At 42.0% G+C, this 71,399-nt stretch overlaps 3 protein-coding genes across 3 annotated transcripts in view; 2 read left to right on the forward strand and 1 right to left on the reverse strand.

Annotated features, from left to right (window-relative positions):
* Window positions 1-9,552: 9,552 nt before the first annotated feature.
* Window positions 9,553-10,371, reverse strand: CLDN25 (claudin 25; the record flags this gene model as incomplete). Its single annotated transcript, XM_081153655.1, is given in 4 exon segments — window positions 9,553-9,767; window positions 9,770-9,999; window positions 10,001-10,209; window positions 10,213-10,371. Coding segments are annotated over 4 exon segments (813 nt in total).
* Window positions 10,372-14,202: 3,831 nt separating this feature from the next.
* Window positions 14,203-46,980, forward strand: ZW10 (zw10 kinetochore protein). Its single transcript, XM_081153809.1, has 16 exons — window positions 14,203-14,439; window positions 16,170-16,304; window positions 21,156-21,257; window positions 21,690-21,767; window positions 21,920-22,079; window positions 23,444-23,596; window positions 24,010-24,201; window positions 29,146-29,309; window positions 29,882-30,064; window positions 34,648-34,886; window positions 37,679-37,750; window positions 39,802-39,971; window positions 40,815-40,945; window positions 41,485-41,616; window positions 42,424-42,626; window positions 45,296-46,980. The coding sequence occupies exons 1-16, from the start codon at window positions 14,335-14,337 to the stop codon at window positions 45,414-45,416; spliced, it is 2,340 nt and encodes a 779-aa protein (XP_081009935.1). The 5' UTR covers window positions 14,203-14,334; the 3' UTR covers window positions 45,417-46,980.
* A 16,489-nt stretch (window positions 46,981-63,469) lies between these two features.
* The window catches only part of TMPRSS5 (transmembrane serine protease 5), a 12,564-nt gene continuing 4,634 nt past the window's right edge, over window positions 63,470-71,399 (forward strand). The window contains exons 1-8 of the mRNA XM_081154452.1: window positions 63,470-63,586; window positions 65,890-66,013; window positions 66,364-66,462; window positions 66,908-67,030; window positions 68,092-68,227; window positions 68,525-68,638; window positions 69,919-69,962; window positions 70,664-70,826. Coding sequence (XP_081010578.1) covers window positions 63,512-63,586; window positions 65,890-66,013; window positions 66,364-66,462; window positions 66,908-67,030; window positions 68,092-68,227; window positions 68,525-68,638; window positions 69,919-69,962; window positions 70,664-70,826 — 878 coding nt within the window. The 5' untranslated portion in view covers window positions 63,470-63,511. The remainder of the gene's footprint in view (window positions 63,587-65,889; window positions 66,014-66,363; window positions 66,463-66,907; window positions 67,031-68,091; window positions 68,228-68,524; window positions 68,639-69,918; window positions 69,963-70,663; window positions 70,827-71,399) is intronic.

Below are 71,399 nucleotides of genomic sequence, written 5' to 3' on the forward strand. Positions count from 1 at the left end.
ACTCCTTTTTCATGTTATCACTTAATAAAATAATAGAATACTCTGAAATGTAATAATAATAATGAAAATTAAACCTATGGTTAGCACTACTCAGAGGGAGACTGACTGCAGGATCCCAGGAAGCTGACTCACATTTCCCCCAGGCCCGGTGCTCTGAGGATGGACTTTGGGTTGTGCTGGTCCGTGACGTTCAGCCTCATCCTCAAGCTGTCGTCAGGGGCCTCTGCTGCAGGTGACTTGGAGACCAAAATGAGACCAACATTCCCAGAAGATGTGGTTATTTCTGTGGGTTCAGGGTTTTGATGAGCTGTCACCGGTGCTGATGTGTCCAAGTTACACCATCCTCTCCAGGGCTGCTGCTTCTGCTCGGGCAGCAGGTCTCAGCCTTCTGCCCTGGGGCCCCAGTCCCTGAAGGAGGCTGGATGAGCAGGGAGAGTGTGTGCCCAGGGCAGGGCCCACCCTGCAGGGAGGGGGGCAGAGCAGGGGCGGGATGAGCATGAGCCTCAGGGAGCCTTTGGCTGTGTCGTGTGTAATGTCTGGACGAGGGGAGGCCAGGACGTGGTGGAGACAACCTGAAGCCCTGCTCCTTAGGCCCCGGAGCTAAGGCACAGCAGCCGGGCACCCATCCTACCCCACAGCCAGAGGAACGGGCGGGCCTGCGGTGGGTAATGTTCTGCAGCTTAGGTAGGCCATGGTCTCAGATTTGGTCAAACTTTATTCTAGTAGTTTCTGTGGATTTTAAGTGTGTTAATATTTAGATCATTAGACAGATGAAAGCAGATTATCATCCCTAATGTTGGAAGGCCTCAGTGAGTCAGCAGAAGGGCTTGAAAGAGCAAAGGCTGACCTTCCCCAGGAAAAAGGAATTCTGCCAGCACACTGCCTTCAGCATCAAACTACATCATCTAACTGCCTTCCCTGGGTCTCCTACCTGCCGGCCCACACTGTGGACTTTGGATTTGCCAGCGTCTCCAATCATGTCAAACAATTTCTTAAAAACACTCCCTTGACAGATAGAGAGGGAGATAGAGAAAGATACAGTCAGGAACCCTGAAATCACATGTACCCCGTTCTGTTTAGAGCCTTTGGGTCATAATTCTCACTCAGCAGGTGGCAGGTCACATATTCCTTTTTGGGGTAAAGTGAGGGTCACAAGCATGTCACCCCAAGTGCACATTGTAGGTGACAGCACAGCTCAGCACCCAGTGGCACGCAGTCCAGGCGTCCTGCATGCACACTCTGTCCTTCTGTCTCTGCCTCACCTTGATGTGGTGCCTGTAAATTCACATGTACTCTCTTCAGCTCCCCTTTCCCAGGTGCAGCAGCTCTCAGGGAACTAGAGAAGAATTATTCCAGAGTATTGTTGCATTTATTTTTTCCTTTTTTTAGTTTCCACTTTTTTGCTAAAATTTTCTGCCTCATCCTTCACTGAAAGTATATTTTACCAGAAGACCTTGCAGTTAATATTTCATTCATTTTGGGAAAAACTGATATCTTAACCACATTGGGTATTTTGAACCACAAACTAGGATATCTATTTCAGTTCAATGTTCTTGCAATGTTTTGTACTTTTTACTGCACCAGACTTTAATTTTTTCTCAGATTTATCCCTAAGTATTTAATTTTGATGTTGTTACAAATGCTGTTTGTTTGTTTTTTTTATTTATTTTGCAGTTCACTGCTACTATATAAAATAAAATTTATTTCTGCGTGTGATTTATATCATAAAATTCAGATTGGAGAGCTCAGACCAGAAGCATATCTCAGTTACTCTTCAACTCTGATAAAATAAGAGTTTAAAAAACAAAACAAAAGAGCAATGATAAGAACAGATAAACAAGACTGATAAACCTTTAACCAGACTCATCAAAAAAATAAAAGAGAGAACCCAAATGAATAAAGTCAGAAGTGGAAGAGGAGAAGTGACAACTGGCACCACAGAAACACAAAGGATCTTAAGAAAATAGTGTAAACAACTAGATGCCAACAAACTGACAATCTGGAAGAAACGGATGAATTTCTAGAAACATACAATCTTCCAAAACTGAATCAAGAAGAAATAGAAAACCTGAACAACCATATTACTACTAATGAAATCAGTGTTTAAGAAAAACCCCAATGAACAAAAGTCCTGGATCCTGGACTGGATGGCTTCACAGGTGAATTTTGGTAAAAATTTGAAGAATTAACACTGATCTTTCTCAAAGTATTTCAAAAAAATTAAGAAGAGGGAAGGCTCCTAAGCTCATTTTATGAGGCCAGCATTATCCTGATTTCAAAACCAGGTAAAGACATTACAAAAAAAAATTACAGGCTGCTATTGCTAATGACCATAGATGCAAAAATTCTCAACAAAGTATTAGCAAACCGACTTCAGCAGTACATTAAAAAGATCACACACTGTGATCAAGTGGGATTTATTCCTGGGATGCAAGTTTGGTTCAATATCCACAAATCAATTAACATGATACACCACATAAACAAAATGAAGAATAAAAATCGTATGATCATATCAATAGATGCAGAAAAGCATTTTACAAAATCCAGCACCCATTTTTTATCAAAATTCTCAACAAAATGGAAATAGAGGGAACATACCTCAACATAATAAAGGCCATATATGACAAACTCATAGCCAACATCATACTCAATGGGGAGAAGCTAAAAGCCTTTTCCTTAAGATCAAGACAAGACAAGGATGTCTACTTTTAGCACTTTTATTCAACATAGTATTGTAAGTCCTGGCCACAGCAATCAGACATTAAAGAGAAAGAAAGGTATCCAAATTGGAAAGGAAAAAGTAAATCTGTCAATATTTTCAGATGACATGATAGTATATAGAGAGAACTGTAGAGACTCCATCAAGAAATTATTAGAACTGATAAACAAATTCAGTAAAGTATCAAGGTACAAAATTAATATTCAGAAATTGACTGCATTTTTACACCAGTAATGAACTGTCAGAAAGAGAAATTAAGAAAACAATTCCATTTACAATTGCATCAAAAAATAAGATACCTAGGAATAAATGTAACCAAGGAGGTAAAAGACTTGTACTTAGAAAATTATAAGACATTGAAGAAAGAAATGGAAGAATATACAATAAATGAAATCATGTACCATGTTCATAAATAAGAAGAATTAATATCATGAAAATGTCCATACTATTCAAAGCAATTTGTAGATTTAATGCAATCCCTATTAAAATACCAATGGCATTTTTCAAAGAACTAGGACAAATAATTCTAAAATTTGTATGGAACCATGAAAGGCCCTGAGTAGCCATAGCAATTTCAAGGCAGAACAAAGTTGGAGCTTTCATGCTACTTGATGTTAAACTATACTACAAGTCTATTGTAATCAAAACGACATGGTACTGGCATAAAAACAGACACAAAAATCAATGGAAAAGAATAAAGGGCCCAGAAATAAACCCACCCCTATATGGTCAATTAATCTATGACAAAGAGGCAAGAACATATAATGATGCTATATGGTGTCTTCAATTAATGGTGCTGGGAAAACTGGGCAGATACATGCAAAAAATGAAAGTAGACCACCTTCTTATATCATATGCAAGAATAAATTTAAAATGGATCAAAGACCTAAATGTTAGATTTGAAACGATAAAACTTCCAAAAGAGGCAGTAAACTCTCTGACATTTCCCTTAATAATATTCTTTTATATTGACTCAGACAAGGGAAATAAAAAGAAAGAATAAACAAATAGGACTACATCAAACTGAAAAGTTTTGCAAAGCAAAGAAACACATCAATAAAATGAAAAGACAATGTATCAGTTAAGAGAAGATATTCACTAATAATACATCTGATAAGGCATTAATATCCAAAATCTATAAAGAACTCAGACAACTCAACACCAAAAAAAAAAAAAATTTTAAAATCCACTTAAAAATGGGCAGAGGAACTGAATAGACAGTTCTCCAAAGAGCATGTACAGATGGTCAATAGACATATGAAAAGAGGCTCAAGGTCACTAATTATCAGAGAAATGCAAATAAAACCACAATGAGATATCACCTCACACCTATCACAATGGCTATCATCCATAAATCAACAAACAAGAGTTTGCAGTGATGTGCAGAAAAGGGAACCTTGTGTATGGTTGGTGGGACTGCTAATTGGTGCAGCCAATATGGAAAACAGTATGGAGATTCCTCAAAAAATTAAAAATGAAACTGCCTTATGACCCAGAAATTCTACTTCTGGGTATTTATCTGAAGAAATTCAAAACACTAATTTGAAAAGACTTAGGCACCCCTATGTTGATTGCAAGGTTATTTACAACAGTCAAGATATGCAAGCAACCAAAGTCCCCATCAATAGACAAATGGATAAAGAAGAAGTGGGACATATATACAATGGAATATATTACTCAGCCATAAAAAAAAAAATGACATCTTACCATTGTGACAGCATGGATGGACCTAGAGGGTATTATGCTAAGTGAAAAAAGCCAGACAGAGAAAGACAAAGACCATATTATTTCTTATATGTGGAATCTAAAGAACAAAATAACTGAACAAATAAAACAGAAAGAGACACAAAGATTCAGAGACCAGGCCGATGGTTGTCAGATGGGTGGGGGGTGGAGGTTGGCTGAAAAAGGTGAAAGGATGAAGTAGAATAAATTGGTGGTTCCAAAATTGTCACGGGGCTGTGAGTACAGCATAAGGAATGCAATCAAGAGTACTGTAATATTTATGTATGGTGCCAGGTGGGCACTAGGCTTATCGAGGGGATCACTTTGTAAATTATATAAATGTCTAACCACTATGCTGTGCACCTGAAACTGAAATAATATTGAATGCCAACTGTAATAAAAATAAATAAATAAGCTAAAAAAAGTTCATTCTCAGGGACCAGCAGTGAAGAAGGAGCCATTAGAGGTTCTTACACTCTTCCTGCTCCACTCTCTCGATTACCTCCACCTTCTGGTTGCCCTAGAGCCTGGGGGAGGAGGGTTTACAGAAGAAGAAGGCAAATGACCTCCTCTACTTTTTAAAAAAAATGTTTTTATTGATTTTAGAGAGAGAGGAAAGGAGAGGGAGAGAGAGAAAAACATCAAGGTGAGAGAGAAATATTGGTCAGCCCCCTCCTGCAAGGGGGATCAAGCCTGCAACCTAGACATGTGCCCTGATCAGGAATTGAACTGGTGACCTGTTGGTGATGACACCGAATCTGCTGAGCCACACCAGCCAGGGCGTTCATTTATCTTTTTTTTTTTTTTAGATCCACTTAATGGCTTTTATTTTTGATACCCTACAGGTAGTATGCACTTTAATCCTGCACTCAAAGCTAGTCTCATGGGCTTGAGATTTGTTTGTTTATCTTTTTATTTTAAAAAATTTTAAGGTATGGTAAACTTGGTCAATGGGGTAGAAAATGTTCTGCATTACAATAAATTTAAAAGGATTAAAGAAAAAGTATAATTCTATTACAAAGAAAAAATTTGAAGGAACAGTTCTGTTTGTATACAGTAGGTCCTTGAATAAAATAATTCTGTTATAATGTTGATGAGCTGCTGTAGGAGCTCAAGTCTTGTTTATATGAATTTACCTGTTGTAGAATCCGTTTCATTGTACACTGTTTCCCCAAAGTTCCAAGGACCTATTGATGCCTTAAGTGAGGACTTACTGTATACTGTTTTTGTTCTCAAATGTCCTTTTTATGGCAAGAATTCTACTGCTGGCTCTTGTGTGGGGCATTTTATGGGTTTTTCAGAGAATCCTGTAGAAAATCTCTACACTGTCCTTGATGTGGCTCTTGGACTTTCTGGCTGAACTCTCAGAGTCCTTCTCAGCCCCTGCCCTCGTCATTCACATCGTCCAGCAGTGTCCTGGGACAGCGTCACCCAGGCTGCCTTCCTCAGCACCCGTCTGGGCAATGGAAAGCTCACCACCCTTGCCCCAGCAGAAGGCAGACACGCAGGTGTGGCTGCCATGCCCTACGCCAGCCATCCCCGGTTCCGACGGCTCCGGCGGCGCTCAGGCCGCCGTGCCTGTGCCTCCACAACACATGTCAGGTTGTTTCAAGAACTTCCTTGGGTACCGTCCTGGTGGCAGCAGGGCAGGGCCGGGAGTTTCTGCAGTTCAGCAGGGGTGGGATGGGTGTGTTTCAGTGGTTCTCTCGAGGTCCGTCTCCATCCCACTCCTCACAGGGAAAAGTAGGGAACATCATAATGCTCTCATCTGTTGTGAATGCCCTTTTAGGGATCCTCTGTAATGAATCTCTGCGCTTCTCTCAAGAATGCTCGTGGGTGGGAAGGCTGACCAATTTGGCTATTTCTTAGCAACAGTGTGTTGTTGAGCCTCTCTCTTTAGACTATGGGGCGTAATCACGCCATAGTTTTGAGGCTTTACTCAAAACTCTGGGCAAATAGTCCATTCCTCACCCTACAAATGTGGTTGAGGTAGTAAAAAGAACGACTAGCTTAAAAAATAACCCACCAGTTAGAGTGGAAAGTGAACTCCGCTTCTTTCAGTTCCATATTAGAGGCCAGTGCTGCTGAGACACAGCTTCTGCCCAGAAGCCCATTAATCCCTTACTGGCTTCCCTTTCATTCCAAAATATGTTTAGCCCACAATGGGGTCCCCTAGGACTCTTTCCCTAGAGCTAGTGTCAGAGGCTCAGCAGGGTAACAGATCACTATTTAAGTAAGAACCTTCTGGAATGCCTTATCTGCCAGTGGTGAAATTTTCAGACCCAAAGGCTGTTGGAGAAGACGGCACTGAGCATTCCAAATTCTAACTGCATCAGATGTGATGAGTCCCAGGTTATTTTCTCACAATGCCTTGCACACAAGAAAAGCTTTGACTTGAAATGCCGATTGATGTTCCTTTCTGTTTCTAATACATAGGACAACACACCTCTCCATGTGTAACCACGATAAAGAAACGTTTTTAATGTTAGAGTAGTTTGCCACAAATATGTGAGCAAAGGCTGAGCTGAAGCTAAGATTTAATTATTTCTATTTTTATTTATCATTATTTCCCCTACAAAACTGGTAGCTAAAAACAGTGGCCATTTTAGATGAGAAGCATCTTCTCCCTCAGACTCTCTCTAAAAGTGGACCTCCCTAACTCATCAGCTTCGCAGTATCCATTTTTTTCCTCTATCTAAAACTGCTATCCATCCCTTAGCTTTTAGCCAAGTATCACTTCCTTAGGGTACCCAGTTATGACACCTTGATGAGGTTAATTTTCTCCTATTGCATGATCTTATAGGACTATGTACCATTTCATATTTGGGAAGTTTGTCACAGCTACAATTTCCATTTATTTAAGTGATTTCACATTAATATCTCTCTCCCCTATTTGCTTGTCAGAGGGGCAAGGATAAATTTGTCCTACCATTTATTCCTGGTTTCTAGCACAATGCCTGGCACCTATTAGGTGCTCTCTCTCTCTCTCTCTCTCTCCATCCCCTCCCCCCCTGCACTCTCTCTGAAAATCAATGGAAAAAATATCCTCGGGTGAGAATTAACAACAACAACAATATATATGTTGAGAGAGAGAGAGAGAACTATCGATATGAGAGAGACACATCGACACATCGATTGGTTGCCTCCCGCACGCACCTGGACCAGGGCCAGGGATTGAGTCAGCAACCCAGGTAAGTGCCTTCCACCAGGAATCAAACCCAAGACTCTTTGTCACATGGGCCGACACTCTAACAACTGCACATACCGGCCAGGGCTCAATAAATATTGGTTAAATGTGTGACTAAATGATCGGATGGATGAATAATGAACTGGTCCTTCTTGTAGATCCTGTGATGTCCAAGGAGAACTTGAGCATTTGAGCCTCACCCTTGATTGAAACTTGGCCCAGGGAGTGTTGACACTTCATTGAGAAGGAGTAGATGATAAAATGAGCATTGGAACCAGAGAAGGCCGGAAGAGAACTCTGCTACAAATTGCTCTGTTATACTAAGAATTCATTTACCTCAGAGTCATTTGGATTTGTGTATGGCATTGGACACACACAAAAGGACATACTTGAAAGGGAAAGGAGCTTTCGGGAGAAACTGACTCCTCGAGGACCCTACGCTGGGCAAGAAGATGAAGTGCGTCTAGGCAGACTTGTTTTCTCAGGGGAAAAAAAGTTAATTTTTAAGGAGAGAATTGACCTGGGCTACCCCAGCAAAGTTGTGCATTCGTGTGTGTGTGTGTGTGTGTTCTTGCTTGAGCAGCAGCTGTCTCAAGATGCCAGGGCTATGTCAGAGCTATTTTATGGAGAAGCCAGAGCCGTCTGAGCACAAGCAGTGGAGGACTCAGAGCTGAGCAGGCAAGGGGCAGCACCCAAGGAAGGGAGGAATCTCAGTTCTTTTTTTCTTTTTTTAATCCTCACTGAGGACATTTTTTTCTATTGATTTTTTTAGAGAGAGTGAAAGGGAGGGAGGAGATGGGGACGCAGAGAGAGAAACGTGGACCTGAGAGAGACACATCGATTGGTTGCCTCTTTCACCTGCCCCGACCAGGGGTGGGGATTGAACCTGCAGCCGAGGTATGTGCCTTTGACCAGGCAAGGTTGCAACCTTTCGGTCTGCAGGCTGATACTCTAACCAGAGGCAAACGGGCCAGGGCAGAGTCTCAGTTCTGCAAGCAATCCAGCAGGAGTCCAAACTGGGAGAAGTCACTTATTTGGGGACATTGGGAGCCATCACCCTTATTTTTCCCCCTCTTTAGTTGTGGGATTGTTGACAGGGTCGATGGTGGCTCTTCTTCATGAATAAGGAGTGGGGGCAGACAGCAATGAGAGGAACAGGGTGTACAGTGCCAGGTGGTCTGCTGGCAGGTTTAGGAGCAAGCATGATGCTCCTCCTTGAGAAAAACCTGGGGCTGACGGTGCGGGTGGGACGAGCAAAGGGAGTTGGGTCATTGTTGTGAAAGGAACTTAATTTGTAGCCACAGCCTGGTTAGGTCTGCTCACATTGGGTTAAAAGTTAAGGGATTCATAACATGATTTCGATACGGTAAAAAGACATTTCTCAGGGCAGTTCTTGGGCACAGCTATTCTGGGGTAACCAGTTGGTCCCAGTTTGCCGGGACTTTCCCAGTTTTCACACTAAATGTGACCAGTTCTGGGCAAACCAGGATGGCTGATCGCCCTACCACACTCACTCGCTCTTTCTCTTACCTTCATGCCAGGGAGACAAGAGCAGACCACTCATAGTCTCATAACAAAGAAGAAACAGGAGTACGTCTTTGGGCTACTAAGAATCTGCACAACAACAAAGATACAGTGTGACAGTCCCTAGTAAACTTCAGCTCGTGCTGAAAGTGGGCACCAGGAGAGTTCCTGACCTAGGCGCTGGTCTCCGCCCTCAATTCATTTTCATTGGCCACGGCATAGTCTTCAGCTTTCCTAGCTGTGGGGACAGTGATTATTCGCACTAGATTTTTCTATGAGGGATGCAATTTTAGAATAGGTTTTTCTTAGTAATAAAGAGTCACACATGTTTTTTAGAAACTGTGCCTCGGTTTTTCATTCTGAAATTCGGATCACCATACTACGAAGAGTCAAACCCTTAATAATTAGGGCAGTGACAACTCCCTCCCCCATCCCCAAATGGGGCAAACAAATACAGAGGGATGAAGGGTAAGGAAGAGAAAGGAATCGACTGATATTCCTTTATTCCAGAGATTCCTTGGCAGAAGCTGGTCCTAATGAACAGGTTCCTAGATCTTGGGATTAGAAGGAAGGAGCCGTCAAACTCTTCTGCTGGGCTGAGGTATAGTGGGCTGTAGGACCAGCCACCTGGGAGGAGGGCACATCTTTTCCCAGGCAGGCTGAGCAGATGAGGAGAAACCCACCAAGGGCCAAGAAAATACCAGCAGCACAGCCCAAGTAGAGGGCATCTCCAAACTCCCACCGAGGCACAAGCCCGGGGATGCGGTCATCCCAGAAGTCTTGGATTGTGGCATAGGCCACCCAGGAGACTGGAAAAATGGTCGTGGCTGAAGCTGATACTTCGAGTCCCTCCTAGAATGCAAAGCAACCTCTGAAATACCCTTTGGATCCTGTGAAACTGGCAGCATTCGGACTCAAAGCCAGAGAGCAGAAGCCCCAATAATCCCAGCCCATGGGAGGCCACCATGAGGACGTGGGATACCTGGAGCTCCTGGGACAGAGATAAGAAGGACTCCAAGGGCTGGAACACAGTGGCAACTTCCTCCTGGTTCACTCAGACCTCCCATAGTCCTAGGATCCAGGTCTCCATTTCTTTCAGATCCAGATTGATGGTCTTCCACTGGGGCAGGGCGGTGGTCACACATGAACAGACCCAGCCAAGGAGAGAGAGGAGCAGTCCTCCAAGCTGGGCTTTCCCACAGAAACTCCAGGCCATGGCTGCCCCACCATGGACGAGAAAGTAAAGGCGCCAGGTGTCTCAGTGACTGGCTAGGGCGGAGTGCTCTGGGGAGGGCTGAGTGGAAGGTCTCTCATATTTGGAGAGGGCTCCTGTTTCAGTTTTCTGGGCAGCAGCCGAGGCAGGTGCCAGGAGCTCGGCAATATTTGCGTTTAGGGGGAGTGCCCAAATCCGATGTAGGTGTGGATTCTTGGGGAAGATCCCATGCGAGGCAAAAAATGCCAGACAGTGGGCCATCAACACATATTTGATGAGAAGATTCATGAACTTAAGCTTAGAATTACTCCCCAGTTCTGAGGTGACAGGAATGGAGGTCTGGGAATGTACATTGATGTAATCTCTAGGCAGGGCAACGTAACTTCATGGTTCATACTTTTAAATACATGTGTACTTTCACCCAGCACCCTACCTCCAAGAACTTACCCCCATTTACTGTAAATATATACAGATATTTATGAAAATGTTCATTGAAATATTGTTAATAACTGTACATTTTCTTTAATCCTAGGCAGCAAGTTTAAAGTGATATAGAAGAAATTTGAATGACATGAAAAATGTTTTTGATATGTTGTTAACTGAGAAAAGCAGGTGACCAAACAGTACATAGAATACAATTTCACTTTCATAAAAAGTATATCTATATACATATGTGTATATCTGTATTAATATTTCTATATATCATATACCACAAAATGTTAACCATGATTATTTTACTCAAGATTTATGGATAGTTTTTATTTCCTTATTTGTGCTTGTCTATGTATTTTATAAATTTATTATTTAATATTTTTATAAGCAAAAAAAAGAAAAGAAAAGAAAAGAAAAATTCCCAGTCCAAGGAACCCATCCAGACCCAGAATGTACCAGAAGGGAGTGCTCACTGCCCAGTCTCCTGCTGCTGCTAGGACGGCACCTATAAATGATGATGGTCATACAGGTTTCCATCCCTACTTGCTGCTGCCAGGAGGCAGGTTCTGACAGCAAAAGGAATAATTTGCACTTGCTGAGTGTGGCTAGATGCCAGACTTTCAATAGATATTTTAACCTTATTTAATTTTCACACCACATGGTAAGATGTTAGATAACTTGCCTAGGTTCCCCAGCAGGTAAGCAACAGGCCTCACTCCTGAGCCGGGTGGCTGGGGCTGTGACATTTCATACTTTTGTCTCCAGGCTGCAACAGGATTCCTCCTGCACTGCACTGCATGCTGGTGACATGGCAAAACACAGAAGAATATTTGGATTAATTTTATTAAGGACATAAATGTTGACCGATGTCTTCCCTATTCATATTGAACCTGCTGATTACCCTGGGGCATATGAGGACATGAAAGCAGAGACGTGGGAAAGCCAGCCAGGAGGAAGCAGTATTCAGATTTATTTGCCTCATGTCTCAACACCTAAGCACTCTGATAAGATTATCAGTGGCGTGGGGGTGGAGGGAGGCAAACAAAATCATCTGGAATGCTTTTTTCTTTTATGTTTCATTTTTATTATAGGAAAATTTCAAACATATACAAAAGTAGAGCAAATGGAATGAAGAAATCTCATGTCCTATCACCTACTTCAAAAATTATCCAATCGTATCGATCTTGCTTCATCCATACCTGCACCCCCTCCCCCTCCCTTCATACTATTTTGAAGTAAATGGGACGTTCTTTCAAATTGTAGACTCCTGCTGCTGCTCTTATAACAGCCACATGTTCTAATCAACAGGATGGCAAAATATAGATCCCTGGAAATGCTGTCTGCTTGTCCTATACATCCATACAGATTTGTGTTTGATACTTTCTTTTTGAAAACGGGCATGCCACATGTGTGTGAGCCATGATAAGTCAGGAGGAATGCTCTCAGATGTTGCTCCTTATTTCCTTGCCTATTCTTCAGAGCCCTTTCTTAATTTGTGAAAATCTGTGAGTTGGGCGACATATAAACCATGATAAATAGGAACTATGAAGGAGATCCAGTTAGTGAGGGAAAATGGAACCTATTCATTTATAATTATTTATTTATTCATGTATTCATTCATACCTGCATGCACTGACTGCCTACGTGTAGCAATCCTACTCCATTCCAACCCTTCTCCTTTCTTAGTCGAACTCTAGGTCTTCTCTGCCTTTTCCTGGAACCCTGAGGAACAGTCCTTAGTTTATCCAGTGGTCCCTCTGCCCAGGGAGAGGAGGAGTTTCTGTAGTTGTGATTGTGGGTACCCATGGATCTGTTTCCTAGAGGAAGATCCCAGAACCTCCACCTCAAAGTGACACCTCCTTCCAGTCTCGGGTCAGATTCCTTCCTCCTGTGAAACCTCCCTGATTGAATCAGAGACTGGGTGCTCCTCCTCCTCTGTCCTTTGTACCTTTCTCAGAGGTGGATTAAGCTTCAGGACCTGTTCGTTGCACAGGCCCTTTCCAAGGCCTGCACCTAATTTTGTATTTATTTTATATTCTTTTCCATAAAGAGTACTTCCCCTCCCACCAACTATATAAGATTTAGGCCTCACAAAATATGGATCCATCTCTCATCTACCTCCAAAATAGTAATGATATTTTCCCTGGATTATTTATTTACATTTTTTATTCCCAATCTAGCACAGTGTCTGCCGTATAGTAGTTGCTCAATCAATATATAATACACGTTTTCAGCAACTTTGTCTTTCTCACTGGGCATTTATTATTAACAGTATTTAGAATTCAGAGTGAGACCGACATGTCTACCAAACAGAATTTGATTTGGTTTTCTGGAGAGGAACTTCCTAGGATGCTATGGCTGCCCTTTGTGCTTCCCATCTCATCACTAGTTTCATTCCCTTTACTCTTGTCACAGGAAGCCACCCTTGCTCACTAGGTTAAGCAGATCCTCCCACAGACACTTAAAATTGACAAGGACCCTAGGGTCAGCATCTGCTCGGGGTCAACCCTCAAAGTCAACTTTTAAAAAAATTAAAGGTAACATTTTAATTAAAGCACTACTTTTTTTTTTTTTTGCAGAAAAATAGAAAAACAGGGGAAAAGAATAAATATCATAAGTCCACCACTCAGACAGAATAATTTGGTACACATCCTTTACCTTATTATGTATCTATATCTATTTATTTTTGTAAAAAGGAATAATACCTTACATATATTGTGGGACATTTTTCAGTTCGTAACATATTTAAATAATGAAACAATTTTTTAAAGCTTTTTATAAAATTGATTTGCATTCTCTGATAAAAAGTGCTGAGTAGCTTGTTCTAGTCCACACAGTGCTAATGTTATTTATCCACTGATAATGTAAATACTATAAACCGGTAATGTGTTACGTAGATGTAATATACGCATGTGTACACAGATGTAGTATACATGTATATGTGTACGTAGATGTAATATCAACTATGCAATATAAAACTATGCAATTATAGGCAGACTTTTATTTATAACGAGGTGAAGCCGCTTCTTTGTACAACTCTAGAGGGCGCCATTCATTCAGACTGATGGTCAATGCGGCCCCTGACAGTGACTATTTAACAAAAAAAACTCAAGATGGGCCCGTCGGGTCTTCTGGCTAGCTAAATTTCATAGGTAAGCGTTTCGAAATTGAGAAAGGTTGAGTTAGGACTGGTTAGTAAGTAAAAACGTTTCATTTCTTCGTGAAAGACGGTCGGGAGGAGGAAAGCTTTGAAACAACTACTGTACTAAAGAAAACGCGTCTACCAAGTTTGCCAACTACGAGACGCCGTCGAAATTCCATGCCAGGTGAGTCGCGGTGCTTTCTGGGAGTTGTAGTGCAGCTGACGCCTTCCGAGGGGCGGTCCGGGCCCTGCAAGACTTCGTTTCCCGGCAGGCCGCGCACCAAGGCTGCTGGCGGGACTGGAACAGCCGCGCACCCGGGCGCTGGCGGGACTGGAACTGCCGCGCTGGCTCCGGGAGAGTGACTTTGTGAGTGTTGGTTCGTGTAGCGGCGATGGCTTCCTTCGTGACGGAAGTTCTGGCCCACTCGGGGAGTCTGGAGAAGGAAGATCTGGGCACTCGGATCAGCCACCTCACCCGGCGGGTGGAGGAGATCAAGGTGCAGGCGCACAGCCGTTGGCGGGCTGAAACGGGACGCGGGATCCTTGTGGACGGGACGGAGAGGAGAGGGGCTGAGGGCTGACGGCGGGGGTGTGAGCGGTCGGCTGTGGGTCCGGGTGGGAAGAGTGAGGGGCGGGAAGGCTGGGAGGCTGTGGGCTGGGGAGGAGCGTGAGGGGAGCCGACGGGCGGGGGCTGCGGAGGCCTGGACGGTGGAGGGAAGCGGCGGGGCCGGGCGTGCGTGGGGGGTTAGGCTGCGGAGCGGGGCGGTCGGGCACCGGGGAGCGACGCGCACCCGCCGCAGGGGCTGGAAGGGCGAGGTGTCCGGGGACGGAGCCTGTGAGGGTTGGAAATGAGGCCGGGATCCTCCCCACCCGTGGGCGCTCCTTTCCTCCACCCGCCCTTTGCACGGTGTGTCGATGAAGGTAACAGCTTTGGGAGGACTGTACCATTCTCTTCCCCCACGCTTTTCATGTTAAAACCTATCCATATGTTTATTAAACTTCTCCGTCCCCGGGCCCTTGAGACTGTGCTGAGTGTTAAAAACACGCGAATGGCACTTCAGCGGACCCTGCTGTCTTGAGATGTTTGCACACAGCCACCCCCAGCTTCGCTTCGTGCTGCTGCGGTTACCTCGCCGGCGCAGGGTTTGCCACACCTTTGTTGCTCTCATTTACGAGCACGGCGTACTTCTGGATTTAAGGGAGCGAGTTTAGCATTGTCCCATGAAGGCCCACACATGGCTTTATTTTAAAAAATGGTTCCCTAAATTTGAAGTATTCATGCCACCGGCATCTCTTCTTTAATATGGCTTTAGGCTTTTTCACCACTTTCATACGATGGAAGGAGGACAGATGCACCGCGCCTTTCTTTGTGTTCTGGACCTGACTTGCCCTTCCTTTCACAGGTTTCTTTTCCCAGCTGAATCTTCAGCCAGTTGAGAATTCCTTCCTATACTCCAAGCACGCCCACTGCCGCCCCCGGCCCTTCTTAGGCTTCGTTTATGTTGCCATTTCTCCATCGCTTTTTACCCGTATTATTTTCACCCATTTTTTTTTCAAGTTCCATGAAAAGCATCAGGCGTGAGGTGATCACTTTCTCAGTTGTGCTCCTGGAGGCGGTGAACTCTTTTGCTGTATTTCAGTTCAGTATTCCGGTTACTTAAGTGTGTACTATCTTTCCTACCTAAAAGGAACTTATTTATGGGCAGGCATAATTCTTGTATCTTCCAAAGCATTGACTAATTCGGTGTAAAGTATTCAATAACTTGTTTATTAAATTACTTTGAATGAAAAGAGATGATGAAACTTATCAACTTAGGATGATCAAATTAGGCCTTAAATTTTATAAGCAAGAAGCTAGAAATTCATAAATTGATTGAGGTATACAGATTATGTATTTAATTTGTCCATTTGCTTTCTTTATTAGATATGTGCTTAAAACTGGTGGCTATTGTCTGAGCTAATAATAGTTCAACATGAGATCTTCCAGATCTGTCTTAATCTTTTCCCTCGTTTGTATAACTCTTGGCCTCTGTTGGGATTTGGTGATCATTCGTCTTTTTGCACCCTGATAATGTTATGGGACCTTTAACAATGGGAGATATGTGTTTTTCAAAGAAACCCATTGGCTTGGAGGGAAAGTTAATGGGTGTGGTAACTGGCAAGAAGGCCTCCGACATGGAAGACATTTTTAACAGTGTTCCCTACTCATCTTATCTCTGCCTTCTAGGGTGAAGTGTGCAGTATGATCAGCAAGAAGTACAGTGAATTCCTGCCTAGCATGCAAAGTGCACAGGACCTGGTTACCCAAGTGGAGAAGCTGTCTGATGATATTGACCTGCTGAAATCCAGGATAGAGAGTGAGGTAAGAATAGTTTGTTATACTGAGTAGTTTTGTAGGGAGGCAGTTCAGCTTCCTGATTCCTGAGACAGTTCAGTTCTGTACAATTTTTTAAGGCCTCATTTTCCTTATTGGTAAATAGAAGTTGAATTAAATGATTTTAGGGTGACTTTCAACTTTAAAATAGGAATCTTTTCCAAAAATATAATTTAAAAAAAATTCTTTTTATGGTAAAAATATTTTTAGCTTGAATAATAATGTCTTGCATTTGAATAGGACTTTATAATTAAAAAAATAATCCCAGGATTTTATTGTCTCCATAATAAAATAAAAACATATGAACTGGATTATTTGGCCTTTTATCTTGTCATCTCTTAAATTAAAACACTTGAATCTCTTAATGGCCAACATTCTCTTATATATGCAGCTGGCCTTAACACATTCAGGCTCTGGCACAATAATTGTCTTTTGGCCTTCTAGAAAATTGGCTTGGTTTGCCAATCATAGCCACTCTACTTCCTGTATCAGGGCACTTTCCCTGGACACACAGATAATCCTTGCCCATCTTGTACTATGTCACTTTGGGACTAGTGCTTTCTAAAGTTCTTATTGAAAGTCTGGTAGGTTTTAAGAATGTTTACTGTGTTAGTTGAAGTGCTGTCATCACAATTAGAAGCAAGCTGGTCTGGAAACAGAAATATCTGCTTTATAATTTTAAAAACATTTTTCACTTATATTATCTCACCAAGATTTTTCCCTTTCAGTTGCCTTTTAGGAAAAACAGGCAATTGAAAGAAATCAAACTGGTATGAGAGGTTTAAACAAAGTCTAGTCTTAGGTGTCTTCTACATCTATTTCTAAATGATCACTCAGGGCTCATCGATATGCAAAATCAGGGTATTCTAAAGGTCCTTGAGAAAAGATACCAAATCTCTTCTCTTTGTGATAGTCGCTAAAGAAGGAAAGTGAACTGATGTGTTTTCAAAAGTTCTCTATAAAACTTGAATCACAGGTGGGGAAACCACTAGTTTACCTGGACAAATCTATTTAATAGCTAGTTTACCACTCATCCTGATTAGAGGTTTTAATAAAATATATCTGTTACTCTACAACTTTGGCACAGTTCAACTAATATTTTCAATGTGTATTTGTCTATCAGTATGTCAACAGTGCAATCTTAGGACTGTACTTTTAGAAATGAAGTGTTTGGAACAAGAGATCAATGTGCTCTGTACCTTTTGCTGACCAGATTATGGCCTGTGAAATTTATTCAGTTCTGGTTGTTTTATTTGGAAAGACTGCTGGTCTAAATGAGAAGATCCAGGCATGAACGCCATACCATCTGAAGAACAGTGAATGAAGCTGACTTGTTTAGCCTTAGAAACACTTTTAAGATTTGAAGCCCTATGACATAGGAGAAAGATTAAAACTTAGGGCTAGAGAAGAGGAATTAGATTCAATAGATGGATATTCTAAAGGGATTTATTCAGTCATTTGGCATATTTATTGAACATCTACAAGGTGCCAGGACAGTGAGATAGTTGCAGGACTAGACAGTTTTTTATTTTAAAATGTGAATCTCATGCCTGTTTTAGATCAGTAAAATAGTGTGATACATACTAAATAGGAATAATCCAGTTAGAGAGAAGAGATGTAGCTAAGGATGGCTTTCTCTAGGAAATAGTGTCCAAACCAAAACCTGAAGTCATAGGTAATTAGGCAAAAGAGGAAGGAAGAACATTTTAGTTAGAGGGGACAGCATTGCAGAGGCATGGAAGTAATAGATGTCACTTTGGAGAGCTGCAAGTATTCCATATGATATGTTTGGAAGGTTTGGTGGGGAGGGACTTGAAATTAAGCAAGGACTTTGTATATCAGCATAGGTAATATGGATGTTGTCTTGATGGTACTGTGGAAGCAATGGAGGATTTTAAGCAAAAGAGTGACATCAGATTTGAATTTTAGGAATCCCATTTTGCTTGTAGTTTGAAGAAAGGACATGAGGGAAATGAGAGTAGGAAATGGAAAAGCAGTAAAGCATTAGGAGATTAGGAGTCAGTTAAAGTAATCAGGCAAGGCAGGATGGTGAACTGCTCTAAAGTCAGTGGCAGTGGGGATGAAGAAAAGTGGATAAATCCTAGTGACATTTAAGAGATAGGATCTTTGGAACTTGTTGATGTGAGGAGTGAAAGATTGAGGAATCAGGGATAACTGGGAAACTTGGTCATTGATGTACTACTATTCATGAAATAGAGAATCTGCACGCTGCCTTTTAGGAACTGGATCTCAGGACACTGCAAACAGAGAAGGAGTAAGTTTTTGTAGGGGAAATGAGTTTAAATATGGGGTTCCTAAGGGATATCCAAATGGAGCTGCACAGTTGAGCTGTATTAAGATGAAGGGTAGCCCGACTGGTGTGGCTCCGTGGTTGAGTGTCAATCAGGAGCCAGGAGATCACCATTCAATTCCCTGTCAGGGCACATGCCTGGGTTTCAGGCTCGATCCCCAGGGGGGAAATACAGGACCCAGCCAATCAGTGATTCTCTCTCATCATTGATGTTTGTATCTCTCCCTCTCTCTTCCTCTCTTTGAAATAAATTAAAAAAAAAAAAGAAAAGTGTAGACTATTATAAAGAGAGGGAGAGAGAGAGCGTGTGAGAGAGCTGGAGTGAGCGAACTTGAAATGCAATGGCTCAAACAAGATACATATTTTTTAATCATAGTAGTCTAGGTTAGCAGGCTGATTCTATAACCTAGGGCCTAGCTGCTCTAGTAGTCTGTGTCAAGAACTGTGGAGGGGATCTGAGGTTTTAACCTGTTTGCAAGTCAGCAAGTTAGTCTACTACCTTTTCATGGATGCTGTTAGAAGCCTTGAGTCTCCTTGGGTGTGAGATGAAGGACAGTTTATTATTCTCAGCAGTAGCCAGAGTATGAGCATGTTTGCAGTGTCCTGAGCCCCAGTTCCTAAAGGACAGTGTGCAGTGGATTGCATTATAGAAGAGAACTGAGTTTAGGGAACCTGGGTAGTGAGTAGGCCTGCTTTTGCTTTGGAGTGAAACATCATTTCTATTTTCCAGGTTGTTTACTACACGAACATCCTTGAAAAGATAGATTGGAACTAAAGACAGTTATTGCTTCACTTGCAAGATACTGTAGAAATGTGAGAGACCTCTAAAGAATTGTCTTTGAACAGCAGAATTGGCCCCTTCTAGTGGCTTTTTCAAACAGAGGTGCTCAGGCCCATCCCAGACCTACCAAATTAGAATCTGCACTTTAAATACAATTCACCAAGTGTTATGTATGTACTCTGCAGTTTGAGAAGCACGACTCTAGGATTTTTTTTGTTGTTTGCATGGTTGAAGATGGCCTTTTCCCAATGGGCAGATTATAGTTGGAGGTTAAGGGCAAAGAGAATGCACAGACGGCACACCTATTTTCTTAAGATCCAGACTTGGAAATGGTGCGCATCGCTTCTGCTCATATTCCATTGGTAAGCTCTTAGACACACGGTCACAGTCAGTTGTGAGGATGGTAGAACACTCAGTCTAGTTGGGTAGCCGTGCGTCACTGGGAGAGTGGGAGAATGGATTTTTCTGAACAGCTTGCATATCAGCCCATCCATGTACATGTTTGGAGGTTTGGAAAATGATGTGGACTTGAGGTAACAGCACTTAGAAATTCAAGCCATGGAATTGATGAATTTGCCCAGAGAGAGTGTGTAGAGTAGTGTTTCTCAGTCTAGGCACTTGATATTTGGGGCTGGATAATTCTTTGCTGTGGGAGCTATCCTGTACATTGTAGGATGTTTAGTAGTGTCCCTGATGTCTGCTCACTAGATGCCAGAACTCCTTCAGTTGTGACAAGCCAAAATGTCTCCAGACATTGCTAAATGTCTCTGAATGGAGATGGGGCAAAAAAGTTTATTTTTTGAGAACCATCGAGTTGGAGTAAGAGGGCCAGGGAAAAGGAATATCAATATGTATGAAGTGGCCAGAGGTGAACTGAAGCTCTCAAAAGAAAATGAGAAGGAATGGCTAAAGAAGGGGAGGAAATTCAGTAGAGAATGGTGTCATAGAACTAAAGAGAGTACTGATAAATGTGTATTTAAAAGTCATGGTACATGCTTTGGATTTAGCAATAAGGAGTTGATTGGCACCAACTGTTTTGGAATAGCTTTGGTGGAATGGTGGGGGTAGAAACTAGAACAGCGTGAGTTATAGAGTGAACGAGAGGTGAGAAAGTAAGGACAGTGAGTATGGATCACTTTTCCAAGAATCTTGTTTGTGATAGGATGGAAAGAAATAAGGTAGCTACTAAGCAATAGGGTGGTAGAGGAAATTTTTTCTTAAAGATGGGGGATATTTTAACATATATAAATCTGGTGGGAAGAACCATGCTTTAGTAGGTATTTCATGAATGAAGGATGGAATAAGGAGAGGTAAAGATATAGAGAGGGAAGGAAATAATTGATATTTCAAAATTCCTGAAAAGATGGGACAGAATGGGAGGTGGATTCTGACTCAACATAGGAAAGCCTTTCTAATAGAGCTATCCTACTGTAGACTGCGTTGGCAATAGGGATACCTTTCTAGTAATCTAGGTGAATGGGCTCTGATGATAGGTAAGGGCTTAAACTAAGACTAGATGGTGACAGGAGGGTATTAGGTTGATGGGGATGGGCATTCCTGAAAAGGATAAGGGTTTGGACTAAGCGGACCAGTTAAAGTCTCTTCCTGCTACATCCCAGTCTTAATCAGCATTTAACTTTCAACATGAGTTATATTCACCTAGTAAAGCTTATTGATTAGCTATGAATGTTTTACTTCTTCAACATAGTATAACTTAAAATATACTTGTCTTTGATGTGTGAACTAGGTCCGCCGGGATCTTAATGTATCAACTGCTGAATTTACAGACTTGAAGCAACAGTTGGAAAGAGACTCAGTAGTCCTAAGTTTGCTTAAGCAGCTGCAAGAGGTCAGTAACTTCAGATCAAACTTTAGTGTTTTGATGGGGAGAAAGTTATTTTGTTATCATTGGTCTCATTATGAAATGTATATCCCCTGACTACATAGTATTTTTCATAATTTAAAAACAAGCAGACAGCCCAGCCGGGTATGGCTCAGCGATTGAGTGTCGGCCTAGGATCCAGGAGATGGCTGTTCGATTCCCGGTCAGGGCACATGCCCGGATTGCGGACTGGATCCCCAGTCGGGGGTGTGCAGGAGGCAGCCAGTCAATGACTCATCATTGATGTTTCTATCTCTCTCTCTCCCTCTCCCTTCCTCTCTCTTAAATCAATAAAGATATATTCAAAACAAAACAAAACAAAAAAACAACAACAAGCAGACAGATTTGAAATAATGGATGTATAAAATAAAATACCTAATAACTATACTATCTTTTCAGTTTTCTATGGCTATTGAAGAGTATAATTGTGCGTTAGCAGAGAAGAAGTATGTCACTGCTGCCCAGCGTCTAGAAGAGGTATTACATCTTTCTCCAAAGCATGAACAATTAATACTACTCTTGTTTTTAGTAAATTTTGTGTTCCATATATTCCTTGTCATTATATAAATATACTCAGATTGCCCTGAGTCCAGATGGAATGTTTAACAACGATTCCATTTCATTACCAGGCACAGAAATGCTTGAAGTTATTAAAATCCAGAAAATGCTTTGATTTAAAAATGTTGAAATCTCTCAGCATGGAGCTCACCATACAGAAACAGAACATACTCTATCACCTTGGGGAAGAGTGGCAGGAGCTGATCGTATGGAAGTTCCCACCATCAAAAGGTGCTGCTGAACTCAGGTGGACTGCTTTGCTTAATCTGCCTGAACCACTATGGCCTCTGAATATATTCTAAATATTTTGAATTGGTAGATAAGGTTTCACCTGTTAATGTTGCAAGTCTATATTGAGTTCTCATATTAGGCAAAATACTTGTTAGATAGGATCAACTCATCTGGGTCTCTAAAGTATCCTCACTTTACTTCCCTTACATCTCTCTTTCTGTCCCTTTCAGTAGGAAGCAGTAGAGAAGAGGGAAGGTTATTGGTGGGTGGGGTCCATGTGGTGAACATATGTCTGGTAGAGGAAGTGGTAGCAACTTAAGACCACACAGAGTGTCCACTGCGTAGTAGTATGATCCTGTTCCCAACACCCCTAACCTGAGCAATGCATCTTCGCTAGAAAGCTTGAAGAAGCTGTTTAGCCATTCTCTCTCTTGCTGAGGAAAGAAGACCGGAGATCAATGAGACAAGGGTTTGGCTCAGTTTTTCTCAGTCCTTGAGGGAAAATGGTGACAAAATAATGAGATGGGGGTGCTTTGCAAGATGAAGAAATAGGATAACTCTGACATTTATTTATATAACTACTTGGCCCTGGTATCTATTTATATAACTATTTGGCTCTCAGTCCCTCTGCTCACCTCTGGGTGTGAGCCCCCTTCAATGTCTTGTTTACACAAAGTGAAATCTCTGAGTCTGTATATAAAGGACATGCCATTAAACCTGGTGTATTTTCCAACACTGAATCTTTTTTTTTTTTTTTAATATCAGAGAGAGGAAGGGAGAGGGAGAGATAGAAACATTAATGAGGGGAGAGAATCATTGATCGGCTGCCTCCTGCACACCCCCTGCTGGGGGATCGAGCCCACAACCAGGGCATGTCCCCTGACCGGGAATCGAGCCTTGATCTCCTGGATCTTGGGTCGATGTTCAACCGCTGAACCACGCTAGCTGGGCTCCAACACTGAATCTTGAAATTTAGTCATTTCAGGGGAAACCTCACAGTCTCTCCTTGTTCCCTTTCCCATATCCACTTGGCCTCCAAATACAATATATGTATATGTGTGCACACACATACACATGTATGTATTTTAGGTATGTATTTTAAAGGAAATAATCCGGAAAATTTTAGATTCTATTTCCAAGCAGACAGTAAAATTTGAGTCTCTGAGACTCAAATCTCTGAGAAGATGTGTTCTTTGTTATAACTCATCCTTCCTGTTAAACTTGTTTGGCAGGCTATTCTCTTTTTTTGGTAAGAAAGAACAAAAAAGAGGTCTTAGGGTCTCACTTTCATTCCTTGCCTTCAATGAGTATTAATAAGCATTTATTAATACTGAGACAGCTGATATTTTTCCCCTTTTTCTTAGACACCAGCAACTTGGAATCTTGCCTACAAACAGAACTTCATTTATGCACTGAACAATCTCAAAATGAAGAGAAGCCCCCTGTGCCAACAATCAGTTCTGTCCTCTTGGCATTTTCTATTCTTGGGGAGCTACATACCAAGCTTAAATCATTTGGTAAGGCACACTACTTTATTTCATTTACATGAAATCTCAGAAGGCCATTGTTAAAGGAATGACAGAAAATTATAAAATATTATCTGGATAACATCGATGGTGGATCATAGGGTTTGGCCTCATTATTCATCAAATGGAATTGTCATAATTATTAGCCTTTTTCTTAAGGACTTAGATACTTTCTTTTCTATTTTAAACTAACTGCTGCTATTTATCTGATTTTTTGAATAATTTAAATAAAAATCTGTAGATAATTTGGGAAACTTCAGTGGGAAAACCTGCAGTGCGTAATGTGTGGTATGTAATGTCATGATATTTTTGTTGTTAGACTCAAAGATCTTTTTTTTTTTTACATGCTTTTATATAAAAGTTTATCCTAGTGATTTTTTATGAGTGTTCATATAATTTTTCAGGTCAGATGCTATTGAAATATATCCTTAGACCTCTGGCATCTTGTCCCTCCCTCTCTGCTGTGGTAGAAAGGCAGCCTAACACCATCATCATTCGTTTTGAATCTGTGATGACTGACTTAGAGCATCCGTCACCATCTGAAGTTTTTGCAAAGGTCAGACTGGTACTGGAAGTGCTCCAAAAACATCTTCTAGGTATGTATCTCCAAGGGTAGTGCTTTTATATTTTGGAAAAATCATTATGGATTTTGAAAGTAAGTATTATTTCAACGTGGATAAAACGTCCACAACCTGAGTGAATGGAGGATTAGAGGTGTGTAGATCGTGTCATGGGAACAAAGTAGTTACTTTCTTATTTCTTGCTCTACTTTGTTTCTTCTCTGCTCTATATTGACAGGATTATCAGTGGTACCCTAGATTCTTTATTTGTAATGTTTAGTTGAATTCTAGGATGCCCTTCACTCACTTGACTTCTAGTAACCTCACATTTTAGGGCTTTTGCTTTTATTATAGGAGAAACAGAAATGAACCAAGTGCTGTTTTACATATTTCGGTGGGAAAATCCCTTAATCTGACATAAACTAGGTTTAACATAGGAAATAATTAGATCTTTATATATTCATATATGAAATAGCTAGTTTCTGTGTTGCTTAAATCATTTTTTGGTTGTCATACTATTAAAAGTAAAGATTCTTCTGGTGTTTTACTTTTATACTTTTTTTTTAGTCTGTTTGACTTCTTTTTGCTTTTCTCAGTTGTCTTATCAAATAGTTAAATCAAGCATTCTTGCTGTGGAGAAAATAAAACAAATTCTGCTGTTGTTTATATGTCTTCCTGGCAGTCATTTAGTTTATTTAAGGAATAAATATGTAAAGAATTCTTTCTGATTTTGATAGCAGAGAAGAAGAAAATCCTAAGGCTTGTCTAAATTACCAAAATCCCAGGTAGTTTTCTTGTTCCTTCACTTAGGGAGATAATGCACTTTTATTTTTATTAGATACAAGCGCAGTTGTAAACAAAATATCCAAGGATATAAAGGAATCGGAAAAGTGATTCAATCTGAATATTTCCTTTATAGCACTCTCATCAATTGGCCATATAACCAAGCTGAACACCTTTAGTGAGAGCGTCACTTCCTCTTGAGGCATCTTATCCTACCTCTGGGCAATTCTGAATACTATAAAGTTTTTATTTTTTTTAAAGTGGTATCTCCTTTCTATATTAAATACTATTACCAAAATCCTCATTTTGTAAATTAAATCTTTAGGGTAGTTTAAAAAATTTATTCTGACAATATTCCCTGGAATGTCTGCTTTACTGATGCTATTTCTACTGTATGGAGCTATATAGAACAAGTCTAATTCCTAGTATACCTGGTGGACTTTAAAATTCTTTACAGTAGCTGTTATTTCTCCTACATCTTACCACCAATATAAACATCCTTAGGTTTTTTTGAACGATATCATTTTAAGTTGCCCTTATCTTTGATGTTCTGTGAATATGTTCCATTTCTTCTGTAGTCTTATTAAAGTATAGAAGTTTGAAAGTATAGTGTTCAAACAGAACAAGTTCTAGGGGTAGTCTGAACCCATTCAGAATACTATGGGAGCATTTATGCTCTCATTCTGAGTTCCATGGTTCTTATAGTATAGCCCAAGGCTATTATTACAGTTAACTCATTGAGCTTAATGTAAATGTAATCCCTATGTCATACTCAGTGCAAATTACTGCTTTTTCATCTAACAATTGTACTTGATTTTTTTGGAATTAACATTAATCTTTGTTAAATTTTACTTAATACAATTTTGCAGTGTTTACTATTCTTTCTACTTCATTCAAGTGCATAATTGATAACCATGTTTTCTTATAGTTCAGTCTAAGTCAGTGATGGTTCTGTTGCCTGGAATAAGGCCGGAGGGGACGGGTGTTCTGGGGAATTCCAGTAGAAACCACTTACCGTTTGACACTGGTTCATTAATTCATACTCAACCTGTTATTTTATTTGTAAGTTTTCTTAGTAGTACCTAGATAGAGCAGAAGACAACTCAGTGTTGCTAGGTGTTCTTCTAATATCTTTATGCATTTTAGGCTCTAGTTTCTCTTTTACCATTTATTCTTCCTCTTTTGGCTCAGAGAGCATTGTCTTTGGCAAAGAAGAGGATGGCAGACAGAAGTCTAGGGATTCTGTGTTCTCTTTGATACCATCAAGCATCGTTCCCTTCCTTTATCGTCTTGCTCTAAATATAACTTGAAATGATATTTAGACTCCTTAGTTCCTTTTGGAATCCTCTACTTTCTTTAGATTTTAGTTCTGAAACTTCATAAAGGCTTTTGCCCTTTCTTTTATATTCACATATGTATTTTTTCTTTCATATTTTCTTAATTATTAAGCATCATTATACCAACAACAAAGGAGCTTTTAAAAGAGGAGAAAGAAAAATTTTTTGGAAAGAATTTGGCAAATGGATAAAAAGCCTTAAAATGTTTATATCCTTTAAACCAGGATTTCAACTTCTAGGATTCGGCCCTAAAGAAATAATCTGAAGTACATAAAACCATTTATGTATAAGGATATTCATTACGTGTTCCTAGTAATACTGAAATACTGGAAAGTAATGAAATCTTGAACAATAGGGAAATGATTAAGTAAACTATAGTTATACAATACATCACTTTACATAATTATACTTCATTGTGTTTTTAAAAGGTAAATATTAGTTTTAAAATTAGTTGCTTTTAAAAAGCCAGCAACAAGCATTGTATTCACGGATTAAAAGCTATTTCTATTAAAATCAGTTATAAGTGGGGAATGCACACTATCATAAATGTGCTTTGACATTGTTTTAGGAATCATGGCTGATGCAGAGAAGAGAGAGTAAAATGGGTATGAATGTTAAAATAAAGAGAGGAGTTATCTTTATCTGTAAATGATATAATTATATACCTAGAAAACCAAAAGATTATTAAAACTTTTATAACTAAGAAATTATAAAAGTTACAGTAGAAATATATAAAAATTGATAACTCCTCTCTAAACTATGAGTAATCAGCTATAAAGTATAAAGATATTTATAATGGCAACAAAATCTATAAAGTTCTTAAAGATTGGTAAGAAAGGAGAGTATATATGTGAAGAAAATCATAAAACTTACTTGACATAGAGTAAGACCTGAATAAAAGGGAAGCTCTCTTGGGAGTATAAGACAGTTTCATATAATTGTCAATTCATTACAAAATAACATATAAATTTAATACATTTCCAGTCAGATTCCATTATGTATTTTTCAAACTGGAAAAATTACTCTAAAGCTTACATCAAAAGTTTATTTGTGAATATTGCTAATAGAGATTTGAAAAACACTAGTGGGTGGATTTGATAATTAAAACTATGCTCTTGGCACAAGAAGATCAGTGGAATGAAAAAGAAGTAGAGCCAAGAATAAATGAGAACTTAACGTTTGATCAAAGTGAGGTTTCAGTTTAGTGGGACAGATAGTTTCTTTAATAATAGTGCTAGCAAAATTGACTTATCTATATGGAATAAAACAAAGTTAGATTCCTGCTTCATACTTCATACAGAAATAAATTCCGGATGAATAAAAGCCCTATATGCAAAAAGTAAAACAATAAAAATATTAGAAGAAAATTCAGAAGACTTGAACAGTCTTAGGAAGCCCAGAATGGATAAAGGAAAGAATTGACATGTAAATGTTAAATTCTGTATGGCAAACAGTACCATAAACAAAAGTAAAAGACAGTAGTGTACTGAGAGAAAATATTTGCAATACATTGACAGACAAGGAGTAAATATACAGATTCTTTTTCCAAAAAAAAAAATCACAATAGAAAAATGGGCAAAAAATATGGACAATTCATGGAAGAAAAGGTGCAATTTGTTAAAAAGAAAATGTTGCTTAGCCTTGCTAGTAGGGCAGTGGAAATCACTCCATCAAAGTAGAACTTTCCACCTTTAGAATTGACAGAATTAGAAAATCTATGTAAGATACTTCTGATAAGAAGCTGGTAGAAAGGTAGTCTACTTAGCTTTTTGTGAGTTTTAGAAAGTAATCTCTGAAGCTATATAATAAAATACAAAATATGCATTCCTTTGATTCAGGTATCCCACTTTTTAATTCCTTACAAAAGTGATGTCAACAGTATGTGTGAGTAGGGCATACACTTGCACACTGGAATGTGCATTGTTTGAGCAATGAGTGTATAACGTATGGTTGAGCCATACTGTGGGATATTATGCAGCTATTAAAAAGGAATGAAGTAGAGCACTGGCCGGTGTGGCTCAGTTGCTTGGAGTGTTGTCCTGTACACGAAAAAGTTGCAGGTTCAATTCCCAGTCAGGGCACATACCTATGTTGCAGGTTCAGTCCCGGTTGGCGTGCATCCAGGAAGGCAGCTGATCGATATTTTTCTCTCACATTGATGTTTCTTTCCGTGGAACTTCACATTTAACTTGTTCATATGCAATGTGATCGCAGTAGAAAACATTGCCACTTTTTATCTCTGATTATTGAATATTTGGCCAGCATTACTTTTATTCCAAGAAAATCTTGAAGATAAGTACTTCTTAATATAATAGTATATTCTAAATATGATTCCCTCAAAATGTGTTGGAAAAACACCACCATGTAAGGTATACTATAGAAGAGGTACTGAAGTATGCTGTTTGCTAGACTAGATATGCTATAGTATAAGGTGCTTACTGGTATTTTACTCAGGATAAACACTCAGTTCCTATGCAGGGATGAAAAAAGTATGTTTATTATTAAAGAACTGGGATTTTATTCTAAACTAGTTTCAACTTTATATGCAGAATTTCTGAGTGCTTGTCATAGAATCAGATGAGTAGATTAGCAGTAGATGATTATATTGTAGATGGTTTAATACCTTATTGTTATAGAATATAGGCAGTAAGACAGTGCAGACGATTCATTTGAGCAGTGAAAAATGAAATAATGATTATATGTCATGCTTTGCCCCCATGCAGCCAGTTAAGATAGCTGTAGAATTATCTCTGTTGATTTCTTTCCCATCTTAAAATTAAAGAATTCTAGAACACTAGGGAACTTGAGAATAATCCAGACTGAATGGTTTCTTGTTTAAAAGTTTTTCTTTTGGATTCAGATTTGCCTCTGGATGCTGATCTAGACAGTGAAAAATCATCTAAGATCATACTGGCCGAGATGCTTGGTGACATGATCTGGGAGGACTTGTCTGAGTGCCTCATTAAAAACTGTTTGGTTTACTCTATCCCAACAAATAGCATCAAATTACAGCAGTATGAGGAGGTAAGAGCAGAGATATCACAGGAGGTTTTAAGAGACTGTAGGTTCTTATTGGTGGTGTTTTTTGGGTGTTTTTTTTTTGAGATCTTTTGTTCTTCGTGGAAGAGAAGGTGCAATTTGTTTAAAAAAATTATTAATTAGAAATAGAAGCAAATTCCCCCATAACTTCCTTTTCCTCCTGGCTTCCTATCATTTGATTGGAAAATATGTTTTCTTTAGTAAGGTACTTTTGAAAAACAACTATCTTTTTATTTATACTTGTATCAGTTATAGTAGTTACTATGTGACACTGCTTTCTCATTTCTTTTTAGTTTCCTTGAACACTAAAATACGTATATTTATTTTAAAGGTCTTTGTACCTTTACGAAGCAGAGTTGGAAATTTCTATTGAAGATAACTCTTCCTAATGAATTTAAGACAGGAAAAATGTATAATAGTTTTATACCTAGTAATTGACGGTTTGCTCCAAAATTTAAATGGCCAGCTGGTCTTTGTTCTTTTCTATACATTGGATTTGAAATTTTAATACTGAAATGGAATATATGTGTATAATTATTTTTTCTTGTTTTTGTCAGATTATACAGTCTACTGAAGAATTTGAAAATGCCCTAAAGGAAATGAGGTTTTTAAAAGGAGATACTACTGATTTGCTGAAATATGCCCGTAACATCAATTCTCATTTTGCTAACAAGAAGTGTCAGGATGTGATTGTGGCGGCGAGAAACTTAATGACCTCTGAAATTCACAACACTGTGCAGGTATTGGGGTTATAGTATATTCCATTGTGTTTGGGAAGCAGCTCCTTTTCGGGATGAATATGGTAGACTGGAAGAGAGCCTGGCAGTTGCTGAGCTCACTGTAGGAGTTATTAATCTTCTGAGTATTAGTTTTCTCATCTGTAAAGTGGTCCTAATATCTACCTCTTTCATAGGGTATTGTGAAGTCCAGATAAGGTAATGGGCGTGAAAACATTGTATAAATTGAAACAGTCTACGTAAATGTAACGGATTACTATTGTTGAAACTAGATACGTCAACCTATAGGTTTTTCTCAACTTTATTACTTGAGTTTTTAGTATACAACTTTGTGACAGGTATAATTAGGCTTTATTTATGTCCAGAGATTATATTCTTTTGTGACAATGTTGATTTCATCTTTTAGGCTAATAGAGGCACTAGCTTTGAGGTTAAAATAAGAAACAAAAAGATATGATCTGTGTAGGGTGTAAACAAATTATCTGAAAAGTTAATGGACTGACTAATTTGCATTGAGGGTAAGTTACTTCCTTAATCGTAGATAATTCTGTGTATTTTCTTCTGTTTTTATTTTCTCTTCATACCTTACATATGTAAAATAATTGTTAAGTGTAAGGTATTATTAGATTAAAGCAACACGTAGACTAAGGTAATCTCTTAATAGAAAATTTCTCAGTCGTTTTTCTTCTATCACTGCAGGTACTAGGCTTTTATCCCTTCTATCCCTCCTTCTGCCATCCTCCATCTTCTTTGGGGTACCCTGTTACTGTGTCCACTTCAGCAAAATATTTAGCCATTTAAGGACATAGATATTAACACATTTTGAGGTAATTTTGGATTGTTATGAGAGTTGAGATCTACTTATTATCAGGAATTATGCTGTGGATTTTTGTTTTTTTAACATAAATGTCACTTGATTATGTCACTCTTTGGCACAAAGTCCAGTGGCTTTCCATCTTATTTAGAGAAAGACCCAGTAAGTAGCCTTGCAGTAGCCTATAAGGCCGTACATGACCTGTTTCCCCATTGCCTTTCTGACTCTGTGTCCTATTGTATTCTTCCATCATTCCTGTTGCCTGAATTTGCTAGGACCACTTGGTTGCAGAACTTTTCAACCTCTTGTTCCCTTTGCTTGGAACATTTTTTTTTAAATGTATCTTTATTGTTGAAAATATTGCAGATGTCCCCTTTTTTCCCCATTGACCCCTTCCACCCAAACCCACTTGCCTCCCCAGGCCTCCACCACACTATTGTCTGTGTCCATATAAATTATTATATGCATGTAAATTCTTTGGTTAATCTCTTTTCCCACTCACCCCCTCCTTCCCTCTGAGATTCATTAGTCTGTTCCATGCTTCTATGTCACTGAATCTATTTTGTTCATCAGTTCATTATGCTCTTTAGATTCCACATATAAGTGAGATCGTGAGATATTTGTCTTTCTCTGCCTGGCTTATTTTGCTTAGCATAATATTCTCCAGGTCCATTTATACTGTCCCAAAGGGTATGAGATCCCTCTTTACAGCTGCATAGTATTCCATGGTGTAAGTGTCCCTCAGCTTTTTTATCCACTCATCTACTAAATGGCTTGGGACATTTTTTATCATAAGTCATACTGCATGACTTGCTACCTTTCCTGACGCTCTTTTAAAAATTGTGACCTCAGCCCGGCCGGGCGTGGCTCAGCAGTTGAGCGTCGAGCTAGGATCCAGGCGATCGGGATTCGATTCCCGGTCAGGACACATGCCCGGGTTGTGGGTTTGATCAATGACTCTCTCATCATTGATGTTTCTATCTCTCTCTCTCCCTCTCCTTTCCTCTCTCTGAAATCAATAAAGATATATTTAAAAAATAAATAAATAAATAAAATAAAAAAATAAAAATGTGACCTCTGCTCTGGCTGGTGTGGCTCAGTTGGTTGGAGCATCATCCTGTGCACCAGAGGGTCACGAATTCTATTCCAGGTCAGGGCACATACCCAGGTTTCCAGTTCATTCCCAGTCGGAGTGCATATGGGAGGCAACTGATGGATGTTTCTCTCTCTCCCTCTTTTTCTAAAGTCAATAAAAACATATCCTCGGGTGAGGATTAAAAAAAAATAAAATAAAATTATACCTCTCCCTATTTTCTGTACTCTTTCCTTTATTTTTCTTCATAGCACTTATCAATAAACATTCTCTACGAATTATTTACTCTTTCTTCTTCTCTAGAAAATAAGCTCCATATAGGGGAAGGTCTGGGGTTTTTCTTTACTGTGTATCTCCAGCACTAAGAAAATGCCTGGTGCATACTACTATGTACTTAGTGCTCAGTAAGTATTGGGTAAAAGAATTAATATATATCTCTCTCACTTCTGTCGTAACTCCTTGATGTAAATAGGATTGTTACTATATTGCTCTGTGATTCTGAGCCAAGTGTTTTATCCTTGTTGGACCTCATTTTTCTTTGAGTAACATGACAGAATTGAACTAGATAATTTCTGAGCTCCCTGTTCAACTAATTCTGACTTTCTATAAAAGTACATTTTTTTTCTTAGCCCCCAAACCCCAATAATTAGTTTCTTCAAGGTCAGGGTTTCTCAGCAGTGAGCACTGTTGATATTTGGGGCCAGATAATTCTTTGCTGTGGGGGATTGGCCTGTAGGATGTGTAGTAGCATCCCTAACCTCTATTCATAGATGCTAGTATCGACTTTCCCAGTTGTGATAACCAAAAATGTTCCCTGGAGGGCAACATTGTTCTTAGTTGAGAACATCTGCTCTAGATTCTAACCTGGTTCTTTTTCTTGGCATTAAGCCCTGGAATTAATCTTTTAAACTGCCCAACTTCGAAAAGCTCATCTTCCTTTTTTCATAAATCGTTTTAATTTCATTTGCCTTTCATAGTCATCTAAATTTTCTCTAAAACAATTCCCTATGTGTACCCACTATTTTTGCAAATTATCTACAGTTGTATTTTGTTGTTGTCTGTTTTGCTTTTGCATTTTAATCTGACAGGTATTATATTAGATCTTATATTATTCTATCTTGAGGTTCCCTCACACTCTTTGTGAAGTCACTGTTTTGAGTTCTGTATTCTGGGTCCACTAGTTTTCAGACAAACATTAGCATTTTTCTAATCATCTCTATAACTGTATTTTTTTTTCTGCTATCTAATCTTAGTCATAATTTTGACTGAACGATCCCTGACATTTGTATTCTTATTTAACCTCCATAACAGCCCTGTGAAGTAGATACTGTTATACCCTTCTACAGATTCGTAAGGCAAGTCTGATGACTTAAACATTTTTATTAGATTGAACTTTTTTTATCATAAATTTTCCATAGAGGTCCAGTATGTGCAGAGCAGAGCTGCCCTTCTTGCAGTGGGATTAGGGAACCTGTTGCTTCTATGTGCTTAATCTCCCCTTTCATTGACCCCAGAGGTATCTTTAAGAAACAAGGTTTGAAAACCGTTATTGCATTACAGCTTCTCTTCCTTGTACAATGAGAAAACTGAGGTCCAGAGTAGTTAAATGACTTTGTCAAAAGTTAGGGTAAAAATATCACTGATTTTTCTAGACTAGCAGCCTAGTGTTCTTTCCTTTAGTCTTGACTAAGTCTGGGAATTTTCATTCTGTACAAATGTTAGGGAGCCTTTTTTGGTTTTGATTTGGAATTTTTAAGGAGAGGATATACTAGCCTGAATGAGTTATTTCTTTGACTTAAGCCAACACATGTTCCTGGTGGGAAATGATTTGTTTTAATGACCAGAACACAAAATCATATTGGTGTGCAATAATCTAATAATTTAGCCTGAGGAAGGTGATTTTTTTTTAAGTATGTTTTTATTTATTTTAGAGGGAGGAAGGGAGAGGGAGAGGGAGATAGAAACATCAGTGATGAGAGAGAATCATCCATCGGCTGCCTCCTGCACACCCCCTACTGGGGATTGAGCCCGAAACCTGGGCATGTACCCTGACCGGGAATCAAACCATGACCTCCAGGTTCATAGGTCAATGCTCAACAACTGAGCCATACCAGCCAGGTTGAGGAAGGTGATTTTGAAGGTACTTTCATTTACCTGAAATTTTGGGCCAGTTATACAGCTTTGCTATTTTCACTAAGATTAGGAATCACAGAAGAATTAGAAGAATTGTAGTAAAAGGGATTGTTTATTTCTTGTGACATGCTCTCAACCCAAGATTGAGCAGTCATTAAAATACTGCCATATATACTCAAGTCTTTTTTTTTTTTTTTTTTAATCTTCACCCAAGGATATGTTTATTGATTTTATAGAGAGGAAGGGAGAGAGTGAGAAACATTGATTTGAGAGTAACTAACATCAATCGGTTGCTTCCTGAGCAGGAATTGAACCCACAGCCTTGATATGTGCCCTGACCAGGAGTCAAATCCACAGCCTTTTGGTGCATGGGAGGGTCCTCCAGCTGCGGAGCCAGCCGGCCTGAGCTGCACTAAACTCCTGTAATTAGCCTGCAGAGCCACAGCTTCCTCTCATGGAAGCAGCCAGCCCCTTACTCCCGACCGTGAGCCTGCCTTAGAGCTACTCTGAGGGCGGTGCCTTTCCGTGTTGCTGTTTGAATTTTAGATTGCTCCTGACTCTAAGATGAGCGTGCCGGACCTACCCATCCCTGATGAAGATGACAAGCCACACGTACCGAAAATGTCCACAACTCAGTACAGTGAACTGGTGCATTTACAGCCTGAAAATGCCTTGGACCAACATTCCTTTTCTTTGCCCACTTGCCGTGTCAGTGAATCTGTAAAGAAATTAATGGAACTTGCCTATCAGACTTTACTGGAGGCAACAACCAGTAGTGATCAGTGGTAAGAGTTCTGAATTGTGTGAACATGGCAATGACCTGGTTAAATGCATATCCAAACTGACATTTATTAAGAAAATTGGTTAGGATTTTTTGGGTTTTCTTATCCCATTAGTTAGCTAATATTTTTTTCCTAAAAAACAGTGCAGCACACCGATATATATTGATAATTAACTTGTTTTTAACTTGTTTTTACAATAACATCATACAGCAAGGTATAAGAAATAGAAGCATGTCTATGGGTGGAATAATGGGTTTCTTTGATTTAAAAAATTTTTAATTATTTTTTAAAAAAAGCTCTAATTTTTGTTTAATTTTTATTTCTTATTTGAATTGAATGATATTACATGAGAAAGCCTGTGTAAGGAACTTAGAATGCTACCTAGAAAATGATTTAATACTCAGATATTTATTATTATTGGTGGTAGTGGTAATAGTGATAATTGTATCATCTACTCTAGCCTGCACTAGCCCTTTGGCTTTAACATTTATATTACTTTTTGAAAACTAGGCTCTAATTAATTTACATTTTATTATTATTTTATTTATTTATTTTTTAAATATATCTTTATTGATTTCCGAGAGAAGAAAGGAGAGGGAGAGAGAGAGAGATAGAAACATCAATGATGAGAGAGTCATTGATCGAGCCCGCAACCCGGGCATGTGCCCTGACCGGGAATCGAACCCCGATCGCCTAGATCCCAGGTCCACTCTCAACCGCTGAGCCATGCCTGGCTGGGCAATTTACATTTTAAATGTTTACTTTCTAAAGTAATAATAGTTTGTTGGGGAGCCAAAGGTAGAAAGAAAATGGAATGTACCAAATATCACCCTCTCAGGGTGATTTCTTCTAATGTTCATTATATATAGGGCACCCCAAACTCTATTCCACATCTACTGAATCTCTCCTGTTGTTTTGGTGTGTTTTTTTTAATCCTCACTCGAGGATATTTTTTCCATTGCTTTTTATTTATTTTTTTTTATTATTACTATTTTTAAAATATATCTTTATTGATTTCAGAGAGAGGAAGGGAGAGGAAAAGAGAGAGAAACATCAATGATGAGAGTCATTGATCAGCTGCCTCCTGCACGCCCCCGACTGGGGATCGAGCCCGCAACCTGGGCATGTGCCCCAACCGGGAATCAAACCCCGATCTCCTGGATCCTAGGTCGACGCTCAACCACTGAGTCACGCCTGGCTGGGCTCCATTGCTTTTTAGAGAGAGTGGAAAGGAAAGAGAAAATTGGTGTGAGAGAGACACATTGATTGGTTGCCGCCTGCACGTGCCCCAACCAGGGCCAAGGACGTAGCCTGCAACTGAGATACGTGCCCTTGGTCGGAATTGAACCCTGGACCCTTTAGCCCACAGGCTGATGCTCTAACCACTGAGCCAGACTGGCTGGCCTGAATCTCTTCTCGTAAGCTCCTTCCTACTCTTATACTAAACTGAAGAGAAAATGGCAGACTGTAGCCCAAGTTGACTGCAGAACAGGTTTACAAAAGCCTCTTTAGTTTGTATCTATAGGTAGCAATTTTTTACTTCTCACCCTCATAGTAGAAACACCTTTCGTTAGGGCTGCACTTAATTAAACTGCATCTTCAGATGGGCTTCTAGAGTTTCAGTGTTTATCTCCACATGCAGGTAACCCCTTTATTTTATTCTGCTCTAGAAAGAACCATTTACCAAGATACTTCCATGACCTTATGAATCATGTTCACAAGTCCATCAGTTTTAAATATAAGGAGGGGAAAAAATACACGTAAAAGGAGGTGTATTCTCCTTTGGCAAAATAAATGTGGGAGTGACTATTTCTTCACTTGGCATTCATCTGAAGTATACCAGATCAAAAGTTAGGGATGCAGAGGCAATATTTTCTAAATTTTTTGACAATACAGAACACATAACAATATTTTTGTATACCGAGTGTCTCTGGACATTCTTTCACTAAGGGTAATGGTTTTTAACAGGACAACAGATATATAGCTACACTGCAATGACCCACTTCTCTATTGTTAAACCTCCACTTCTGTATTGTTAGACCTCAAAGAGCAACATATGCAGCAAGAATAAAATGAAATAATCAGGTATTATAGTAAGCAAGTAGTTGATAGTGTTTTGGGGTATAATAACCATAACTTATTTTCCTAAATATTTGTGAATTCCTGTGATTTATTCAAGATATGTAGTTTAAGATACTCTTATGTAGAAGTAAGTACACAAACCTTAATTTGCTCTTTCTGAGTGTATTTTAACAATAATCTTTAGGTATTCTAAGGCCAGGTATAAAGGGCAAAAAATCTTGAGGTTAGATTCTGTTCTAGAAATGTTGATTCATCTCCTTGCATTGGGGTAAGAAGGAGAAAAGGTGAAAGCTGAAAGTCAGACTGATTCCGAAAGAACCGAGTGAATGCCTTTATTGATGCCTTGCCCTTTGCAGAGTGCGTCAGTGAGTAGGTAACATTTGCTTGAGGCTTAGCTCCATTTGTTACTGGAGGGATAGTCTGCGTCCTGGCAGAAAACAAACTGATAAATGGAAAAAGGCTTTGGGTTGAATGCTGCTGTTCTTAAAATTATTAAGGGACCCAGGTTCTTAAGACTGCAATCTAGTTAGTAAATACTGGCTGAGAATATATTTCCATGTAAATTAGTGGTGTTTTCAGCAGTGACCAAGGCAGGTATTCTCTCAAATTGTAGTTTTAGCTGATGATTCTCACTTAAGATATACTTAGTTTGAATTTTTTTCTCATTTCCAATATATTCTTATGCATTTCTGTTGAAACTGTTTTCCTTTTAGTGCTGTTCAACTTTTCTACTCAGTAAGGAATATCTTCCATTTGTTCCATGATGTTGTGCCAACATATCATAAGTAAGTGCCACTGTATCTGGTTTCTGTATAGTATTTGTATGTCTAAAATGTTTGTAAGTCAGGTTAAAACCAGTAATCTTATATCCCCACCAAAGATATTTTGGTTACTAAAATTTTTACAATAAAGTGCGCAGTAAAGCATTTAAAATATATGTTTAAAGAACACAGGTTGTTTATTAATAAGTTAATAAGGGTACTATAATCTTTGCAGTAAATCTTGGATGATGCAAATTTAAACACTCAGAAGAACTTGACCCTGTTTTTGATGGTAGGTATTTTCAGAACTGCCTCACTTTACGTGGTTATAAAACAAAAGGCCATCACTCTGCATTGCTGTCTAGTAAACATACTACATTTTCTCTTGGCTTTGCAGACTTAATACCACAAGGGATTGCCATTTAACTGTCAAATATGATCAGCCACTCTTCCAAGCTATCTTAGGCTGTATTTACTTAATGTCTTGGATTTTAAAAGTTTCTTTTAATACTAATCTGAAAAGTTACTCATAACTTTAAGCCTCCAGGAGCTCTCTCTGTTATCCACATTAAGTGTTTTGGATGTCTTCTATAAATGTTTTAAATATTATGTCAGCAAAGCTTTTCCTTAGTCAAGGACTCTGGTTTCAAAGAAAAAAATTAGTTTATTATTTGTAGTATTTTTAGTTCAGATTTTTGAACTTGAGATGTTTTTAAGTAGGCCCATCTGTTGTTTTTTGTTATAAAAGAAAACTTGTTTATTGTGAACCTTATTATTTTAATTATATTTTCTTTGCTGTGATTTAAAATTTTTATTTCACTTTCTACTTAGTCAAGGAAAGGAAAAGAGAAGACATCTCTGGGTCAGCTAATGGAGTGTTTTTGGAAATTCCGAGGTAGCTGGTTTAGAAGTTCGTGCTTAGGAACATTTTTGACACTACTGTGAAGTTAGATTTACTTCTGTCTGATCTTGGAACTTTGTGCTGGACCAGTGGTGTAAAAAATTGAATGTGCATCAGAATCACCAGGAAGCCTTGTTAAAGTACAGATTTCTAGATCCTGTGCCCAAGATTTCTTGATTCAGTAGGACTGGAATAAAGCCTGGAATTTTAAACAAATTTCCCAATGGTGCTGATGTTGCTTGTCAGGGGAGCACACTGTGAGAACCACAGTTTTTTACTAGAGTTCTCAGCTTTGGCAGTATTTTAGAATCATTTATGAAGCTTTAAAAATATATATATTTTCCTAGGTCCTACTCCTAGAGATTTTGATTTGTAGGTCTGTAAGACCCACATATCTTGTTTTTTAAAGCCCTATAAATTTTTCTGATGTGTAGTCCAAAATGAAGACAACTGTCTTAGATTGTTGGTTTTTGACTTTGTAGATTTAGCCTGACAATTAAATAAGCAAACTAAGAAGTGTTAGTTGAAAGGCTGCTAGAGGATACATAGCAGAAATACAAGATCTCTTCCCAAGCTGAGTGGGGAGACTAATATGTGTGGAAGATTTGGAGCAGTGAGTTTTGATTTTGTACGAAAATTAAAATTACCTGGGAAGATTTAAAATGTAAATACCCTGGCTTCTCTCAGAGGTTGTGATTTAATTGGTATGGGGTGAAGTCTAAACATCTATATATTTTAAATTTCCCAGGTGACTCTAATCTGTAGCCAGCTTTGAAAACTAGTGAATTAGGAAATAATTAAGTGCTTCAATATATAAATGAAATAGGAATTTGGAGAAAGGGGAAGTAAATCTGTATTTCCACAGACTGATTAGTGTTAAATTTCAAGGGATTTATTATGTATAGCTTTCCAATACAAAGAGCTGGCACAGGTAATTAATTCCCATACTCTTTCTTGTTTGTTAATCACTGGGGTAGTTTTGTAGGTTAAGGTCACATTCAGGCAGAACAACTCTCTGAGTGTGAGTGTGAGTGATGAGATTCTATCTTATGTCCAGCATTTATACAGCAGACAATGATTAAAACCTAGAAATAGTTAAGAGTACTAATTTTATCTACCCCAACTTCAATAACAGGTGATTTCTTTTTTTTTTCTACCCCTCCTCCTGTACTAGGGAGAACCTTCAAAAACTGCCCCAGTTGGCTGCCATTCACCACAACAACTGTATGTATATTGCTCATCACTTGCTGACCCTCGGGCATCAGTTCAGGTCACGTCTTGCCCCCATTCTTTGTGATGGCACTACTACTTTTGTGGATCTTGTACCTGGCTTCAGGAGACTTGGTAACTGATTCCTTAAATTCAGTAAAGCACATTGATTATGGAGCTTCTCAGCCTGATATCTTTGTAATTTATGAATGAGTGACTTAGAAATTAGATGGTGGTCCTGAACTATATTGGAAAGTAGGAAGGCATTTCATTTGCAAGTGTTCCTAGTTATTTAATTTTATAATGTGAATGCACTCTTTATGGAAGCATTACATTTTTCTGACATGATTTCATGGTACATTAGAGTTCCAAACTGGATTGCTGGTGTGCAGTAAAGTCACCACATCAGTTATGTCAGTAGAATGACAATAAGATTTGTATTATGACAGTTCTGTTAGCATTGTTGGTAAGAACTCACTAATGTCAGTACTTGTTATTTTGCAAAACCTCACGACAGCTCCCTCTTCTTCTACCTCCCTTAGCTTTATTGGGATTATTAAAAATCAAAAGAAATAAAATGTGGGGTAAAATGTTCACTATAATGGTACCCTAAGAAAAGCAGAGAATCTATATAATTCACTTAGCTTTTCAGTTACTGACTTTTCTCTTAGGTGGTGTAGATCTATCAGAAAAATAAGTAGCTGCTTCTTCTCTATAAGTAATTTTTCTTCTCTGACTCTGGACAAACTATTGGGAAAGACTTATTCTCCTGAGGATGGGTTTGGAGGAGGTGGCTAATGTATTAGAAGTGACTGTTTCTGGTAACCTTAGGGCAGCTTTATGATGTTATCTAGCAAACAAGTGTTTTCAAGTAAGCAGAACAGATACATGGTGCATGCTTCTCTCCTCATTCACCCTAGTTTTGTAGTATGCAATTGAACAACTTTTAGAATTCTTTATTCTCATTTCTCATCATAGGGACAGAGTGTTTTTTGGCCCAAATGCGGGCACAGAAAGGAGAACTTCTGGAAAGATTATCAAGTGCTAGGAACTTTTCAAACATGGATGATGAAGAGAACTATTCTGCAGCAAGTAAAGCAATCCGTCAGGTGGGACGCTGGTTTTAGCTCTGGAATTTGTACTGTATCTTTAGATGTCTCCTTCCCTTGTTTTTTAAACAGCAAAGAATATGTAACAGGTAGCTCAGTTGATTCCACACAACCCTCATTGGAAAATTTGGACACCTTTTATAGTCATATTTATGATCTTTCCCTTCCCCTGCCCCACCAAGCCAACAGGAAGCTACTTTTCCATCAGCTCATAGTGTGACAAGTTATTAAGTCTGTCATAGCGAGTATTTAACCCATGAACTTGGGTTTGGGGAGTTTGAAATACTAGCTTTCATGTTAATTCTCCTCTTTCCTACGTGATTTATATTTTTAGTGAAGCTTTCCTGTCCTCAGGATAAGTCTTTTTTTTTTTCATTTAACGGGCATGTCACTAAAGTTTAATATTCAAGAAGCACATATTGATTACCTCACCTTTATATAATGCCTCTTCTCTCACAAACACACAAATGATAAATGTAAATCTGGAAAGAAGTTGCAACAAGCTCTCTTTTATGTAAATAGCTATATTCTTCTGACAGGTACTGCACCAACTAAAGAGACTTGGAATTGTGTGGCAGGATGTCCTGCCAGTGAATATATATTGCAAGGCTATGGGGACTTTACTCAATACAGCGATTTCTGAGATTATTGGCAGAATCACTGCCCTAGAGGTAAGAGCCAATAGATGCCTCAGTAGACTTGATATGCAATTATTATCCCAGATTGTCACTTTACTAAGAAAGCATGGTTGAAGTCTCATTTTTAGTCAACACAGATGGCAGAAGAAATTATCCATGTTTTATGTCTTAACTCATTATACCTTTATTTTTTTCAGTTTTGTCTTAATTCTGTCTTGCTCTAGAGACTTGCTAATCTCTGTTTATAGCTATATAAGAAGGTGGGATTACACTACTTCTCTATCTAGCATCTGCGTAAATTATGAATAAGGAGGTTGGAAACTGAGTAGTCCCGAGATGAGCTGTAAAGTATGAAGTTATATATTTATTTAATTTGTAAGTGAATTAAATAGTTCAATTTAGTAAAGTGAAATGCAGCCTCATGCAGGTACCACTTTTCCAACACACTCTTGCAGTTGGGATTAAGTATATATGTGACCCTACAGAAGTTGCCTGGTCTCTGCTACCTCATGCCTCTAAAGCATAGATTGGCTAAACTCTTATTTGTAATAACATCCCCTGCTTTGCAGCAAGCTGTGCTACATTCTACTGGAGAAATTGGCTCTTTCATGCAGGCAAACTAAATTACTAACAATCTGTTAAAACATATTGTGTCAGTCTAACTGTAGGAGTATTGTCAGAGAGCTGATGAAATCTAGTGTGTAGTAAGATGTGCTAAATTGGTTGGAAAACATCTTGCTGTAGTTGACCGCTTGGACAAAATGCACCAAAGATCTGCCCTTTCCTTACTACTAAGCTGACCCAATTCTATTCTGTTGCGTTCCATTTTTGCAAAACCAGGACATCTCTACCGAAGATGGTGATAGATTGTATTCCTTATGCAAAACAGTGATGGATGAAGGACCCCAAGTATTTGCACCTCTCTCTGAAGAAAGCAAGAACAAGAAATATCAGGAAGAGGCTCCAGTCTATGTACCAAAATGGATGCCCTTCAGAGAGCTGATGATGATGTTACAGGCCAGCCTGCAAGAAATTGGGGATCGGTGGGTAGAGGCATATATCTTTTCACAGAGAGTATTAGTGTCATTGATAGCAGTGCTTTCTCTCTTTCTTGTTGTGGGGTTTTTTTTTTTTGCATGGGGAGATTATTTTTATGTATTTGTTTTTTTTAATTTGTCAATTATAGTTGACATAGAATGTTATATTAGTTTCAGGTGTACAACATAATGATTAGACATTCATGTGAGCTACAGAGTGATCTTCCCATAAGTCTAGTACCCATCTGATACCACACATAATTACTATAATGTTATTCTCTATTTCTTAATGTTATCCAGAAAGAATTTCCTATTGAGTAGCAGAAGTTGGGGCCTTTGTGTTGTCTATCATAGCATGGATCTCATTACCACTTCGTATTTGTTAACATAGAGACTTCTGTTTCATATTATTGTGATCTTGAACATGTTGCTTTGGGATGCTGTACAAATGACCTTGGATTTGTAAGAAGTACACCTTCACACACCTAGATGGAAATTGTTGCCCATTTTAACAAACAGTGAATGCATTTTAACACTGGCTTTGACAAGTTAACAGAGAAGTGGCTTTTATTTGTATTATTCAACCTCAAACCATTGTTTGATTAACCAGTAGTTTTTCTGCAGGGATTAAGCACTGTACACATAGAAAGGGCTCACTTTTTCTTAAACAGTAGGCGATGTTTTCTCTCACCACTACCAGTTAACATTGCTGTCCCAGTAATTATATGCTGTCTGTATCATACCACACTGATTGTGCAGAGGTCATCGATACTGCAAAAAACAGAACAGGTGTGGGTCAGTTACACATCCATGGATGCTTTTATTATGGTCTTGGGAGGTTATTAACGAGCATGCACACCTTGCACAGGGAGCTCCCTGAATAGGCCTTAAGGCCCATCTCCATCCCTATAGCTACTTGTTTATCTGCTTTTGCTTGGTTTATTATAGATTCCCAATTATATTAGACCTAGATGGGTCTGAATTGTTCTCAGCAAATGTTGTCTTTTCTAAAACAATGTAAATGAGTTCTCTACTTACAAAAAATATCGAAATACCTTTAACTTACATTTAGTACAAAATTTGTTTTGTTTGTCATTTACAAGTCTTTAGTGGGTAATAGAATATCTTTAGGTAAGACTCCAGAAGGCAGCAGGTAAGAATTTTTCTTTTCTTGTTAAAGGGCCCTCTTACAGCCTAAGAATGATCATTAATTCCTTGTTACGAGGAAAATGACAATACTGGTACATTGTAGCTTCCTTTTTTTTCCTGCCTAAGAAGATGGTTTTTCTTGCAGATGTTTCAGTAAATAAAAGGATAATAACTAGTAGAGAATTTCTTTTAACCAAAGAAGCTACCTACCACTGGTTGTATAGTTTAGAACATTTTAAAATTATAAAATATGCATATGAAAGAGTACAGTATATGTAACATATACTCACAGTTTAAAGAAAAGGAGTAAAATAAATATTTATGTACCTGTTACCCAACTTAAGGAAAATATTGCCTTTATTAAGAAAAATATTGCCTATATTAAAAAAACACATGCTTTTGAAGACCCCTGTGTATTCCTCTCCAAATACCCCCCACCACAGGTAACCACTATCTTGAATTTTGTGTCATTTCCTTACTTTTCTTTATAGTTTTACCACATTTGCATATGCCCTTAAACAATATAAAGTTTAGAACTTTCTATAAGTGGACTCTCCTATAACTTCCTTCTCTTGTTCAGTATTATATTTTTGAAATTCATTTGCAATAGTGGGTGGTGCTGCAGTTCATTTTCACTGCTGTATCACATTCCATTATACAGATATTTTGTAATTTATTTATCCTGTTACTTCACATTTACACCAGTATTTGGCATTATCAGGCTTTAAAATTTTTTGCTAATTGGTATGAATTTTGCTCACTGTTGTAATTTACATTTCTCTAAATTCTAATGATGTTGAGCATCTTTTTATTGATCATTCATGTTTCTTCTATTGTAAAATGCCTGTTCATATTTTTTGCCCTTTATTCTAATTGGTTGTTTGTGATTTCATTGTTGATTTATGGGAGCTTTCTATGTATTTTTTTTTAAAATATATTTTTATTGATTTCAGAGAGGAAGGGAGAAAGAGAGAGAGAGAAACATCAATGATGAGAGAGTCATTGATTGGCTGCCTCCTGCACGCCCCCGACTGGGGATCGAGCCTGCAACCTGGGCATGTGCCCTGACTGGGAATCGAACCCCGATCGCCTGGATCCTAGGTCAATGCTCAACCGCTGAGCCACGCCCAGCCAGGCTCTATGTATTTTTTATGCCAATTCTTTGTCAGTTGAAATTTGTTGCCTGTGGTTCAATTTTTAAAGTAGTTACAGATCCTGATACTCTGTATAAACATATGAGGATGTGGTCATAATTGTCAAGTTCCAACAGGGCTTAGTGAGTATAGAATAAGGGAGAATAGTCTTATCTTCCTAACCTGGTTTCTTAACCTGTGTGCTGATACCAAAATGCAGCCCAGAAGCCTAAGCAATCAAAGAGATTGAGTGGGAGATCCATAAAGAAGGGGAAGGGTGCCAGGATTTGTTTTATTTCTATTAAAACAAGCATTTGGAATCAAACATTTTTAAAATCTTGCTTATATTTCAGAGACATAATAGGAAATAGAATTTTATCTTTTATTTTGCAGATGGGCAGATGGAAAAGGACCCTTGGCAGCAGCATTCTCTTCCAGTGAAGTAAAAGCTTTAATTCGTGCCTTGTTCCAGAATACAGAAAGAAGAGCAGCTGCCCTTGCTAAGATTAAATAGCACCATATTCCTGAGAAAGCTGTGTCTTGACTGTGTGATTCCTCTTTTGGCATAATTACTTCTTTAAAGACTTCTTGGAATCACCCATTGGTTTTGGTGAACCAATATGTAATGGAAGACTGTGACCTCTGATCAAGGAATCCAGGCGGTTCCAAGAGTCAGGGTAAAGAATTTGTGAGCAAATGGGAAATATATTTTGGGAAAGAGAGGAACCATATTTGGCCTTGTAGGAATTAAGACTTCCTTTAAAATTTCTTTCCAATAAATAATGCTTTGAAGGGTGAGTGTCTTTAATAACTTGGGAGCTTTGACAAAGAAAACCACATTTTCTTCTCTGCCCTTCCTTTATTGACATGTATGATCCTCATAGAGGGCTCACTGACTTTTTATTTTTTTAATTGTTAATCTTCACCCGAGGATACTTTTTTCCATTAAATTTTAGAGAGGGTGGTAGGGGGAGAGAGAAAGAGAAACATCGACGTGAGAGAGACATCCATTGGTTGCCTCCCACATGTACCCTGACCTGGGCCTGAGATTGAACCTGCAACCCAGGTATGTGCCCTTGACCAGCAATCCAACCTGCAACCCTGCGATGTGCATGCTGACACACTAACCACTGAGCGCACTGGCCAGGGCAGGGCTCACTGACTTTTTATCTTCTTTCTTCATAACACTATCTGATAATTTCCAGAATTCCTAGGACTCCTAGGACTTTTAATATAATTTTTGACATTTTTGCTATTTTAACTAAATTCTATTATTTTTTTAATCCTCACCTGAAGATATTTTTTCCATTGCTTTTTCAGAGAGAGTGGAAGGAGGGGGGTGGGGGAAGAGATAGAAATATTGATGTGAGAGAGACACATCAATTGATTGCTTCCCGCTCTCATGCTGACCAGGGCTGGGGATTGAGCCTGCAACCAAGGTATGTGCCCTTGGCTGGAATCGAATCCAGGACCCTTCAGTCCACGGGCTGACACTCTGAGCACTGAGCCAGACCGGTTGGGGCTAAATTCTGTATTTTACATATTTTTTATTTGACAATTACAATTGATAGACAACATATGATTAGACATTTTATACCTTACAAAGTGATCTTCCCCGTCTGACACCATACATCGTTATTACAATATTATTGTCTATATTCCTTATGCTATACTTTACATCTCCTTGACTAATTTTATAACTGCCATTTCTTACTTCTGAATCCCTTCACCTTTTTATCCCATCTACCCAAATCCCTCCCATCTGGCAATCATCAGTAAGTTCCCTGTATCTATTAGTTGGTTTCGATTTTGTTTGTACATTTATTGTGTGTTTTTAGATTGTACATATAAGTGAATTATGTGGTACTTGTCTTTCTCTGCCTGACTTATGTCACTTAGCATAGTATACCCTCTAGGTCCATCTATGATGTAAATGGCAAGAGTTCGTTCTTTTTTATGGTTGAGTAATGTTCCATTGTTAGCTGTGGGTTTGTCATCTGTCGCCTTTATTATGTTGAGATATGTTTCCTTTCTTCCGACTTGGCTGAGAATTTTTATAAATGGATGCTGAATTTTGTCAAATGCTTTTCTGCATTTATTATTAAGATAATATTTTGTTTATGTGGTGTATCATGTTAATTGATTTGGGGGTATTGAACCAACCTTGCATCCCAGGAATAAGTCCCACTTGGTCATGGTGTGTGATCTTCTTAATGTAGTGTTGAATTCATTTTGTTAATAATTTGTTGAGGATTTTTGCATGTATGTTTGTCAGGTATATTGGCCTATAATTTTCTTTTTTTGTAATGTCTGTCTGAGTTTGGAATCAGGGTAATGTTGGTTTCGTAAAATGAGCTTTGGAGCCTTCCCTCTTCCTGAATTTTTTGCAATAGTTTGAGAAGGATAGGTGTTAATTCTTTTTTGAATATTTGGTAAAATTCACCTGTGAAGCCATCAGTAAAGGACTTTTGTTTGTTGGGAGTTTTTTAATTACTGCTTTGATTTTTATTGGTAGTAATTGGTCTGCTCAGATTTTTCTGTTTCTTCTTGATTTAGTCTTGGAAAATTTTCTTTCTTTTATAAAAAAATATATTTTCATTGATTTTAGAGAAAGAGGGAAGGAGAGGGAGATAGAAACATCGATGAGAGAATCAACATGGATCTGTGGGTCGGCTGCCTCCTGTAACCCCCCTACTAGGGATTGAGCCTGCAACCCAGGCATGTACTTTGGCGGGTAATTGAACTGGTAACCTCTTGGTGCATGGGTCAACTCTCAACCAGTGAGCAAAGCAGCCAGGCCAGCCTTGGAAGACTTTATTTTAGGAATTTATTAATTCCTTTTTGTTTGTTTGTTTTTTGTCTGTTTTGTTTTTTATCCTCACCCAAGAATATTTTCTTCTATTGCCTTTTCAGAGAGATGGGAGGGGGGAGGGGAGAGAGAGGAACATCGATGTGAGAGATACACATCAATTGGTTGCCTCCCGCTCTGGCACCAACCGGGGCTGGGGATTGAGCCTGCAACCGTGGTATGTGTCCTTGGCAGGAATCAAACCCAGGAATCTTCAGTCCACGGGCTGATACTCCAACGCTGAGCCAAACTGGCTAGAGCTATTCATTTCTTTCAGATTGTCCAATTTGTTGGCATATAACTGTTCGTAGTATTTTCATATAATCTTTGTATTTCTGTGTGTCATTTGTCACTTAATCTTGCCAACAAGACTCTGATGAGTCTGCTTAAAAGTTTGTCGGTTTTGTTCATCTTTTCAAAGAACCAGCTCTTGCTTTCATTAATCTTTTGTTTTGTTTTTTAGACAATTTCATTTGTTTCCTTTCTAATCTTTATTTCCTTTCTTCTATTCACTTTGGGCTTTGTTTGCTGTTTTTTCTTGTTCCTTTATGTGTAAGGTTAGATTGTTTGAGATTTTTCTTGTTTCTTGAAGCAGGCCTGTATTGCTATGAATTTCCCTCTTAGGACTGCTTTTACTGTGTCTCAAAGATTTGGGTTGGTGTGTTCTCCTTTTCATTTGTCTCAAGGTATCTTTTGAATTCTTCCTTGATTTTGTTAACCTGTTGTTTAGTAACATGTTATTTAGCCTCCATGTGTTTGTGTTTTTCAGTTTTTTTCTTGTAATTGACTTCCAGTTTCATCCCATAGTGGTCAGAGAAGATGCTTGATATGATTTCAATCTTCTTGAATTTATTGACTTGTTTTGTGTTCTAACATATGGTTTATCCTAGAGAATGTTCCATTGCACTTGATAAGAATATATATTCTGCTTCTTTGGGGTGAAATGCTCTGAAAATATCAATTTAACCCATCTTATCTAGTATGCCATTCAAGGTGTCTGTTTCCTAGTTGATTTTCTGTCTGAAAGATCTATTAATTGATGTCAGAGGGATATTAACACCCCCTACCATGAATGTATTACTGTCTGTCTCTCCCATTATGCCTCTCAATATTTGCTTTATATATTTAGGTACACCTCTGTTGGGTGCATAAATGTTTACAAGGGTTATGTCTTCTTGTTGGATTGATTCCTTTATCATTAAGAAATGTTCTTTTTTGTGTCTTACAGGCTTTGTTAAAGTCTATTTTGTATATATATTGCTACTTCAGCTTTTTTGTTTGTTCCATTTGCATAAAATGGCCTTTTCCATCCTTTTTCAGTTTGTTCCTTTCAGTCTGATGTGTGTCTCTTGTAGACAGCATATATATGGGTCTTGTTCTGTTATTTATTTAGCTACCTTATGTCTTTGAATTGGAGCATTGAATTTATTTACATTTAAAGTGGTTATTGATAAGTGTATAGTTAATGCCATATTTATTATATATTATAATGCCATATTATATTTATGTTTTTTCTCCCTTTTTTTGTTTTGTTTGTTTGTTTTTTTAATCCTCACCTGAGAATATTTTTTCCATTGCTTTTCAGAGAGAGTGGAAGGGAGAGAAAGACAGAGAGAGAAATATTGATATGAGAGAGAGACATCAATTGGTTCCCTCCCACACGAGCCCTGACCAGGGCCAGGGATTGAGACTGCAAACTAGGTACGTGCCCTTGGCCGGAATCGAACCCAAGACCCTTCAGTCTGTGGGTGGACACTAACCACTGAGCAAAACTGGCTAGGGCCCCTCCCTTCTTAAAGAAGTCCCTTTGGTGGTGCTGACCTCCTATAGCATTTTCTTGTTTAAGAAGCTCTTTATCTCTTTGATTCTAAATAATAGCCTTGCTGGGTAGAATAATCTTGGTTGTATGTCCTTGCCATTCATCACTTTGAATATTGAATATTTTGCGCCAGTTTTGGGGGGATGGGGGAGTGGCACAAAGTTTCTCTTAAGAAATCAGCTGACTATCTTATTGGAGCTTCCTTGTAGATAACTAACTGCTTTTCTCTTGCTGCTTTTAAGATTCTCTCTCTGTCCTGGCCGGGCCGCTCGGTTGGTTGGTTGGAGTGTCATCCTATGCACCAAAAGGTTGTGGGTTCCGTCCCTGGTCAGGCACGTACAGGAGGTAACAGATTGATGTTTCTCATATTGATGTTTCTCTCTCTCCCCTCCTCTCTCACTAAAAAATAAATCAAAAACATGTCCTTGGGTGAGGATTAAAAAAAAAAGATTCTCTGTCTTTAACTTTGGCATGTTGATTATGATGTGTCCTGGCATGGCATTGTTTGGGATTCATCTTTTTGGGGACTTCCTGTGCTTCCTGAACTTAACTGCCTTTTTTTCCCCAGCTTAGTGAAGTTTCCCGACATTATTTCTTCAAATAGGTTTTCAGGAGTTCCTTGCTTTCTCTGTTCTGCACACCTGTGATGCGAATGCTGGCATGCTCAATGTGGTCCCAGAGGTTGCCTAACGATCCTCGTTTTAAAATTTCTTTTTCCTTTTTGGATTGGGTGTTTTTTGCTACCTTGTCTTCCAAATCACTGATTCAGTTCGCTGCTTCATCTAATCTGTTGATTCCTTCTAGTGTAGCCTTCATTTCAGTTAATCTTCATTTTTGACTGGTTCTTTTTTATGGTTCCTATCTCCATTTTCATGTTTCCTATCTCTGTTAAAGTTTCACTGAGTTAATCTGCTCTTCCAAGTATATTAAGTACCTTTATAACCAGTGTATCTGGTAGATTACCTGTCTCCATTTCATTTAGCTCTTTTTCTCACTTTCTTTCCTTCCATTTGGGACATATTTCTTTGTCTCTTCATTTTGGCTGACTCCCTATGTTTGTTTCTATGTATTAGGAAGATCTCTTCATTTCCAAGTCTTGGTAAAGTGCCCTTAGGTTTCCTTGGGGGCCCTGGTCTGAGCTGAGTGTTCTGGCAGTGTCCTATGAAGGTTGTGTGTACCCTTCTGTTGTAGTTGATCCTTGATTGCTGTTGGCATGTCAGTGGGAGGGACTGACTCTCAGGGTGATTGACTCTGAGGGATAGTGGTGATTACAGCTGTAAAACTTGTGCAGGGGGTGACCTCAGGGAATATTTCCTTCAGTAGGGCTCTGGTGCTTGCTGAGTTTGCCATTTGGGTGTTTCATTTCTGGAGGTGGTTGTGTGGTCTTAAGCTGGCCACGGGGTGTGTTGGTTCTAGAGCCTCTTGGGGTGGGCTCCCATGCAGGCCAAGGTGAGCTGCTGGCTGTGGTCGGCCTGGAGCCTTCTGGTAGGCACTACAATGTGGTCTTCAGATAATTTTCACGTCTGTTGTGCTTGAAGGCACCTGGGAGAGGCTAAGCTGAAATCCTGTACCGGCTGCCACTCTTGCCAGGCTCATGGCCACCTAGCCAGAGTTACAGGGCATTCCAAGGTCATACACTGCTTGTTTAAAGTTTGTGAACCTTTGAGAGATTTTAGGAAAGTACACAGCTTGACCTGAGATGGGCGATTTGTGTGGAAACTGCTGGAAGAAGTTTGGGTCAGGTGCTCAACTTAGTTGGGGTGGGGGTCTCGGAATCATCAGGATGGGATGAGCAATGTTAGCCAGATTGATGGAGAGTCAGATTTGGTGCCAACCTGCACGTGCCAGCTGGTTTGAGGGAAGAGTCAACAAAGGAACAGTGGCATCTCTTAACCCAGGAGTGAGCTGCCCTGACCCCTCCCCCTCCAAGGGCGTACCCCGAAGCTAGTCAATTCGGTTGTCTGGCATGTCTCAGCACTTTTCAAGCTGCCGCCCCAGTGCAGGAGCTCAGAGTGAATGAACCTGTGAGCAAATAAGTCTGTGCCCACGCCCTCTTAGAGGAAGCCCTGTGACTCCAGCAGCCTTCTCTTATTGAGCAGCTATCCCTGCTGGTTCTCACAGCTGGCAGTCATGGGGACTTCTCAGCATTGGAGTACTGGGCTGAGGCTCCTCAGGGGGAACCTCCACAGCTGAGATAGCTCTCCTATTTCTTAACTACCACATCATGGGCATGGGGCCTGCCCATTCCACATCTTGGCCCCCCTACCAGTCTTTTCATGGCTTCTTCTGTATATAGTCTCTTCATGGCTTCTTTATATCCTTAGTTATAGTACTTCTTTTCAGGTAGATTTCAGGTGGATCTCAATGATGGTTGTTCTGTAATTTAGTTGTGATTTTGATGTGGTCATGGGAGGAGGTGAGCACAGCATTTACCTACTTTGCCATTTTGACTGAAACTTTTGTAAATTCTATTTTCTTTGTTGGATTTTTTTTTCTTTCTCTAGCTCCACTATTTCTGTGCCTTATCAAATGGCAAGGGTTTTATTTTTTTTAATTAAAAAAATTTTTTTATTGATTGATTTTAGAGAGAGCAGGGGAAACAAACATCAGTTTGTTGTTCCACTTATTTTTGCATTCATTGGTTGGTTCTCGTGTGTGCCCTGACCGGGGATCAAACCTGCAATCTTGGCATATCGGGATGACACGCTAACCTACTGAGCTAGCTGGCCAGGGCAAATGGCAAAGGTTTTTAATTGCCAGTGTTCCTTCGGCATGTATGTGCCATGAGACACTAACTCTGGGTTCTGTAGCCTAATCCTTTGCTTGGTAGACATAGGTAATCTGTCGGCTCAGCTTACTGTGTGTTTAACTCTGCAGCCATTGGAGGTGTATGTTATGTTCAGGTTGTCCTCGGTCCCTGTGGGACTCTGGATGTGTCTCTTCCTCCTCAAATATGGTTTCCTCTTGTGAAAAGAGGCTGAGGGTGTGCTCTTTATGTGCTTTTGAGGAAGATGCCGTCTGGAAGAAGTTTCCAGTACAGTGGGCATGTTTCCCAAGGCTCAACCCCTGACCCCTGGCACACACACAGCACATCGCTGGTCCTCCTGCAAGTGTTCTGCCCCTGCCCTCTCCTTAGTGAGGCTCAGCCCCTCCTCATTGTGTTGCTTGGTTTCCTTTTACCTATTTAGGGTCATGGAAGAACAAAGAGGGAAGGCAAAGACTGGTTTCCTTCATAGCAGAGCTCCGCTGTGGCTAGCGGCGGCTGTGTGTCTAGACTCAGCACATCCTACCTTGAGGACCCACAGAAAAAGGAATTGCCTGAAGCAACTTTAGTTTTTTGAGAACAAAAAAGGGTCTTTCTTGGGAGAGGAGGAATAGGCCATTTTCACAGGTAAAGAAAATACCTGTTTTTGAAAATTCACACAATTTCAGGTAGCATTCTTTTCTCGGCAACTGAGAACGGGGACTAGGCAGAACTGAAATAAATGTGTTACAGGACTGTGGGACAGAATAGCAGGTTTCTTTTGTTCAGAGAAGCTATTCCTGTTGCTTGACAGGTATAGCAGTTTGGGGGTGGGATTTCTTATAATTGAAAAGCTCACTCCTCCCTCCTTCTCTCCCTGCAGTAGCTCAGAAAACCATTACAGTTCTCCTGAGGCTGGTAGACTGTCACTTGGGACCACTTCCCCTAATGAACAGTTTGAATACTGAGGCACACAGAATGGGCGCCCTCTGTTCTCTTCCCTGCCGTGGCAGTTGGTGGCTGATGACTAAGGGGATGCTCATCCTGGCTAGGGATGAACCACCTGACTGAGCACGTGGACGTTGAGTCTGGCAGGTACCTATCCTGATTGGGACTTGAATGTGAGTTGAAATGGGAGTAGAACCTTGTCCCAGAAAGAGCATATAGATTATGGGAGGAAGGGAACTTTAAGATGCTTGGCTCATTTAGTGGATCTATGGGCCAACTAGGAGAAACCTCTTTCCAAATAACAATCAGAATTATACAAATGACTGAGAAATGAAATTCAAGAAAAGTTCTCCATGAGAATATTTTGCTAAGCGAAATAAGCCAGGCAGAGAGAGAAACATCACATGATCTTACTTATATGTAGAATCTAAAGAACTTAAACTGACAAACAGAATAGATTCAGTGACATGGAGGCATGGATCAGACTGACGAATCTCAGAAGGACGGAGGAGGGTTGGTGGGTGGGGACAGATTAACAGAATTTATATGCATATGTGCATAACCCAAGGACACAGACAGTGGTGTGGTGAAGGACTGAGGAGGGTGGTCGGGCAGGGTGAAAGGGGCCAATGGGGAGAAAAAGGGACATCTGTAATGTTTTGAACAATAAAAAAAAAAGGTTCTCCAAGATTTTGTAAAATGGGAAGTTCTGGTTAAAAGGGCAAGACTGCAAACAACTTAAATCCTTAAGGTGACTTGATAATGGCTCCTGCTGATGTGTGGATGCTGATTGGTGATGTGTTCCATTGTACACAAGATCTTTGTACACAAGGTTTCTCAAGAACAGAGGTGCTCCAGATGGCACCCTTTCCTCAGTCCTGGGAGCAGCACCAGACACCTAAGCCTGCCTGTGGAAGTAGAAGCCAGTGAGCATGGCCATTCTACCCTGGGCTCTTTTCGGCCTTGGTCATCCCAGGAAGGTCATCTGGACTCTGAACACCACCTGTGCTACCAGCTGCAACATGTCACTGAGCAAGCACTAGTGAGTAGGTCAGACAGTATTTTCTTTGATTAATAACATTGTTGAAGGAGGTATGGATAATCCCTCCCCTTGCTTACAAATACCTAGGCTATCACTTAAGGCAATGATTCCCAGCTTTTTGTGGGATTTTATTTTATTGTTTATCTGATTTCCCAAGACTGTCTGTCTTCTAAACTTCTGAATGGTGTACATACTCGAGCACATACACACACACACACACGCCCTGTGATATTTTTGTCATAAGGAAACTGGCCCAGAGAAATAGCTGTCCAAGCTCCACAGCTAGTTTGTGTCTTGGATAAGTAAAGCATATGGGAGTAACTTCTTAGTGGAGGGAGGTAGCTGTAAGTGCAGGAGGGTAAGGCTGGTGGAAACCCTCACGTACAAAGCTTAGCAAGAAGTAGCCTTTTGGGTTTTGATGGACGTTTCTTCCTAATCATAGGCCTGATTTTGAACATTTGTTTTGTGCTAACTTCCTCCTAAAAATATGCATTCTGCTGAAGCTTAAAATTTCCTGAAAGCTCTAAAGCTACAATTTTGAGAAGGTTTTCAGTTACATGGTTTGGACAGAAATTTCTCACTTTGCTGTGAGGAGTTTGGTTAAAACTTTGTGATGTCATGTGATAGAACTGCAGCTAGCCTTAGATGTTTCAAAACCAACTTTTAAACCTCTGCCTAGAGGCTGGGGAGGAGAACCATAATTCCAATGAGCTAGATATAAGCTCTTCACGCCTCAGAAATCACGTGCCCTAGATTTCTTGCATAGTGCAAGGGGGGAGAGGGGAGTAGATGGATCTTAGCTCCTGCAGCTTTTGAAGAAGATGCACCAGGGCAAAGACACCTACTCCCTACCTTGTCTCAGCCTTATAAGCCGTTTTAAAACTTCCTACATTCGTTCCACGTACATTTACTGGGTGCCAGGCATGGCTCTGTCACTGAACAACCCTTCCACCCAAACAAAAATTCCCTGTCCCTGTTGGGATTTAAATTGTAGTGACAAAGGTAATAAGTAAATTAGATACTCTGCTTGAACATTTTAAGTGCTATGGAGAGAAAGTAAATGTAGAGTTCCAGAAAGGGGGAAAGCGGAGTGAGCTGCCATTCTGCATAGGATGGTCAGAACACACGAGAAGGGGAGTAAGCTGTGTGGGTATCTGGACACAGACACTCCTGAGCCAAGACACCAGCCCTTGAAAGCCCTGAGATGGGAGGCATGTGCCTGGTGAACTCAAGGAAGAGCAGAGTAGGAGGAAGGAGGCTAGAGAAGTAACAGGAGAGGAGGGGAAAGGTTGTGTAGGGCCCTCAGAGAGATTTTTTTAAAAAACTGAGTCCCACAGGAAATCTTTAGTAGCTTTAAAAAAAAAAAAACGTACAAAAAATGGAAACAAGTAGAAATAGAGAAAAATAATATGGTGAACCCATCACATGGGCTCTCATCACCCATCCTCATCAGTTCTGCAGCCAGTTTTGTTTCATCTGTACCCTCCCCCCCTTGCTCCTGCTTGCACATGCTGGAATGTTGATGCCAGTGCCAGACAACATATCATTTCAAACTCGGGACTCATTCCTTATTTTTGTTATTGGAAGTGGATTTCCATTTGATTTTATTGCGAGGATTATTATTTTGGGGCAGAGGCTACTTAAATTATTATTTAAGTAGCAAGGAATTTTTTTAAACCAGGCACCAAAAAAAACAAAGGTGGAGTTTTTCTCAGAATCTATATGGCTGTCTCCAGGAGTGAGCATGAGAGTGAAGAGGTAAGAGGCAGGTCCTGGGGGCTGCTGAGTGACTTTTCCCCTCCTGGCCTACATGTGGCAGAAAAAACGGGGAGGGACTCTGAGCATAAAGTTGAAGCCTTCAGTTGGAGAGAGAGAAAACGGACAAGTGTGTGAAACCCAAGGGGCAGAGAGAACCGGGAAGGAAGCATCCATCAGAACGCTCAGTCCTGCAGAGGCTGTGGTGACCTCAGGCCACCGTGTGCAGGGTAGTTCCTTCACAAAGTGACTCATTATCAGCAGTAATGCCGAGGTGGTCGGAATTTACACTGCGACCCTGCCTAGCTGCCGAGGGGCCCTATGCAACCTGATCTGAACAAACCAAAGCTGTGTGTTTTCACAGTTACTCCTCGGAACACTCCTTTGAGGAAGATACTATTGTCCCTTTTTGACAGATGAGGAATCAAGGCTCCGAGAGGTTAAGTGTCTTGCCCAAGGATACACAGTGGGTAATACAAAGTCAGGGATCCAATCCAGGCTTGTTTGATTCCAGGAGTCTCTGCCTCTCAGGTCTCCAGATGCATTAGCTGGCCAGGGCTAGGGGAACAGCACCAGACACTGGGTGGCTTAAAGACCACGTGTATCATCTGGAGGCTAGAAATCCAAAATCCAGCCGTTGGCAGGATTGGTACCTTCTGAGGAAGGATCTGTTGCCTGGATTATAGATGGCTATCTTCTGTCTCTAGGTCGTCTTCCCTCTGAGTGTGTCTCTCTGTCCACCTTCCCCCCTTTTAAAGGACACAAGTCATCTTAAATTAGAGCCCATCCTAATGAGCTTCTTTTAACTTGATTACTTCTGCAATGACCCTATCTCCAAATAAGAGCACATTCTGAGGTACTGGAGTTAGGACTTTAACATATAAATTTTTTTCCCGGCCGGGTGTGGCTCAGCAGTTGAGCATTGACCTAGGACCCAGGCGATCGGGGTTCGATTCCCAGTCAGGGCACATGCCCGGGTTGCGGGCTCCATCCCCAGTCGGGGGCGTGCAGGAGGCAGCTGATCAATGACTCTCATCATTGATGTTTCTATCTCTCTCTCTCCCTCTCCTTTCCTCTCTTTAAAATCAATAAAGGTATATTAAAAAAAAAATTAAAACATAAATTTTTTTGTTGGGGGGAGGGATGCAATTCAACCTATAACATCAGATAAATCTACAGGTCACACACTAGCAGCTGTGTGTTGTAGACACTTGGTTTACAGTGACAGGACTTTTCCTGTTGCCCCTTATTGTCTGTCTATTTTATTTAATCTGTTAAATAACAGCCATGAAGACAGTCACTTGCCAAGTGTCCTCCCTGGAGTGAGCTTCAGGTCAGTAAAGCATTCAGTGGACCCTAATGCAATTACCATGTTACCGCCACAGCTGCTTTGCAACTCTGGTCCATAGGCCGGCAGAGCAGAGAGGGACCCTCAGAGTTCACTGTTGGTTCCAGACATCCTCGATGCAGCCCGGGGCCTTGGGCACTCCGCTGGCAGAAACCTCAAGGGAAGCTGAAATGACATCTGGGATTTTCTACCCTGGATGTGTCATTTAAAATTAAATGGGAAACAGAATAAAAGTCAAGGCCCTATGGTTTCATTCCTGTTTTTCCTCATCTTGCCACACATTAAGCCAGTTCTCTCCTACAATTTAAAAGGTTCCTGAAAATCTTTACTGCAAAACCTTCATGGCCTGGTATTGTATTTTCTCCCAGCTGCTTCCACCTGCCCTCCCAAGCAGGCATGGTGACTCAGACTTCTCTCTTCTCTCCCACTAAACTCCGAGCCTGCACCTGCCTCTCACTCCCAGTGGCCCTGACCTGGTAAGCCTCTCTCCCATTGATTTGTGGATGCTGCCCTGAACAGGGAGAGCTCTGGACTTAAAGTCAGAAAGCCTGGCTTTTCGCCCCTGGCACTTGGCCCAGCAGTGTGAACTTGGGCAAACCATTGAGCTCAGTGGGCTCACTAATCAATTGGAGATAAAAATCCCTGCCTTGCTTACCTCCCAGGGTGGTTGTGAAGACAGAAACTTAAAAGGAGCTGTCTCCACACACACTGTTGTGAAAACAAAATTTTGCTTGTGTTGCATTTCCCATACGACCTGTTTCTGGGGTCATTTTCTGTCCATGTTTTGCATGTGTGTGTCTGAGTTGACCTGTGAATTCCAAGAGAGCAGAGAACTCTGTACGCGGCCCTACACTCTGTGCAATTAGGCATTAATGGGCGTCGGATGACTGATGAAAACCAGTCTCAGAGAAGAAAGGAAAGATCAGTGGGTCACAGAGTGGGATCAAAGCAGGATGCACATGGAGAGTGACTTGTTTTCTCTGAGTCACAGGTTTTACGGTGCTGTCAGTCGTTAAGCATTGATTTAAAGTGTTGGACAGCCATTGCTGGCCTGGAGCAGAAGTTTAGGAAGTTATTTTTAACTTCAACCACGTGAAGTTAAACTGTCAATCAACCACATGATTGATAGTTTCTGCTACTCCTTTGCATCTTAATTAAGGCAGATGAAAAATGGCCTCTGTGTCTAATACTGATATCACTGACTCACCGTGGGGAGTTCCCCCCGTCCGTATTTGGTCAAGTACTTCATAAGTTTAAGTCTTTAGATATAAATTTGAATGGCTCCCAAGATAAATGACTTTTAAACAAAGTAAAAAAAAAAAAAGTGATCAACAAAATGAGCAATTTGGAGGGGGTCACTTTTATTTATAGTTATAAATTATAAACTTCATAGTTTATCTCTGAGCTTGAGAAAGTATTTAGAAACATGGATGTTTCTTTGGAGGCTTAAATACCATTTCCTAGAAGACAACTTGGGTCATATTTTTGTCTGACCAGCTGAACAAGGGAGGCCTTGTTTCCCGCCCCTGCTGGGAATGCGCAGGGGAGGGGGGAGAGCTGCTTTTCACATCCCTCCCACTCTTTCTGGCTGCTGCAGAGAGATTGCAGTGCAGGGGCAGAGTGGGGCTAATTTTTTTTGAGGACTCTGATTATTGGGCAAGGTGCTACAAATAACTCTACACCAAAAGAAGCCACCAATTCTGGATTTGGGGAAGTTTTGTGATGGGTCGGTAGTTGAGCTGTATCTTGAAGCACCAGAAGTTCTCTAATTAGGAAAAGATAAAGGAAGGACGTTCTAGGCTGAGAGCACAGCTAGGCAAAGGCATGGGGTGGGGGTAGGGCATCTACTGAGGGATGGTCTCGGGCTTTGATTGTGGTTGGCACATAGGGTCCAGGGAAGAAAGGATGCAATGAAACACAAAGCCAAAGCGATTAGTTTGAGATTAGATCCTGAAGTGCGTTGAATAATTAGCTTAAAGAATTTGAATTTGGTCCTTCGGGCAGTGAGGAGTCAGTGAAGATTTACATATAGACAGAGTGGCCCCATCAGACCTTTGTCTAGGAAGCAACCTTGGTAGCCTCCTGGATGATGGGCTGTGTTGGGGAGAGAGGGAGGCAGGGATATTTTAGAAGGCAGGGATGGGTGGAGCCTGAACGAAGGCAGTGGGGGAACTTTCCTGACTGGCAGGACGGGCCCGGGGAGGGAATAAAGCAGACTGGCAGCTGCACATGTCAGACTTCCACTGAGCACTTAACCACATGCAAACACGGGGCGGCGGAGAGTACAAAGATGACAAGGATGGGCCCCTGCTCTTGATGACCCACCATGATTAGCTCTCACTGGGTCCCATGGGAGGAGGCCAGAGGGGCCTCTGCAGTGTAGGGGCTGCCAAGGGTGCTGGGGGAGGATGGTGGCAAGCTGAGTGTGTCCCTGGGCTGCCTTTTAAACTGGTTGCTGTTGCACTGGGAACAGGGACCGACCTTCACCTTGGCTGTAAGGGCTCTGCCTAATCGGCTACCTACCTACCTACCGCTCCCGCCTCTGCTCACATCTCCTCCTCTTAGCCTCCTGCTCCGGTTTATTTCAGTCCCTTGGAGGCACCACCTTCTCTCCCACCACAGAAAATTCACCTGCTGCGCCCCCCCCCCCCCGATGCCAGCTGAGTGGCCCCTCCCCTGGAAGGTTTCTCGGTCTTCAGACTCAGTCACACCTCTGGCTCATGCGCGCGTCAGCACTGCACCTGTCTCAGCAGTCGGAGCTGCACGTGCACACCTGTGTGGTCCTTTCATGGGCGTGTGTCTCCTCTCGCTAACCGGAAGCTCTTTAGGGCGGGGGCGTGTCTGCTTCTGCTCACCATTGGATCTTCAGTGTGTGCACAGTGCCTGGAACACAGTGTGTTCTCACTAAATGTATATTGGCTGACTGATGCACTCAAGTAATTACTAGTTAGAGGGGAAAGGCATTTCAGGAATAGGAACAGGATGAGCCAAGGTAGAGGGGTTTATTCTGGGATATTCTAGGAACAGTTAGTGACTGGCTTTTGGGAAGAGAGTTAAAGGGGAGGGAAAAAGATGAGGGTAGAAAAGCATGCTGGGTAAACCTGAAAGAACCTACTGTACCATGCTTAGGGGACCCTGGGTGCAAGATGCTTAGCACATTCTGGGTGCAAGTTAGAGCTCCCGTCACACCAGTTCTCCCCCGAACCCTAATTGTTGACTTGATGGAACTGGACTATAAACTCCTTGAGCCAGAGCCTCTGCCTGACTCATTCATTCATGTAATTCCAAAATCTGCAACAGTGCCTGGCACTTGGTAGGAACCCGCAAACACTTGAGCAATTATATAAATGCTTTTAGCATGGGAGCTATGGGGAGCCAATAGCTTTTTAATCTATTTAATCTACTTAGATTTGCTCTAGAAAATGTTGCTTTGGCAGCAGGGTGGAAAAGAGAAAGGTCCATTTTTACTTATTTAATCTTTCCACATTGATAGGTGAGTGTCTGGATTTGCTTAAAATGAGTCAAGGTACAGACAGAATGGAAGGGACTGGAGGCAGTTGGTCGGCCTGGTGGCTACCGTAGTGATTCTGGGAGGATGCTGGTGGATGGTTAGAGTGCTGGCAGTGGGGCTGGAAGAGGGGATAGATGGAGAGATGACTGGATAGAAAGTGAGGAGTTGGGAGTTGGTAAAAATTTCTCCAACATATTCAAGATTTCTATTTGCCAAGGAAAGGTGAAATGTCTTGCCAGTGGGGTCTTGCTGGGGAGGAGAAGTGGGAGTAAGAGAAGAAGGCATTAAAGCTTTGCTCTTATTAGACTTAGGAATCATTCATTTTATTTTATTTTTTGAACACAAGTTTTATTTGGGAAGAGTTTCTGACTGTTACAGCTGCAAGCAAGTTCCTTTCTTTATTGAGAAAACCACTCTCCAGAGAGCTGGATGGAAAGGTATGTCCTGTGGGATAGTCACCTTTGAGAGCCTTAGTTCTCTCCTCCACTCAATACGTTGCCTTTTCCTGTTGATGGTTTCCTTTGTGCAGAAGCTTTTGAGTTTCTCGTAGTCCCACTTGTTGACTTTGTATCTTGCAATCTTACTGGGTTCATTTATTAGTTGTAACATTTTTAAATGGAGTCTTTAGGGTTTTCTTATACTATCATGTCATCTGTGAATAGTCACAGTTTTACGTCTTCCTTTCCAATTTCTTTTATTTCTTTTTCTTACCTAATTGCTGTGGCTAGGACTTCTAATACCATGCTGAATGAAAGTGGTGAGCGTGGACATCCTTGTCTTGTTCTTGATCTTAGAGGAAAAGCATTTTGCTTTTCACTGTTGAGTATGATGCTAGCTGTGGTCTAACATTTTTCTTGAATAAACACTTCCCATATTGCTGTAAGCCCTCAGTTAATTTTCTGTGTTCTAAAAAAGTTGGTTCTGACAATCTTTTTTGCCAGTTTTCTCATTGCTTCTATGGAGGAAAGAATTTTCAGGGATCTTTACTCTGCCATTTTTACTGATATCATTTGCAGTGTATTTGAAATGCCTGTCTATGTGATTGCCTTCTCATTCCTCAAAACTTATCAAATGTCCCCTATATTGTGAAGTTTTCTTTGGGTCATCTGGGCAAAAGAACCAGCTCTTTCTTTATTCTCCAATACCTCTGTGTTCATGCCTCTGTTATTTCACTATTCACAAGTAACAACTATTTATACCTGTTCTTGTCTCTCCTCCTGGCCTGCAAGCTCCTAGCCTATGAGTTACTCATTCCCCATGCCCAGGCTAATTCCAGACACACCATAAGTATTTAGATTTACAGATTGAAGAATATTATCCCAGGAGACCTCAGAGCCCAGTCAGGGGTTTCTCAGTTCCAGCCACCATTTCTCCCCTCTTGCTTCTATGATTCATAGCCAGCCTCTGTCTCTTCATTGTTTTGTGTGTGGAGAGATCTGTGGGATGCCCATAAGCTCAGAGCTGAAACACTGAGTATATGAGGAAAGTAAGGAGCAAAAAGCACAAATATGGCACGTGTGGGGAGGTTCAACAGTAATAATATAACAGCAGCAGCTAACGTTTCCTGAGCAGAACCTGTGTGAGATGCCAGATTAAGAGCTTTATTTATTTGTTTATTATTAAAAAATAATAATTTATTTTAATTACATTTGACATGCAGTATTATATTAGTTTCAGGTGTACACATCGTGATTAGACATTTATATATCTTACAAAGTGACCATCCCAAGACTATTCAATATCTCATTTAATTCCAACATCAACCCTGTGTGGTACATATGATTATCCTAACTTTACAGGTGAGACTAAGGGATGTGGCAGAACTGGGATTGGATGAGGGCCTGATTCCCAAAGCCATATTTTCAGCTGCCCCATCTGAAATTCTATGAGCCACAGCAGCCTTTCCCTTCCCTGGGATGTTCTTCCTCCTTGACTGAGGACGTGTGGCTCCCAGGTGTGTTCAGCCCACCCTGGGCTCAGGTGAGCCACCTTGTGCTTCGAGGCAGCATAGCACTGAGGGCTTCTACAGTAACTGGCCCTTAGGACAGCTGGGCTGAGAGGCCCTCTCTCCCCGGCATTGGGGTGACAGGTGCAGCCCGAGGAGAGAGGTGACGAAGATCTCTATCATCGTCCCAATCCCAGCATGCTGACAACCCCAGACTGCTGGGAAAGCCAACCCACAAAGAGGCGAAATGTAATCCAGAGGGCTTAGAAACCTCAACAAATGCTAATATCAGTCTCTCCAATATGGCCCTGTCAGCAGGCCGGGGAATTGTGCTAGCATGCATGGGGCACACTTTTTGGCACAAAGGATCTGGTTGCTAAGCAACAGTAGCTGGCCTTCCCTCCTCCCTGTAACATTTTTCTCTGTTTTTAAGCTTTTAGTTAGCAGATAGGAGGGGCGGCAGCTGCCCAGCCCAGGCCGGCCCTTGGTCCCCCTTCCTGCAACAAGGGGTCTATTCATGGTTTCTGAGCAGAGTTCATTGTCTCTCTGGCTTGTGTCTGTGTGCGTGTGTGGAGGGGATAAAGGGAGGGGCCATTGTATGAACTCGGGAGACCTCACCCTCCAGCCAAGCTGGCCCCACTATCTAATCAATGCTGACCCAGAACAGGAGCAGAATTCTTCCTCGCAGAATCCAAGGCTTTGCCTCTTTTCCACTGACCCCTATGGTAAGGCTGCACCTCTGCACCATGCCTGCCTGGCCTCTCTCTTGTTCTACCCCCTTCTCCGCCCTTGGGATTCTTGGCTGGTGGAAAGAGCCTCCTCTGGCAGCTCTGGAACAGGGGCTCATTCTGGAGGCGCCCTGTGCGGCCAACCTCCTGGGTTTGTTTTCTCCAGGGATTGACTTTTCTCCTCTCTTGACCCCATGTGCCTCACCGAGTGCTGTGCACATGGGCAGTGCTTAGCAATTCATCATTACACTGAACTCCTACTCAAAAGGAGGCCCCGGAGGTCCACACCACTGAGGACCGTTTTCCTGGGCTATTGCATGAGCTTGGGCAGGTGCATTTTTGGGGTGGAAGCATCTGAGTTGAGGCCAGCTGGCCCAGAGGCTGAACCGAAAGCCATGCTCCCTTGAGGCTGAGACAGGAGGAAGGCGGGCGTGCCTCGGACTCTCTCCAGACCAAGCCACGTTCACAGGGAGGGTGTCTGCAGGGGAGATGGGAGTTACTTCAGCTTTAAGAGGCTTTGTCTACTTTACTAGATAATACGTTTCTTGAAGAAAAGACCCATAACTTATACATACTTATTATACTAATATTTGCATTGCACTTTATAAAACCCTTTTAATCACATAATCTGGTTTAGCCTCCTTCCCTCCCTCCCTCCCTCCCTCCCTCCCTCCCTCCCTCCCTCCCTCCCTCCCTCCCTCCCTCCCCCTCCCTTCCTCCCTCCCTCCCTCCCTCCCTCCCTCCCTCCCTCCCTCCCTCCCTCCCTCCCTCCCTCCCTCCCTTCCTTCCTTCCTTCCTTCCTTCCTTCCTTCCTTCCTTCCTTCCTTCCTTCCTTCCTTCCCTCCACCGTACATCAACTGAACCCCCACTTTATGCTAGGCCCTGAGCTAGGTCTCGGGATGCCTGGTCCAGTGAGGAAGGAGGGAGAGAGAAGTAAATGAGCAGGCTGTAGGGCCACACAGGTGCCGCACAGGTTGAAGAAAGCTTCATGGAAATGTGACATTTAAGCTGAGTCTTGAAGGGCCATAGGCGTCAGCTGTGTGGCAGAGGGGATAGCAAAGGGCAGCATCTCCGGGGTGTGCGAGCGTGAAGATGCTGAGAACTGGCTCGTTGTTAGTGTGACCCTGAGTCCCGCTGTGGGGGGAGGTGGTGCTGGTAGGTGCGCTGGAGAAGTGAGGAGAGGCAAGATCGCAGAGGATGTGGTGAGCCATGCAGCTCTGCATCTATCCTGAGGCTACAGAGATTCATGGGTGCTTTAACGGAGGGGCGGGCTTGCTCACATTTGCAGGGCTGCCCTGGCATGGCAAGTAAATGGAGGGAGACAGGACGGTAGAAGGGGGGAGCACTCCTTGGGGAGCAGGGGTTGTCACTTCTATTTGTAAATGTGGAAGTGGAACTTTGGTGAGTTGTCAAGCTCACACAGGAGGCTGTAGACCTAACTTTGAGCTGTTGGTCCAGTGTTTTTCCCAAGATCTTAGTTTCCATTACCCTTTCTCATGGCACATGGACTTCAGGCATATGTATAACTTACTCTGCTCTGTGCCTTCTTACCCCATGCCTTTGCCTCTTCAATACTCTTTTCCTGGAATACCCAATGACCATATGTCAGGGCAGACCCCAGTCACCTCTGAGTGCCTGTCTCAGAGGCTGCCTCTTCTAGGTCTTTACTGATGCCCCCCGTGAGTGTAAGCTCTCCTTCTGATGCCGGTGGTAGTTTTCCTAAACTCTATTCTGTCACTTACCAGGCACTGCTTTGTTTAGGTGACTCACCTTCAGGACTCACACACAGATTCCTTTAGCAGTGGTGCTGGAGGTCATTATGTTGAATGACCTTACAGTGTCCCCTATCGTGGCCTGTTCACTTGGGCTAAATGCTGTTTCCTGAATGAATGGGTGGACAGTGCCCTGGGAGGGGCACTTCTCTCTCTGAGACAGGAGGGAATGGAGAAGAGCAGATCTTGAGGCCTGAGGAGGGATGCTGAGGGGCTCAGCAGATGTCCTCGTGCATGTGGGAGGCAAGGTTTGGGAGTGAAAAGCGTAAGGTTTGGTGTCAGCCCAACCTGGGTTCAAGTCTTTGCTCTGACACTACTGGCTATGAGAGTAAGCTGGGCGGGCTTAGGGGCTCCAGGAGAGCAGAGGGCCTGGAGGGACATCAATGGGAACACATGGCAAGTCCCCAAGATGAAGTAAGGTTGCCAGCGGTAGTGTGGGCACAGCTGAGGTGAGAGTGGGTGCTGTAGTACTCTGTGACTTCTCTCCCTGGTGTGGGGATCTCGAGTGACTGTTGACTGTTTCCCCAGAGTCTGATGCTGGATGGCCAAGCCCCCATGGAGGCTGGGTGTGCAGAGGAGGGCCCTGGACCCGGGATCTTCAGAACAGAGCCAGGAGACTCACTGCAGAGGCCTGAGGCCCAGCAGCCACCCAGTAGGCCAGCCTGGGCCATAGGGGAAGAGAGTGGGGCGGTGAAGGGATAATTGTCCTGCCCCCAGATTCCCTCCTCCCCACATGCAGCTTGGGTCAGCCCTAAATGACTGATGGCGAGAGGCCACCTTGCCCTTTATCCCAGACCCAGTGTTGCTTTCTGTTTCCTGTTTTGGGGATGAAGTGGCTCTATGGGCTTCAGGGGTGATGGGGCAGGGGGAGGTGGGGAGGTGCAGTGGGACAAACTCTGGCTGCAGCTCAGTGCCTGCCTGGCCCAGCAGTGGTGCCTCAGGGTGGAGCGAGGCTGGCAGGCAGGAGCCTGGCACCCAGACCCCGCTCTGCATCCCCCGCAGCCTCTTGGGCAGGGCGCTGGTGCTCCAGGCGGTGCAGCTGTGCAGTGCTGGGAGCCCTGGGGTTGCTGGCCGGTGTGAGTGTTGGCTTCTGGCTTCTAGGTCAGTGCTGGACCCTGTGGTGTCTGGGGAGGGACTGAGCACAGGGTGTGGGGGATGTTGGGAGGAGGAGCGGGTGTGAGCAGGTGCCAAGGCAGATAGAAGGGCCTTTCTTGTCCGCTCTGGATGCACAGGGGAGACGGATCAGGCTCTACACTCTAGTCTGACAGGGAGAGGTGCAGGTGCTGGGATGGGTGATCTAGGGAGGCCCTGCTCACATTTTGTCTAGAAATCCTTTCCAGGCAGAGAGGAGACAGCAAGTGCTGTGCCTCTCATCAGTGTGTTACGCGGGGCCTGCCTAAGGCAGGGTGGCCGATGGGGAGGCCCTGGCAGCTGCTTTTGCCTCCCTCCGCCACATGTGCCTGGTTATGTCCCTTGGTACCCCTGAGGGAATTCCTCCCTTCCCCAGCCTCTCTCTGTGACCCTCTCCTGTGCTTGTGCTCTGAAGGGCTGTATCCGGGGCCAGCTGCCTCTCAGCTCATTCCTGGAACCTTGCAGGATGAGAAGACGACTTTGAGCTGCTCAGAGGCCAATGGCAAGGAAGCCCTGCCCCCCTCACTTCCCAGAACAGGTGGGCCACACCCCAAAGCTTGGAGGCTCCCACCCCAGCCCTGGGCCCCTTCACAGCTCTGGGACCCCCACTTCTGGCTGGGGCAAGAGGACCAACATGAAGGGCTCTGCCTTCCCTCCCACCCATCTGTGTCTCCTCCTGTGTGACGGTGGTGACCTGGTCCAGCCCTGCAGAGCTGATCTCTGATTTGGGGCTGTCAGCACTCCCTGGGGACTGTCTTGATCTCTGGCTGTGGCATGGCCAGGAGCCCAGGCTGCTGGAGGGATGGCAACTTGATGTTTAGGGCAGAGTGAGCCAGAGTGGAGGGACAAGAAGCCAGCGTGTGATGGGCAGGGGTCTTTGCCCAGTGGCCACCTCGAGGTCGGGGAGCATCACTACACATTGCCTCTTCCTCCCCCCAACATTGTCCTCACCTCTTGAGGTAACAGCTGAGGATTGGAGGTATCAGGCTGCTGAGGGTGAGGTTAGGATCAGTTACAGAAGGTAGAACTTGCTTGGAGCCTGCCTTATAGTTGCTGTGTGGCTTTGGGAATGTTACTTCCTTGAGCTTCCAGTTCCTTCCCTATGAAATGGAGATAAAATATTTACATGAAATTTTAAGGATAATACAAGCTCATACATAACAGAGGTTAGCACAGAGCCTGGAAAAAACAGAAGCCCAGTAAATGGTAACCATCACTAACATTGTCACAAGACATGAACTTGGTCCTGGATCCTCACTTGCAGGTTCTGTGACCTTGGGCGGGTCTCTTAACCTCCATGGCTCAGTTTCCCTCTGCAGAATGGGGAGGATGGTGAGACTCACCCCAGGGCTGCATGACACTCAGTGAGGGAACACATTTGAAAGCACTTGGTTAAAACACAAGGTTGAAATGCTGCACCAATAGGGTTATTTTGTTCTCAGAACCAACCTGTGCCTAGGAGCAGAGAGCCCGATGCTGGGCGACCCAGGCACTGTCGTTAAGGCCTCTGAAGATTAACAGTGGCCTGGCCCAGCTGCCCTGCCCACCCCATGGCCCTCCCCCCGGCAGGTGGGATGCAGCTGTCATGCTCGGCTTCAGTGTCTTTCAGAATAAACACGGAGGACTTCCTGCTGGAAGTGCAGGTGAGGCCCTTGCCGGGCTGGCTCCTGGTCTGCCGCGAGGGCTGGAGCCCTGCCCTGGGGGTGCGGATCTGCCGGAGCCTTGGGCACCTCAGGTAACTGGGCCTGGACCTGGGGGCCGGGGAGGGAGGAGAGCTGACCTCCATCTCCGCAGTGTTCAGCGGGCTCAGGGAATGGCAGCAGGTCAGTTTGGTCCCTCGTGGCCTTGGGGCACGATGGTGCCCCAGCTGTGTCTCTCTCTGGAGCACCTCTGCTGTTTAACAAACAAGAATTCCAGAAGAGGTCGTTGGCACAGCCTTGCTGCTCAGCTCGTGCAGTTCCAGCTATTAAGCCCCCTCTCATGCTGCCGCTTAAAGTTGTTTCCTCCTGTTCTCTTCTCTCCTTCTGCCAAGACTCACTCACCACAAGGGAGTGAACCTGTCTGACATCAAGCTCAACAGCTCGCAGGAGTTTGCTCAGCTCTCTCCTCGACTGGGGGGCCTCCTGGAGGGGGTGTGGCAGCCCAGGTAGGGCTTCTGAGGAGGTTGAGTGGGGCCCCTTACTTCCTGGGGAGCTGTCCAGCAAAAGTCTTCCTGTCATGGGAACAGGAAAGTGGTGAGGACATTGCTGTGTAAGATAGGATAAAGGAACATTTCCTGATCAGAAATGACAAACTCGGTTTCACAAGCCTGCCCATCCGAGTTCACAGTTATCCTACCTGCCCCTCGCAAGGACTGCAGGATGGGTTGTTATTGTCACAGGATTTCACACTGTACTCTTGTTCCCACTTTACAGGTGGGGAAACTGAGGCTTGATGAAGTAAAGGGCCTTGTCCAAGGTCACAGAACTAATAAGCAGCCAAACCAAGTCTTGAAACCAGGCTCCCATCTCCCATCTGAGTGCTCTCTCATCCCTGCCACATTTTATTTGGATAATTCTGGTTTCTAAGGAAACAGTTCTTGCTCTGGCTAAGAACTGCTTGGAGCCTAGAGACCCTCCAGAGAGGCCCTTCCTCCAGTCCTGGGCGTGGGCACCAGCTGAGCGGGTCTTCACTCCGCTGGGGCTTCCTCTAGCTGCAGGCAGCTTCCTGGGCTGGCTGGCTGAGCATCCCATCACTGCTCTGGAGCCTTGCACCCTTGCACCACCTTTCCCAAATGCTTCCTTACCTTAGACACCTGAACAGGCCCAGGGAGGTGGGGGTGGGACTGACTCTGCCAGGAGCCAGAGGGCCGTGGGTGTGGGGAACCAAAAGAGACTAAGAATCCAGGCACTGGGGGGCAGGGGAAGAGACAAGTGAAGAAAGAAGACGGTTTGGGTCCGAAAGGAACTAAGGTTTGTGCTAAGGAAAACGGGGGTGGGGATGGGGGGAAAGGAGAACAGGGATGTGGAAATGCAGGGCTGGGGAAAAGGCTTGGGATAGAGACTAGAGTAAACCTAGCAAGGAGCACTGGGGAAGAGTCCTGTTCACTCACAAGGGGCTTATGCATCCATCACCGAATGCGCATTTCCCCAGGGCCCCTCAGTGGGAACAGATGGGCTTTCTCATTTAATACTTTGACTTGTAACTTTGGACCTTCCCAAATCAACCCTTGAGGGCACTAGTCCGGCTGGTGCTGGGGCCATCAGGCGCTGTGCTCACCGCTGTCCTGGAGACTGGTTACAAGGAGGGTCTGGGAGTTTGGGGGGCAGCAGATGGCTGTGGCTACGTGAGAGGCCCCCTCTGAGCCCACCTTTCCACCATGCCCTTGAGTGGTGCTCAGGCTCAAGTGGGCCTCTGCCTGGTCTTGCTGGTGCCTCTGTTTTGCAGGGACAACTGCACTTCTGGCCAGATCGTTTCCCTCAAATGCTCTGGTGAGTCAGATCTTGGATCCAGGAAGGTAGCAGTGGGAGGAAGGAGTCTCTCCCCACCCCCACTCCCACCCTGAGTGTGGAAGAGTCTCCTAGGGAAGCTCAGCTGGGTCTGGGGCAGGGTTCCTTGTCCACCTGCCCATCTGCCTGATGGGCCCCTTCTTGAAAGCATGGTTCTGCCCAAATAGAGCCCTAAGTCTCTTTCATGTCCTCCACTAGCCACAGGTCTGGCAGGTGATCTTTCTTCACCTGCCTTGGCCTCTGGTGCTAACTCCCCCTTTCTTCTGGAGAGCCCAAAAGGTGGAATTAGTGCCGGCTAGTACCCAGTTAGCAGCTCAGGAGACTAAGGAGGGTAGGGGACTGGGGCCAAATGGGAGGCAGCCTTTGCATTTCCTCTCATCTGTCTCCCATGCATCTGTCCATCTCTTGGTCCTTCCTCGCATCCATCCCACACCAACATTTGACAGGCACTTTGTTAGGTATGGGGCTCTATAGGTAACACAGCCATGGTCCCTGCTCTCAGCGAGCTCAGGGCCTGCGGGGCCAGCAGATGTGTAATCAGCATTTCCACTTCCCAGTGCCCTATCCTCAGGACAGGGAATAATGAATGAAAGCCGTCCACACTGGGCCCCACTCCCCGGGAGTGAGAACCATGCTGACACCGGCTCCTTCCTTCCCATCTCACCGGTGCTCCTCTGTTGCAGAGTGCGGTGCAAGGCCCCTGGCTTCCCGGATAGTTGGTGGGCAGGCCGTGGCTCCTGGGCGCTGGCCCTGGCAGGCCAGTGTGGCCCTGGGCTCCCGGCACATGTGCGGGGGCTCCGTGCTGGCTCCACACTGGGTGGTGACCGCTGCACATTGCATGCACAGGCAAGTCTCGGGGCTGCTGGGAGGACAGTGCCTGGTACCCCTTCTGTTTGACTCCTGGTACCTCCTGTATAAGTGTCTGTGCCCACTGTCTGCCTCCCATGTCTGCTCTGAGTGGCACAGTGGTGTCTGTGAAATTTCCCCTGTTCGGTGCCAAGTACAGCTCTGCATGAGCAACAGGAATTACACAAACACCGGTTCTTTATACTTGTTCAGTTTTTAAAATGCTTTCACTCACGGCGCCCTGTGCTTCTTAATGTTTCTTACACTGTAATTAAGTCGCTTTCCAGGTAATTATTTAACATCTTTCTTCCCCTCTAGACTGGCAGCTCCACGGGGCAGGGACTCTCAGTCTTGTTACCACTGAACCCCTTGTCGGTCTTTCCACCGCCTTGTCCCCATGGTCTAGAACAGCCCTGGAATACAGCAGGTGCTTAATAAATACTGGCTGGGGCAGTGAGCGGTGGTGAGAGAATGAACTCTTGGTGGCAGGTCAGACAGTGTCATTCTCATGTCAGGATGAGAAAACTGCTGCTGGGAGAGGGAAGTGACTCCCTCTGATCACCTGTAGTGCGT

This window comes from Miniopterus schreibersii (assembly GCF_964146895.1).
Source record: "Miniopterus schreibersii genome assembly, chromosome: 12".
NCBI lineage: Eukaryota > Metazoa > Chordata > Mammalia > Chiroptera > Miniopteridae > Miniopterus > Miniopterus schreibersii.

Bases quoted from the DNA above. Each gene is read 5' to 3' on its own strand.
- ZW10 (XM_081153809.1), top strand. From the start codon at position 14,335: ATGGCTTCCTTCGTGACGGAAGTTCTGGCCCACTCGGGGAGTCTGGAG. The intron at 21,258-21,689 runs GTCAGTAACTTC...CTATCTTTTCAG, and splicing joins TGCTTAAGCAGCTGCAAGAG to TTTTCTATGGCTATTGAAGA. The intron at 34,887-37,678 runs GTAAGAGTTCTG...TTTTCCTTTTAG, and splicing joins ACAACCAGTAGTGATCAGTG to TGCTGTTCAACTTTTCTACT.